Source organism: Pongo pygmaeus, chromosome 9, assembly GCF_028885625.2.
Source record: "Pongo pygmaeus isolate AG05252 chromosome 9, NHGRI_mPonPyg2-v2.0_pri, whole genome shotgun sequence".
NCBI lineage: Eukaryota > Metazoa > Chordata > Mammalia > Primates > Hominidae > Pongo > Pongo pygmaeus.
The window spans coordinates 5,709,000-5,780,080 of record NC_072382.2 but is presented as its reverse complement, the minus strand read 5'-3'; the positions used below and the strand labels follow the sequence as shown (position 1 = coordinate 5,780,080).

Genomic DNA, 71,081 nt, shown 5'->3' with positions numbered 1-71,081 from the left:
GCCCCTTGGCCGTCAACGCCTGCCCTCACCCCAGCCCCTAGAAACCAATGACCTGGTTTTTATTCCTGTGGTTTTCCAGCATGTCAGAGCATTGTGCAGCTCTCTGCCTGTGACTCTATCACTTGCCATATGCATTTGAGATTCACCTATGTTGTTGTGTGTATCTGTAGATAGTTCCTTTTTACTGTTGAATATTGTGTGACCATTGCATGAAGGCTGGGTTGTATGAATATGCCACAGCTTGCTTTCCCACATACCAGTTAATGGACACTTGAGTTGTTTCCAGTTGTGGCTGCTGTGAATAAAGCTGCTGCAAACATTTGTATTCGGGTCTTTGTGTGCACATATGTTTTCTTTTGGGCACATGCCAGAAGTGGGATTATCACTGGATTGTATGTTAAGTGTACATTTAACTGTATAAGAAACTGCCAAACTGTTTCCTGACATGGCTGCATTGTGTTACGTTCCCAACAGCAAGGTATGAGCGTTCCAGTTGCTCCACATCTTTGTCAACACTTGGTATTGTCAGTTTTAAATTTTAGCCACTTTAGTAAGTGTATGGTGGTTTTAATTTGCCTTTCCTGACTCTCTAATGTTGTTGAACATCTTTTCAGTTTGCCATCCAGTTGCTTATTTGCCGTCTGTTTTCATCTTTGGTGAAGTGTCAGTTCAAATTTTGTGTATTTAAAAAATATGCATTGTTTATCTTATGACTGAGTTGTAAGAGTTCTTCTATGTTCTAGATGAGAGATATTTATAATGTATGCAATTTGGAAATATTGTCTCCTAGCCTGTGGCTTGTCTTTTCACTTTATTAGCAGTGTCTTTTGAGGAGAAATTTCTGTTTTGATGAGGTCTAATTTATGATTTTGTTCTTTTATACTTTGTGCTTTTTGAGTCCTACCTAAGAACTCATGCCTGTCTCAAAGTTGCAGAACCTCTGCTCTGTTTTCTTCCAGGTTTGTAGTTGTAGGTTTTACATTTAGGTCTGTGACCCTTTGGTGTGAATTCACTTTTGTCTACAGTGCCCTACAGTGCCCTGCAGTGCCCACGTCCTGTGGCCACCAGCAGCTGGCCAGGCTTTCCCTGTCACAGTTGCCCTTGTCCACCTGGGCAGCTGTTGGCCAAGGCTTCTCTGCCACCTGTGGACAACAGATATGAAGCTGTTGGGCCACCCTGCGGGTTTTGGTGCTGGTGTCAGCCTTTGCCCAACTGTTTGTCCTCAGAACTGCAGGGTGACTGTATTAGTTCATTTGCACATTGCTATAAGGAAATACCTGAGATTGGGTAATTTATAAAGAAAAGAGGTTTAACTTGCTCATGGTTCCACAGGCTGTACAGGAAGCATGGCTGGGGAGGCCTCAGGAAACTTACAATCATGGCAGAAGGTGAAGGGGAAGCAGACATGTCTTACATGGCTGGAGAAAGGGGAAGAGAAAACAGGGGGAAGAGCCACACACTTTTAAACAATTGGATCTCACTCATAGTGAGAACTCACTCCTATGACCAGAAAAGCAAGGAGGAAATCCACCCCCATGACCCAGTCACCTCCCACCAGGCCTTTCTTTTTCTTTTTTTTTTTTTTTTTGAGACAGAGTTTCGCTCTGTTGCCCAGGCTGGAGTGCAGTGGTGCAATCTTGGCTTACTGCAGCCTCCGCCTCCCGGGTTCAAGTGATTCTCTTGCCTTAGCCTCTCGAGTAGCTGTGACTACAGGCATGTGCCACCACACCTGGCTAATTGTTTGTATTTTTAGTAGGGATGGGGTTTTGCTGTGTTAGCCAGGATGGTCTTGATCTCCTGACCTCCTGATCTGCCCGCCTCAGCCTCCCAAAGTGCTGGGATTACAGGCGTGAGCCACCACGCTTGGCCTCACCAGGCCTTTCTTCCAGCACTGGGGATTATAATTCAACATGAGATTTGGATGGGAATACAGAGCCAAACCATATCAGTGACCTTGTCCAGGGGACCCCAAGGCTGGATCCTGTCCACTGCTTAGAAAATGGCAGTTGCTGGATGAGCCACCACTGCTGTCCTTTCCAGCCCTGGGCAGCTGCTGCTTACCTGTGCTCCAGGAGTTCTCCTCCTCCTCTCTGTCCAGCCTGGAGGCACCTTCCCTATCTGTGTGTGGGCTGAGCCACCCAGCCCAAACACAAACATTTTTATCAGACTCTACCCACTCTCCTCACCCCCCAGCAGGTTTCTGGCCCCATTTCTCAGGGTGGGGAAACTGGGTTTACAAGAGAGCGAGTTATTTGTCTAAGGTGGAACAGTATGAGTGGCAGAACTGGGAATCGATCCCGCGATGCCATGTAACTTTCCCAGGTCAGGTCTCACCACGTCAGGCCGCCTAGATATGCATCCACATGGGAACCTGGGTGTGATTTAACCAACGTCATTGGCAGGTGGTTATTTCAGGGTGAGGGTGCTGCCGGTCCCCCTCCTGGACAGTGGGTCTCCTCCGGGTTGCAAATTTCTTGTGTTTTGTGTCTGTTCCCTCAGTGACCCAGGAGGCTCTCACGTGGAGTCCCCAGAACAGCATCAACTCCTCACGATGCTCCTGATGGTGGTGGACAGACTCTCCATGCCCCGATGAAGTTGTGAGTTACATATATCCCTGTCCACGGCACCCAGTACTCAGTAGGTGGTCCCATAAATGTTTGTGGCACAAGTGAATGAACTTGGAACCATCCATCTAGTGGAAATTGTAAATTATAACAAAACCCAATGGACCGTGAAAGCCAGGGTCAAGTCTGGGGCCTGCTGAGGCTCTGTCGTTGAGGGAGTTTTTGTGCTGGTAAAGATGATGACTGCCCTGGTGCAGGGCCCGCGTAGCCCAACATGTCTAGTCTGTGGCGGGCTCTTAGTGGGGATAAGGGGCCTCCAGGAGGAGCAGGCCTGGGCACAGACTTCTGACTTGGGCACAGGGGAAGGGTGACAAGGGGTCAGAGTAGGCTCTTGGCCTCAGGTCAAAGGACAGGAGTCCTCCTGACTCTGCTGTGTCTGAAGCCCACAGTGAATGCAATGCAGAAAAAGCAGCGCTTGACCCTTTTGTTTTCTCCAGGGTTAGGATCCCTGATATGGTTGGGCTGTGTCCCCACCCAATCTCGCCTTGAATTGTAATGATCCCCACATGTCAGGAGTGGGGCCAGGTAGTGATCATTGAATTATGGGGGTGGTTTTCCCTGTACTGTTCTTGTGGTAGTGAAGAAGTCTCATGAGATCTGATGGTTTTATAAAGGGGAGTTCCCCTGCACACGCTCTCTCTTGCCTGCCCCCATGGAAGATGTGTCTTGCTTCTCCTTTGCCTTCTGCCACGATTGTGAGGCCTCCCTGGCCATGTGCAACTGTGAGTCAATTAAACCTCTTTCCTTTAAAAATTCCCCAGTCCCAGGTATGTCTTTATTAGCAGCATGAGAACAAACTAATGCGACCTCACAGAGAGCAGTGATGGTCAGAAGGAAGGTTCTGTGTTTGAGGAGAGACACTCAGGTCCCACCCCAAGCCCATGCCGTGACCTGGGGCTGCAGTTATTTTGATTCCCATTATGTTGAGAACCAAGACCCAGAGAGGGAGGACACTTGCCTGGGACTGCCCAACTCTGGAAGGAAGATCCTGCCCCTCAGCTGGGGAGGCCTGGGTGGCACTGGCGGCTGGGGAGGTGCGGCAGGAGCAGGGACTGATGGGTGAGTGCAGGCTGCATGCAGCCTTGCTGGGACCTTGTGGGAGGGGAGACCCTGAGTCCTAATGGGAGTTTGAGAAACCCAGGACCAGCAGAGGTGAGGAACAGGCCTGGGCTGCTTTCCTCCTGTCCGTGAGCTGGCCATGGGTTCCACTGACACGGCCCTGCCCTGGGACCTTGGTGGACAGGCAGAGAGGCTGTGTATACATCAATGGCCTGGGGCCCTGCAGGGCTCAGGGTCCCCTGGTCTCAGCAAGGGCCTCAAGAATGGCTGGAGAAGGGAACACACCTTTGTCAGGGACTGTCCAGCTGCCAGGCTTGGTGCTGCAGCCTCTCTACCTGCAGCCTCACCAATCCCTCCAAGCTGGGGTTTCTCCACTGTGGTGGCACTATCCACATTTTGGACAGGGTCATTCTTGGTGGAGCCTGTCCTGTACATTGTAGGATGTTTAGCAGCATCCCTGGCTTCTATTCACCAGATGCCAGTAGCACCGCCCCCACCCCTGCCCAGCATGACAACCAAATATGTCTCCAGACATTGCCAAATGTCCCTCTGTGGGTCCCCTGGGTGAGAGCCACTGCTCGCCATCACTCCCCATTTCGAGAGGGCAAATTGAGGCTCTAGAGAGGCCGAAGACTCACTCATGGGCACCTGCCATGTCCAGGGAGAGCTGGGGCTTGGTTAGCTCACAGTCTCTCTCCCAGCAGGGCTGGAAGCCCAGGAGAGCTTGTCGCATTCCCCACTGCATTTTCAGGGCTTAGCACTGTGCCTGGCACACAGGAGGTGCTCAGGGACTTTGCATGTGAACGGCGAGTGAGTGAATGAGCTAATACGGGAATAGGTTCTGGGTTGGTCTCAGGTTCCCAACTCTGCCCTGCTTCTTCCTTGTGTGGCCTTCCAAGTGGCTTAGGTTCCAGGTGGAGGGTGTGGCTCTTATCACCGTGTGTTCCCCTGTGACCGTACTTTAATGCATTTGTATCTCTTCCTGGCTTTGGAGGTCTGGTGACATCAGAGGCCTGGGGTGGGGCCAGGTGGGTGTGCTGAGTTTGTGCTGGTAGTGTGAGCCCCCAGCTTTGGTGCACGCATGTGGGTACATGGAGCGAAGGCCTTTGGAGCATGGGGGCATCAAGGAGCAAGCAGAAGTGGCAGTGCCCGAGACAGGGCAGGCAGGGCTGGGTGGACACTGGAGCCAACAGCTTGTTCCAGTCCTGGGTCAGACATGGCCGAGCTGAGTGACCTTGGGCAATGAGCTGAAGCTGCCTTTGTCGGTGGGTTGGGGATGCCAAGGATACCCTCTCGCCCCAGGGAGTCAGTGGGATAGCTTGACTCTGCCTCTACCTAGCAAGGGCCTGGTAAAAGTGAATTCTCATTCTCTCTAGTGGCAGGAGTTGCTCCAGTCACCCTCCTGCTGAGGAGTCCCAAGTCTGCTCTGCTCTCTGATGCTATCATTAGTATCATCTGCACTCCTGTACCAATGGTCCAGGTTCAGGGGCATGAGGGAGCCAGCAGGGTCTTGTCCTCAGGGGTTCCTGTGTTGTGGAGGCTCTTCGAGGTTATGGGAGTGGACACCATACCAAAGTGTATGTCAAGTTCACTGTGTGGGGCCCAGGGGAGGGTAAAATTGTGGCCAGCCATCAGAGCGGTCTTCCCAGGAGTGGGAATGGAGGTGGGCTTGACCCTGGCTTCTGAGGAAGGGAAGGGCTCTGAAAAACCAAAGGCCTGTGTATCAATTGTTTATTGTTGTACAACAAATTTCCCCAGCACTTAATGGCTTAACACAAGAAGAAACATCTATTATCTCACACAGTTTCTGTGGGTCAGGAATTTGGGAGTGGCTTGGCTGGGCAGTCCTGGCTCTGGGTCTCTCATGAGGTTGTGGTCAAGGCGTTGGCTGGGCTGCATCATCAGAAGGCTTGAGCAAGGCCAAGGATCTGCTTCCAAATGCAGATTCTCATGTGTTTGGCAAACTGGTGGGAAGCCTCAGCTCCTGACAACGGAGACCTCTCCACAGCAATGCTTGAGTGTCCTCACAACATGGCAGCTGGTTTTCCCCAGAGCGTGTGATCCAAGAAGCCACAACATCTTTTACCATCTAGCCTGGAAAATCACACCCCATCGTTTCTATTGGTTGCAGAGGTCAGTCTTATTAAGTGAGGGAGGGCACTACACAAGGGTGTGGATACCAGTGGGGAGGAATATGGAAGCCATCTTAGAAACTGGCTACAATAAAGAAGGAGATGCATTCCTGGTGGGGCCCCTGTGTGAGCAGTGGGGATCAGTCTGAGGAACAGGGAGACTGGCCTGGCCTGGCCTGAGTGAGTGAGATGCTGGCATAAAGGACGAGGGTAGGAGGACTAGTCAGTGTGGTGGGGACCTTGACTGCCAGGTGAAGAGTCAGGGGCTTGGTCCTGTGGGTCTGAGGGAGAGAGGGTGGCTGAGAGGCTGGCACAGACCAGCTTTTCCCTTCTGGCTTCACTGATTAGGGAAGTGGATCCACTGACCAGCTGTGGGGTCTTTGTAGTGTTACCTAATCTCGCTGAGTCTCAGTTTTCTCATCTGCCCATGCAGGACCCAGTAAGTGGATGTGCTCAGCGTCAGTCTCAAAGGGTTTAGAGTATGGTGTGGCAGTGGCTCATGCACATGGCCTTTTGGGAAGATTAATGTAGCAAGGAAGTGCAAAGAGGATTGGCAGGGGCAGACCCACCCACCAGGAGCCTGGGTTGGAGTAAGAAGAGCTGAACATGCCTGGTGGTCACTTAAGAGGCAGTGGTGTGACAGCAGCCCTTCATCCTCCAGTGGCTTTATGGCACAGCATCTCTACATGCCCATTTGCAGGGTGAGGTGACTGATGCCTGGGCAGTGGCTCTCAGCGTAGCATGGGAGTTATCAAAAAGGGCCAGATCTTAATGGAGTGGGAGGTGCCCGGAACAAGGGGAAGCTCCCACTGGCCCTGCCACCCCCTCTGCTGGGATCCCCACGTCTAAGCCTCTGTGTGTCCTCATCCAGCACATCCTCTGAAGAGGTGGTGGGCAGCTGGGGCCACCACTCATCCCTACCCACTCCCCATCTGCTGTGGACACCTCCAGCTCCTCCCACTGCTTTGGGGGGTGTAGTGGCACCTAGATTTCTGCAGGCTGTGAAACCCCCTGACCTCTCCTTCTGACCCCACCACCCAGGTGCTGCAGGAGCTTCAGGAGGTGTGGGGCTGACAGTTTCAGGAAGAGCTGCCCCACGGCCATGCCAGAACCCAGATGTTTGCTCAACAGGAAATATCAGAGCAATGGGCTGCCCTGTAGAGGGTTATCTTAATCCCTGGTTTCCTTTTTGTACCCCCCCAGCTCCCCTTCTGCTCCTGAAACAAATCTCAGTGTTCCACAAGAGATTTTAGGAGCCAGAAGTGCCCAGGCCTCATAGACTTTGCATTGTGGCTGAAGGGGTTTGTTTCCTGATAGATGGAGAAGCGTCCTTGCTGCCTTATGCAACGTGGCTTGGCTGGGGAGCCTGCATTGTCCTGAGCTCCCAGCCACAGAAAAGGACATTATTGTGCCGAGTTACTTGGAAACATTAGACACATCATCCAGGCTTAGCCTGTAACAATGTGTAATTTCAGATTACCCGGATGAAAGTCGGAAATGAGGTGGGGGTCTCGGGTGGGCAGGGGTGGAGAAGAGGGAGGATGGAGACCAAAAATTCCTCCTGGCAGCCCTCCTTGCCTGTGAGAGCCAGATTTCTACGTAAAATGGCAGAAGCCAGGTTCAGAGAAAGAACCTGGAGACCCCTGATGTGGGTTCAGATCCCAGCTCTGAGTGGCTTGGTTCAAGTTCCTTAACTTCTTTGTGCTGTAGTTTGTTAAAAAATATCTGCCTCGTGGGAATGATTGTGGAACTGTCTCAAACTGCTGAACATGGGTGACCATGCTGCCAGTTGTGGGCCCACTGGCTGGTCTCCCTTCTCCCTTCCTAAGAGAACCCTGGAGGCAGCGGTGTTAGAAATGGGCCTAGGGAAGTTTCCTGACCTTCCGGCTGCCTTGAAATTCAGGGCCATGCAGCACTGTTCTGGCCGAAGGGATGTCATTGGAAGTCTGCAGAGGATTGTCCAGTAAGCGTTTGCTCTCTTGAGACAGGCATCACTGCCTCCTCCTGGGCTCTTCTCTTTTTCCTGGAGCCTAGGTTAAGGGCTGGCATCGCAGCAGTCATTTTGAGCCATGAGGTTGAAACTGCAAGCTCTGCATGGTGGGGTCAAAGGTGCTTGGATACTGAGGGTGTCAGGAAGATGCTACCCAACCCTTGTTATCAAAGACAATTAAATTCCGTGGGTGAAGTTTTTGTAGAGGGTTTCAGAGACCTCCTAATTGATGCATATTGTATTTGGAATATAGTAGACACCCAACAAAAGCTAAAATCATGGTCACCCTTTTGCAGACACCTGAGGTCCAGAGGCTGGAAGTTGCCTGCAGTAACATATTCAGTAAGGGGGGCACTGGTTCTCAAACCCAGCACCCTGGGTGTTCAGGCCAGTGTACTTTCCAGTATTCCCCGGCCTGAAAGAGGGCATAGGTTCCAGAATCCAGGGTCCTGGGACCAGGGGTGTATGAATGTGGACTCAGGTGCCTCTTAATCATTCCTTTTTCATATGTCACTGAGTACCTGGCTGCCAGGCTCCCTTCGAAGTGCTGAGTGAGGCTCAGGGGAGAGCAAGGTGTGTCCCTGCCCTCAGGGAGCTTACAGTCTATTGGTGGAGATATTGGCAAGTGAATGCACAAAGCAAATACAGCTGATTCTGGTCATTCACAGTAGCTGTGTTCCATAAAATCACTGCGAACAGTGCATTAGGAAACATTGACCCATAGCCCCTAGGGGAAATATGGGGTTAGTGTATTAGTCTGTTTTCACACAGCTGTAATGAAATACCCGAGACTGGGTAATTTATAAAGGAAAGAGATTTAAGTGACTCACAGTTCTGCATGGCTGGGGAGGCCCCAGGAAACTTACAATCATGGCAGAAGGCAAAGGAGAAGCAAGGGTCTTCTTCACAAGGTGGCAGGAAGGAAAGCAAGTGAAGGAGGAACTGTCAAACACTTAGAAAATCAGATCTCGTGAGAACTCACTATCACGAGAACAGCATGGGGGAAACTGCCCCTATGATCCAGTTACCTCCCAACTGGTCTCTGTGTTGACACGTGGGGATTACAATTCGAGTTGAGATTTGGGTGGGGACACAGAGCCAAACCTTATCAGTTAGGTTCCTACAAGCCTTGGCTACATTTTTGCCAACTGATCAATAAGCAACTTTGTTTTATGTGTGTTTCTGTTTGAAGACACCTCATTTTCTATCTATGGCTGACTCATTAACGCTGAACTCATGGCCAGCAGCACCATACCTCATGCCTGAAAGAGGCTCACCTAGCGCAAGTCTATCTCCATTAGGCATGTCACAGCCTTTCCAATTCAGGAATATTAGACAGCACTTTAAGTGGCAGAATCACAAGCAAAATGCACAAACACGTGGATAAAGTGGCATTAAGTACATCGCAGAAATGACACCTGTTTCAGTACAACAGCTGAGAGCCAAGACAAGAAGGCTGTGTGTCGGCTGGTTCAGCCTCAGCTAGGAACATGGACGTCAAGCAGTGCAGATGCTTTGCCACCTGCGCATGTCTGTATGTGGCTGGAGGCACTGCGAGTGTTGATTTGAGGCTACACATGAATTTTAGCGAGTGGGCGCAGTCACAAGTGTGGAATCTGCATATGGCGGGGATGGCCTGCACTAACCAAACAGGACCATGAAAGCAAAGAGATGGGAAGTGAGCTCAGCCAGGGAGGTCAGCAGGGGCCTCTCTGAGAAGGCAGCATGAACTCTGCAACCTGAAGGAGTAGGAGCAGGCAGCAGGCAGAAGGTCTTTTCTCTAGGTCAAGTTCAGAGCACTGACCAGGCCTGGGTGGTTGCCGTTACATTCAATGTGACTTTGGGATTTGTTTCCACTCTTTGAGTTTGCCCCATGGGTAGTCTTTTCTCTCTTTTTGTAGCTTCGTTTAGATTGTTTTTGCTTCTTTTTCTTTTTTTCTTTTTTTGAGACTGAGTCTCGCTCTGTCGCCCAGGCTGGAGTGCAGTGGCACAGTCTCAGCTCACTGCAACCTCCGCCTCCCGGGTTCAAGCAATTCTCCTGCCTCAGCCTCCTGAGAAGCTGGGATTACAGGTGCTTGCCCCCACGCTCAGCTAATTTTTTGCATTTTTAGTAGAGATGGGGTTTCACCATGTTGACCAGGGTGGTCTTGAACTCCTGACCTTGTGATCTTCCCGCCTTGGCCTCCCAAAGCGCTGGGATTGCGGGTGCAAGCCACCACGCCTGGCCCAGATTATTTGTTTTTCTTCTCATTTTGTTTTCTCCTCCTGTACTACTTTGGAACTCATATATTCAATTTCTGTTCTCATGGTGGGGACCCTAGAAATTTTGAATCAACTGAGTAATTTGTGTCTTAGATGAAAAATTTGTCTCTGAATATTTGTACTAAAACATACTAAGACCAAAAGTCAAAACGTCATATTAGTTAACAGAAAATTGTTGTGATGTAGGCAATAAAAGGGAATTGAAAGCATTATTATTATTATTATTCTTATGATTTTAGACAAGGTCTTGCTCTGTTACCTGGGCTGGAGTGCAGTGGTGTGATCTCGGTTCACTGCAACCTCTGCGTCCTAGGCTCAAGCAATCCTCCTGCCTTAGCTTCCCTAGTAGCTGGGACTACAGGTGCACACCACCATGCCTGGCTAAATTTTGTATTTTTTGTAGAGATGGGGTTTTGCCATGTTGCCCAGGCTGGTGTTGAACTCCTGGGCTCAAGCGATCCACCCACCTTGGCCTCCCAAAATGCTAGGATTATAGGCATGAGACACTGTGCCCGGCAGAAAGGATTATTTTAAAATCAGTTGTGCCATATATACATTTGGCCAAATATGAGGCCAACGAATTGTTACTGAGTGGTGGGCTCACTCTCCAATACTATGGCACAGGCTTTTGGAAAAAAGAAAGAGCTTTATTGTGAGTCAATGGCAAGGAGACAGGAGGCAGTGTTCAAATCTGTCTCTCTGATCTGGGGTGGGTGGAGCTTTTATGGCATTTATAACTAGTCCCAGTTGATGCCCACACAGCTGGTCTGCCGGGATGCCAGCGTTAACAGGAGGTTAAAGTGTTTTCTCTTGTGTACGCCTGGGCAATTCTGGCTCTGCGTGTCACCAGTAACAACTTACGCAATGGTGGATCAGTTTGAGCTGATCTCACGATTACAATATATTGTGGTATCTACATTACCCAAAACCCATATTTCCCTTACTGTAGCATGGCTGCGATGATACTTGATTTTGTGGCTGGAACAGGACTCTTGATTTGCCAGTAATGACCTGGACCACCAAACTGTGTCAGATGCCATTCAAAGTAAGGCTTGCATACATCACAACAGAAATTATAGATTTTGACCACACTATGAGCTGAAATTCCAGTAACAGCAGTAGGTGCTTTCTTTGTGACTTCTGTAAATCATAAGAATAGAAGGTGAAGCCATGTTTCCAGGGAAATGTCGGATTTTGTGAAAAAAGCTCCCTTTCAGAGGCCCATGACAATTGGCAATTTCGCTGAATAGCCATCTTTGCATTGATGTTGTACCACCCACTGTAAGTACTGGTGATGTGAGGAACATTCAGGGGCCACAGATAACAACTTACCTTGCTTGAAGATGTCAGTGGCTGGGAGGCTTGAAGCCTTAACCATAATAGGCTGTGGTGTATCATGAAATAAACATCTACCCATTAGAAGAGGTGAAACGAAAATGCCCTCAAAAATAAAACCACTAAAAAATAAAATCTGAATTTGACCTGAAGGAGTTAATCATAGTTGAAGAATTTGATCTGCAGGACCTGCAGGGAAAAATTGTTAAATTGATCTGAAATTTTGACCAGGTGTGCTAAACTTCTAACGGTCGAAGTTAATCAATATTTCATGCTTCTTCCAAATGGTACAAAATCATAGAATCGTCTCCTGTCTCTCCTCTTCTGACTTATTTGCAATCGTGTTATATCGTTTATGTTATGGTCTGGCTGTGTCCCTTGTAGTTCCCATAATCTCATCTTGTAGTTCCCATAATCCCCACATGTCATGGGAGGGACCAGGTGGAGATACTTGAATCACGGAGGCGGTTTCCCCCACCTGTTCTTGATAATGAGTTAGTTCTCACAAGATGTGATGGTTTTATAAGGGGCTTCCCTCTTTTGCTCAGCACTTCTCCTTGCTGCTGCCACGTGAAGAAGGATGTGTTTGCTTCCCTTTCCCCATAATGGTAAGTTTCCTGAGGCCTCTCCAGCCATGCAGAACTGTGAGTCAATGAAACCTTTTCTCTTTATAAATTACCCAGTCTCGGGTATGTCTTTATTAGCAGCGTGAGAATGGACCTAATACAGTTTACTTCTAATTTTGACTTCCCCAAGCAGACCTGACTTTTCTTGTTTTATTTGGTCAGGTTTGCTTAGATTTCCCCAAATGTTCCCCATGCTCTTTGCACACAATCTTTTCTTGCATCTTAAATAATCCTTCTGTGGTAATTTCTCTTTGACCTGAAATATATTCTTTGGAATTGTCTTTATTGGCAGTTAATTAGTGCAAACATCTTAATTTTCATTTGCCTAAAAATACATTGACCAAATTAGTCCATTCTTTTCCTTTAGGATTGGTACTTTTTATGTGTTGTTAAGATGTCCCTGCCCCGGAGGCTCTAAGATGTTACTCTGTATTGTCCTCTAAATGTTTCATAGTTCTGCCTTTCATGTTTAATTGTTAAACCACCTGAAACTGATTTTTGGGTGAGGTGTGAGGTAGGGGGCCTATGGTGATCATTAGTGTTCTTACCACAGTATTTGCAGCTTTAAATAGTTCAGGCACATGGTAGGATTTCCAATCTCCACCAAATTCTGAATTAGTTATCTATGCTGTATAACAAATTACACAAACTTAGTGGCTTAGAGCAATACCCACTTATTAGCTCACAGTTCTCTAGGGCAAGAAGTCCAGGTTGGCTAGGTTCTCTGCCTGGGTTCTCACAAGGCTGAAATCAGGATTGCAGCTGGGACTGTGGTCCCCAACTGGAGGCTCTGAGGAGGAATATGCTTCCAAGCTCATGGGGTTGTTGACAGAATTCAGCTGCTTTTGGTGTAGAACTGAAGTCCTTGTTTTATTGCTGGCTGTCAGCCAGAGCCACTCTCAACTTCTAGAGGTTGCCCTCAGATTCTAACCTGTGACCTCTCCTCTCACAGTATGGTAGCTCACTTTTTCAGAACCAGCAGAAGAATCTCACTCCTCTTGGCTATGATGGAGTCTTATATGGTGTAACCTAATCATGGGAGTGACTATCCAATTACATTTGTTAGGCTTGAACATGTGACTTGTTTTGGCCAATGGTGTGCAAGCATAGTGGGGCATGTCACCTCCTGAGAGAAGCTTTAAGAGCTGTCTGGGACCTACCACATGTCCCTCCCTTGGCTTCTGTAACTGGGGAAGTGTTTGTAGAGATGAAGCCTCAGGTCCGCAAGAGACAGTCATGGGCAGTACTTTCTTCCTGAGTTTCCCACACTGACTTTCTAACTTGAAACCTTGCTAGAGTCTGTTCTTGTTTTGAATAACTTGTTTGTAGATTATTTTGGAATTTCAACATAGATAATTGCGTTGTGAATAATGACAGGATTTTGTCTTCTTTTCCAGTCTTTATGTGTTTATTTTTTTTGCCTTATTGTCCCAGTTGGGGCCTTCAGTACAATTGATAAATTTGACCACATTACAATTTAGAGTTTATGTTCATCAAAAAACACCATAAGGGCCAGGCATGGTGGCTCATGCCTGTAATCCCAGCACTTTGGGAAGGTTAGGCGGGCGGCTCACTTGAGGTGAGGAGTTTGAGACCAGCCTGGCCAACACAGTGAAACCTCATCTCTACTAAAAATACAAAAATTAGCTGGGCATGGTGGCGTATGCCTGTAATCCCAGCTACTTGGGAGGCTGAGGCAGGTGAATTGCTTGAACCTGGGAGGTGGAGGTTGCAGTGAGCCAAGATTGTGCCACTGCACTCCAGCCTGGGCGACAGAGTGAGACTCTGTTTCAAAAACCAACCAACCAACAAAAACACCATAAGAAACATGAAAAGACTAACTGCAAACTGGGAGAAGATATTGCAATGCTTAGAACTGATAAATAATTTGTATGAAGAAAAATTTTTTTTGTTCTTGCTGTTGTTTGTTTGAGATGGAGTCTCACTCTGTCACTAGGCTGGAGTGCAGTGCCACGATCTCGGCTCACTGCAATCTCTGCCTCCCGGGTTCAAGTGATTCTCCTGCCTCAGCCTCCCGAGTAGCTGAGATTAAAGGCGTGCACCACCACGCCCAGCTAATTTTTGTATTTTTAGTAGAGACGGGGTTTCACCATGTTGGCCATGATGGTCTCGATCTCTTGACCCCGTGATCCGCCCACCTCAGCCTCCCAAAGCGCTGGGATTACAGGCATGAGCCACCACGCCCGGCTGCTATAGGTTTTATTATTATTCAGATATGGTGAGGCCAACAGATCAGGAGATAACCATCATTGAAAAGATAGTTTGTTACTCACAGATCTGAAGAGGAGGGGACATGCTGCACCCCAGGGTGGATGGGGGGCACAGGGAAGCAGGGGAGTTGGTCTGGAGGGATAGGGACTAAGGGGAAAGTGTGGGCAAGAGCCTTGATTGTGGTTTCTGTAGGAAGAAACGAGTGAGGCAGGGCAAGCAGGCATAGGATGAGCTAGTTTGAATAATGTTACAGGCTCTGGGGCACAGGGGCTGTCCCTGCCTGTCTGGTACCTGGCCCTGGGGTGATTATGGCAGGAGGATGGTAGCCCTGAGTATGAGAACCTGATAGAAGAGGTCGTTGCAAGTGTGAGCTCTGGATTAGTTGGTTTACATTTGAAAGGTGCACTCACAGATGACTTCATTTCTAGAAATTGGCTAATCCTGGGAGGGGCCATCCCTCCAGGGTCAGCACGTTCCCAGATGTCAAAGCATCAGAATACAGGAAAAAGAGGTAATGGTTAATACAATGAAGAATGCCTACAAATTCCTAAGAAAAAGAAACAACTAAAGACTCAACTGGTACTTCACAAGAGAAGAAACCCCAAAGGCAATCAGCATAAGAAAAGTCAATATGAAAATGCAACCCCGAACTACACCGAGACACTATGTCTCACCCACTAGCTTGGCAAGCACTCAAAAGCCCGTGTTGGTGAGGATGAGAAGTGTCAACCTTAAACAGTGAGATTCAGAAACTATGATTAAATGTAGAGATTCTTTGAGCCCAAAGCATGAGGATAGCCACTTGGGAAACACTGACTCCAAACAAATGGGGTCAGTGTTTCAAAGTGGAGAAGTTAAGGTTTCTCTTACATAGGCAGAGACAGAGAAATTTCAGCAGGATTACAACATTTTTTATACAAGATCAGTGCGTACAGTGACTTGATCGGTTACAGATTGCTACATTCCAAGGAAAATACTTTATTACTCCATGAGGAGGGGTAGAAATTCAGGGGATTCTTATCTCTGAAGTCGTTTGGTCTTCTTAATTATTTATGGGGAAAAAAAAGGTAGAAGTTGCAGTTGCATTCCATGTGACTCAAGTTGCATAGCCGTGTTCCTCTCAAGGCTCCAAATACAGTTCCAACAGCTTTAAGTCTGAATTCTTTAACTTCACAGAAGCAACTGGAAGGAACCCCAACTAAGCTACTCCTGGAAGCATCCATGAAGCCAAATGCATATTCCCTTCAACTAAGCACATACACTCGTAGGTATGTTCCCAAGAGAAACCTCTAGCATGTGTCTTTATTTAAACATTTTTGGTTGAGTATACAATTCTAGGTAGTCACTTCACTCTAGCACCTTAAAGATGTCATTCCACTATCTTCCGCTCGTCCATTGCTGTTGAGAAGTCAGCTATGGGCCAACCTTGCCTCTCTGGCTGCTTCTAAACTACACTCCACTGTAATAATCATTCTTGATGTCCTGTAATTTGGTATCTTGAAATCATGAGCCAAACTATAGCCAGGCTTGTTTCTATCCTTACTATCCTTGCGTTTTCATGGGTGCACAAAAATCATATCACAAACCCTCTGGTCACAACCCGCAACATCTGTGTTTTGCCTTCTGCCCCATAGGAGATACCCTCACTTAACTTTCCACCACGAAGGGGAGAGTCTTGACTACTATGGTACTTTATTACTATTATTACTATGTCAATAGTAATAGTAGTGATAGTAAAGTCTCCCCTTGTGTTCCCCTGCTCCCTCTGCCTCCTGATCAACCCTGGTCCTTCCCCATGTGGCCTGCATAGCATGGCATGCCCTCTGCTCCTGGGAACTGTAAGTAATAAACTTCTTTTAAGGCAGCTGTCTCCATGTCTGCCATGTTAATGTACCTGATTAAAACAAAATCCCAGGTACATTTAAAAACACCTCTTGGTATCGTATGGTGTCACTATGATGTCCCCAGCTATGGATTGCTTATCACTCATCCTATAATGGATTCTTTGGGATGCCCAAATCTGGGGATTGATGTTTTTCATCTGTTCTGAAAACTTCTCAGCCATTTCCCCTTCAGATCTAGCCTTTGCCCTATTCTATTCTCTTCTACTGGAGCTCCTAGGACCATACAGTGTACCTTTTACTCCACCCCTCATGCCTCTTGGAAGCTTCTTCTTGTCTCCCATTGTCTCTCTGCTGTATTCTGGGCCATAGCTCAGATCTGTCTTTCTGTTCACCAACATAATTTTCAGCCATGTCTGATCATCTGTTAATATCACTTAATATATTTTCATCTCTGGAATTACATTTAGGTCTTTCCAAATCTGCTTGGTCATTTTATAATCTCTTGCTCTTTATGTTTTAAATATTTTCTCTTAATCCTTTAATCATGCTTATTTTATATTATATTCTGATAATTTTGACAGGTCTGGGTCTCATTCTACTTTCTGTTGTTTCTGCTGACAGCAAAAACCTTTTGATAGATTATGTTCATCTAGAAGTTATTCATGCTAACATCTCCAGCTGCACGGTGGAGCTTTATTTTTCTTCTTTTATTTTTGGTTTTCTTTTTTTCTTTCTTTCTTTTATTTTCTTTTTTTTAAAACTCTTAGCATGGTGGAGCTTTACGGCATATTCTGAGCAATGTTCTGGTTTCTGTTGCCTTCAGTTGCATTGCCCAATGTGGGACAGGAAATCTCATATACACAACAGCTTCTTGTTTCAGTGCTGCATTGTACTGAAATATTTTTGAAGTTTTAATTTAATTTAATTTTATTTTATTTCCCAAGACAGAGTCTTGCTGTGTCACCCAGGGTGGAATGCAGTGGTGCAATCTCAGCTCATTGCAACCTCCGCCTCCTGGGTTCAAACGATTCCCCTGCCTTAGCATCCCGAGTAGCTGAAGTTATTTAAAGTGAAAATTAGGGATTCAAACTTAGGTTGTGAGTCAACCAGGTGTGGGGATGCAAGGCAAACACCCAGTAGAGGTTGAGTAGATTATGGTTTATGCTCAGCTGGGTTCACATAAAAGCAGGGAATGGCAACTTTATTTCTGTCTCCTCCTTTCTGCAGGATCTGAAAATGAGTTTAATATCTACTAGAAGCTATACTTGATTTCAGAATTATCAAAGTATAAAAAATACATGCCTTAGAACTGAGGACTTACAGGATTCTAAGTGTGCTATGCCTTGGAGGGAACCCCAGTGGCCTTTGGTCCCACATGGGCCATCAAATAGCGAGTAATGTCCCTACTTTGGTCATGTCCATTCTGAAAGGTCCACCAGTTCTCAGTATGAGGCCCTCTGAATGTGCTGATGTCCGGTCACACACGGGGGATCAGTCAGGCTGGGCTAAGTCAGTTAGGTGACACATGACCCCATGGTGCAGTAGCTCTCAGCAGCATGGGTGGGTTTCTCAGCCATGTTACACATCCCACCTGGGTCGGCTGAGACTGTTCCATGCACTCTTCACTCCAGGCAGGGCAGCCTCCTTCCTGGAAGGAAAAGGAAGAGGGAAAAGAGAACGTTGCAAACCATGCCCTGGCTTATTTATTTATTTATTTATTTTGAGACAGAGTCTCGCTCTGTCGCCCAGGCTGGAGTGCAGCGGCGTGATCTTGGCTCACTGCTACCTTTTCCTCCCGGGTTCAGGCAATTCTTCTGCCTCAGCCTCCCAAATAGCTGGGACTACAGGAGCGTGCCACCATGCCTGGCTAATTTTTTTTGTATTATTAGTTGAGACGGGGTTTCACCATATTGGCCAGGCTGGTCTCGAACTCCTGATCTCGTGATCTGCCTGCCTCGGCCTCCCAAAGTGCTGGGATTACAGGTGTGAGCCACCACACCAGGAAGCGACAGGAGTATTTCCTCCCTTACCTCACTGGCCAAAGCCAGTCTCGTGGCCACTCCTGAGTTCAGCAGGGCAGGGACAGGGAGTTGTCCTGCAGGGCGGGGACGCCAGGGCATGGGGGAGGAGTGATAGAGCCACCTCCCCTGGCTCAGCATCTTTGCCTGGGGCTCTGCTCAGTGACAGGAGCCTGGGTGTGAACTTTCAAGTCAGGGCTCCCAGAGGCAACAGATACATTCCACCTCTCTGAGCCTCACATGCTTTACGTGTGCCAGAAATGGACGTTGGTTACGGAGGCACCGTGTGGGCTGTCATAGCCCTCTGTGACTATAAACGGTTGTTGGTGTTTTCGTCTTTGTTAATCGCCTAACAGTGCTCACTGCTAAGGAAATGTAACGAAATGTAACCTGACGTAGCGTTCAGCGGCACTTGGAAATGTGTTGCACGTGTGTGTGCACATAGGTTAGAGGTGGGGCCTGCCCACATGTGCTCTGCTTCTCGTCTGCCTTCTTGGAGCGCCCACAGCCATGTGTGTACCTCAGCCCTCAGCGGGTTGGTCAAGCTTGGACTCTGCCTGTGCAACCAATGCAGGGGCTGCTGAGCCCTTCTGATTCTCTCTTGGGAGCCTGGGGCTGGGAGGCCAGGACAGCAAAGTGTGGGTGCTGGACTTATTTATGGGTGAGGCTGACAGTGCCTTTAGGCTCAGGCAGAGCAGAGGGAGCCAATGAGCAGAGAGAAAGAGAAGGTAGAAGAAGTCAGGCAGGGAGACCCAGTGCCTTAGAAGGAGAGGTGGCCACTGTGCTTCCTGGTGAGGTTCCAGGGGATGTTCCTGACCTAGCCCCCCGCTGGGGGATGTGCCTGGGCTAGCCTCCAGCCACAGGATGGGCCTGAGCTAGCCTCCAGTGGGGGTCATGCTGTGTCCGGGATTGGTTCCTTCTGGTGGATTCTTGGTGTTGTTGACTTTAAGAATGAAGCCGCAGACCCTTGCGGTGAATGTTACAGTTCTTAAAGATGGTGTGTCCGGAGCTTGTTCCTTCAGATGTTCAGATGTGTCTGGAGTTTCTTCTGGTGGGTTTGTGGTCTCGCTGACTTCAGGAGTGAAGCCACAGACCTTCACAGTGAGTGTTACAGTTCTTGAAGGTGGCACGTCGGAGTTGGTTGTTCCTCACAGTGGGTTCATGGTCTTGCTAACTTCAGAAATGAAGCCGCAGACCCTTGTGGTGAGTGTTACAGCTCATAAAGGTAGTGCAGACCCAAAGAGTGAGCAGCAGCAAGATTTATTGTGAAGAGCGAAAGAACAAAGCTTCCACAGCATGGAAGGGGACCCAAGTGGGTTGCCGCTGCTGGCTTGGGTGGCCAGCTTTTATTCCCTTATTTGGCACCCCTACGTCCTGCTGATTGGTCCATTTTACAAAGTGTTGATAGGTCCGTTTTTACAGAGTGCTGATTGGTGGGTTTACAAACCTTTAGCTAGACACAGAGCACTGATTGGTGCGTTTTTACAGAGTGCTGATTGGTGCGTTTACAAACCTTTAGCTAGACAGAGTGCTGATTGGTGCGTTTTTACAGAGTGCTGATTGGTGCGTTTACAAACCTTCAGCTAGACACAGAGTGCTGATTGGTGTGTTTTTACAGAGTGCTGATTGGTGTGTTTACAAACCTTTAGCTAGACACAGAGCGCTGATTGGTGCATTTTTACAGAGTGCTGATTGGTGCATTTACAAACATTTAGCTAGACAGAAAAGTTCTCCCAGTCTCCACTTGACCCAGGAAGTCCAGCTGGCTTCACCTCTCAATGCCTAGGCTAGCACCCAGCCACAGGGCGAGCCCCAGCTAGCCTGTAGCCAGGGGTCATGCCTGGGCTAGCCTCCAGCCAGAGGATGTGCCAGAGCTAGCTTCCAGTGTGGGTCATGGCTGGGCTAGCCTGAGCAGCCTCCTCTTCCTGGTAAGTGAACACTGTCACCCACTGACAATGGAGTCTCTGGGAGACTCTGAACACACGTCCCTCCGGGTGGCTGTGAGACCACAGCATTTCTTTCTCTCTCTCTCTTTTTTTTTTTTTTAACTTTTCTTTTAAATTCAGGGGTACATGAGCATGTCTGTTACATAGGTAAACTTGTGTCATGGGGGTTTGTTGTACAGATTATTTCATCACCCAGGTATTAAGCCTGGTAACCATTGGTTATTTTTCCTGATCCTCTCCCTCCTCCCCTCCCATCCTCCAACTTCTAAATGGCCCCAGTGTCTGTTCCCCTCTTTGTGTTCATGTGTTCTCATCATTTAGCTCCCACTTATAAGTGAGAACATGCAGTACTGGGTTTTCTCTTCCTGCATTAGTTTGCTACGGATAATGGCCTATTTCTCCATCCATGTCCCTGCAAAGGACGTGTTGTCATTCCTTTTTATGGCTGTGTAGTATTCCATGATATATACGTGCCATAACTTCTTTCTCCATTGATGGGCATTTAGGTTGATTCTATGTCTTTGCTATTGTGAATAGTGTTGCAATGAACGTACATGTGCATGTGTCTTTATAATAGAATGATTTATATTCCTTTGAGTATATACCTTGTAATGGGATTGCTGGGTCAAGTGGTATTTCTCTCTTTGGTCTTTGAGGAATTGCCACACTGTCTTTCATGATAGTTGAGCTAATTTCCATTCACACCAACAGTTTATAAGTGTTCCTTTCTCTCCAGAGCCTCACTAGCATCTGCTGTTTGTTTTTTTTTTGACTTTTTAATAATAGCCATTCTGATTGGTGTGAGATGGTATCTCATTGTGGTTTTGACTTGCATTTTTCTAATGATCGGTGACGTTCAGCTTTTATTCATATGATTGTTGCCTTCATGTATGTCTTCTTCTGAAAACTGTCTGTTCATGTCCTTTGGCCACTTTTTAATAGGGTTGTTCCTAAGCAAAAAGAAAAAAGCCAGAGGCATCACTCTACCTGGCTTTGAACTATACTACCAGGCTACAGTGACCAAAACAGCATGGTACTAGTACAAAAACAGACACATAGAACAATGGAACAGAATAGAGAACCCAGAAATAAGACCACACACCTACAATTATCTGATCTTCGACAAAACTGACAAAAACAAGCAATGGGGAAAGGATTCCCTATTCAATAAATGGTGCTGGGATAACTGGCTAGCCATATGCAGAAGATTAAAACTGGACTCCTTCCTTATACCATATACAAAAATTAACTCAAGAGGGATTAAATACTTAAATGGAAAACCCCAAACTATAAAAGCCCTGGAAGACAACCTAGGCAAGCCTTTCAGGACACAGGCATGGGCAAAGATATCGTGATGAAGATGCCAAAAGCAATTGCAACAAAAGCAGAAATTGACACATGGGATCTACTTAAACTGAAGAGCTTCCGCACAGCAAAAGAAATTATCAACAGAGCAAACAGACACCCTAGAGAATGGGAGAAAATTTTCACAAACTATGTATCCGACCAAGGTCTAATATCCAGAATCTATATGGAACTTAAAGGAGACCACAGCCTTTCTAAGGTGACAGGAGATTTTCCTTGTGGCACATACTTGGTGACAACAGGGCACCTCCCAGCAGCTCAGTCCCACTTTCAGAGCCCTGGAGCATCATGGGGTTCTCATGCCCATTGTCCTTGGGCTGGGGTCCTGTTCTGAGGCACACTCCTGCCCACTCTCACAAAAATCATTTTGTGTGCACATGGCAGGCCTCAAACGTGTCTCCCTGTCCTTGTCCCCACTGCTTGCCTTCTTGTTTTATTTAGAAATCAAGAGAGAATCTAGGCTTGGGAAATGGCAGAGATTTCCCCAAGCTTAGCACAATTCTTTTATCTTTTTTTTTTTTTTAATTTAATACCATTAGGTCATCTCCTTTAAAAAAATTTCTGGGAAAATCTTTATTTTGTGTATTTCTCAAGCATCTTGACATTCCGTCTCAGAGTAATGGCCCAATCACTTCCTCCCAACTCCCCTTCAAATTCCCTGTCGGCTTTATCTCTTGCAAATGCCTCGGTGCTGCAAAGCAAACTCCCCCTCCCTGGCCCCTCCACCCCCCTCTCTGGGGACAAAGAAAGGGCCCCATACTCTCACTGAGGCCTTTGGGCAAACCAGATACATCATCACAGCCTAAGACAAGGAGGAGGCCCGGGACCCTTCAAAGGTGCCTGCTCCAGAGTCCGCACAAACCTCTGCCTATTAACTCTTTCAAAGGGCGTTTGTCGGCTGTGAAAGCCGTCTGGGTTCATTGATAAAAAAAAGATATTGTCTTTAGGGCTGCTGAATATATTAATGAGTTGTCACGGAGGACAGTTAGGATTTGCAAAGGGTGACAGTTACCATTCACCTACTTGTTGCCTTAAAAGATAAAATCATGTTCAAATGAAGACAGAGCTTTCAGGCACCTCCGCCAGAACACACTTCATTTGAGGCGACGGCAGGGATGCTACTAAAACCCCAAAAAGTTAAGCTGAAATGGTTAATATTCCTGTGTCTGTCCCCCTCCTCCTGTATTCTAATGTGTGAACCCGCTCATTCAGATGTGAGTGGGACTTGGGGACAGCTTGCCTTCCCTACGTGATTGTGTATGGCCCCCGCTGAAATGTTCCTAAAAACACGATTTTGTAAACGCTTATGCTCCACCAGACATCCAGTGCATCTAAGTACTTGTAGCCCAGCGTCCCGAGTGGGATTCACTTTGTCTCTTCACACCCAGGGACTCTCAGCCCGAGGTGAGGGAAAGGAAGGGGGGTTATTAAGAATTCTGACAAGGTAGGCTGAATAAATTGTGTTTTCTTTGTGAGCCTTAATCCGGTGTTGTATTGGCTTCTTGGACATGGCTAATTTATTTGGAATTTCATTCTGTTCCTGACAGCGTCCTTGACTAGCTGTTTGATCACCCCGAGCAAAGTTACATACCAGCTTTCAACCGTTGGGAGGGCAGCGGCGTCCTTTTTCTCAAGTGCCTTCTCCTGGGTTGGGCTTTATGCCTGCAGCAGGGCGTTTCAAACGGCTGAGGCCATCCCTTGTTAGGGAGAGAAACTGCCCGAGCAGGGGTCTCCCTCAATGAGGAAGCCCTCCACTTCCCCCCACTCGTCCCACTGTTCGTGATTTTAATCTGCTTTTGTGGCACAGGAAGAAAGAAAATTAATTTTCGCCCGTCTGTGTGTAGGGAGCATTTCAGTGGAAACCCGGTTTGAAATGCATGTTCTGTTGATTTCGGCAGCCTGCGCCGGCTGGGGTTTTGAGATGCAGCATTCTCAGGGGAAGAGGTGATGGGCCACAGGCCTTCATGGAGTGGGAACTCAGGCTCCCCGTGGGCCCTGGACGGGGTCCTCATGTCCTGTGCTCCGTCTTGGCCGAAGTAAGAGTTGATGATGTTCATGCTGTCCCAACTCACCCATCTCTGCCATGGTTGCCTTTTTTTTTTTTTTTGATTAAAGCAAGCATATTTTGCTGTTGCAAAAAGAAACAAAGAAAAAAATGATTTTCAACAGGACCCTGATGTGTCTGAGAATGTCTCACTATCAACAAGGCTGTAGGTGGTGGTTTTACAATTTTGGCGGAATCTGGTCTAAGGAAAACACGTGCTGCTTTTAATTTGGCCTCCCAGCTCCGATGCACTTGGACGTCCTTGCTGAGAGCCTTCTGGGTGCCTGGAACTGTGCTAAGTCCTGGGGGATTCGGCGAGAGCTCGAGTTCTAGAAACACATGGAAGAGTTCAGAGGATGTTGGTACTATGAAAATAACAAACAAAACCAACCAACGCACTGAGGCCCTGGGGGATGTGCCTGGTGGTCCCTGGGGGAGGACGTTCAGTGTTACTCCTGGGTCCTGCATTTGAGTCAGCCAAGTCCAGCTCATCTGTATAACATCTGGGCAGGGATTTCCCCTGCAAAGCACTCTTATCCCCAGCCTTGCTTGCAGAAGCTGGGAAGGGATTATCATCCCCTCACCTTTTTTTTGTTTTGTTTTGAGATAAGGTGTTGCCCAGGCTGGAGTACAGTAGCTTGATCATGGCTCACTGCAACCTCTGCCTCCCAGGTTCAAGTGATCCTCCTGCCTCAGCCCCCTAGCTAGCTGGGACAACGAGTGTGCGCCACCACATCCAGCTCATTTTTGTATTTTTTTTTTTTTTGGTAGAGATGGGGTTTTGTCATGTTGCCCAGGTTGGCCTCGAAATCCTGAACCTTCTCATGTCGGCCTCCCAAAGTGCTAGGATTATTTTCCTCTTTTATTGAGGGGAGGAAACTGAGGCCCAGTGATGCTTCAGTGGAGACCGGCTTGCCTGGGGCTCACAGGAAGCTGTTCACAAGGTTCTTGGGGCTCTGTCCCAGGCTGTCACCTGTACTGAGGGCTGGTCCTGGGTGGGGGCCAGGCTTTGGGGGCAAGAACTTGCACCTCCTTGTTACTTCCACTCCAGGCCTTCCCCACGGAGCTCACCTGTGGAGAGGTTTCCTCTGCCAAGCATTTCATCAGGAAACAGTGAGTGAGGGCGCATCAGTCACTGCTCTCTCTGACGTTTGGGTGCAGGAAGAAGCCTTGGCTCTTTGAGGTCCCGATGGCAACTTGCATCCCTGGATCCATCCTCAGAGACCCGGGGCTGGGAGCGTCCCCGGATCCATCCTCTGAGGCCTGGGGCTGGGAGCATCCCTGATCCATCCTCAGAGGCCTGGGGCTGGGAGCATCCCCGGATCCATCCTCAGAGGCCTGGGGCTGGGAGCATCCCTGATCCATCCTCAGAGGCCTGGGGCTGGGAGCATCCACCGATCCATCCTCACAGGACCAGGGCTGGGAGCCACCACCACCCAGCTCCATGTGTTCCCATTGGCGGGGTCTGGGTCTGCGCTGATGAGGCGCTGGTCACGCTTATCCTGGATTATATTCACAGGCGGGTAACTCGGGGGGTGGTATGACGGGGAGACACAGGAGGGAGGAGCAGGGAGGGCAAGATGAAGGGGAGCAGTCTGGGAAGGGGGTGACTCCAGGCGCAGCCGCACGTCCCTGGGATTTTCAGGGGGAGCTCTGGGGGTTCAGAGTGGTCTCTAGTTTGTCCTGGTCTGAAGCAGGGAACCCAGGCTATGCCCTGCCCAGGTCAGCCTTAGGTTAAGGGCTGCCTGGGGGAGGGAAGTTCCTGGGCCTTTGGGTCTCTGTGCACTGGGGTGGCTCCCGTGGCCCAGAACACCCCGGAGAAGGGTCCTACTGGAAGCGAAGGTGCAGGGCAGCAGGGGGTGAGGCGCAGGAGCTGGTGGAGGCTCCTGGCACAGGTCACGGCCCCAATCACATCGCTGCTGATGGTGGGGGGACTTGGGGAGTTTCCCCTCAGAATGGGAGGTCTCACAGTCCCCACACTGCAATGCTGTCGGCACACTGTGTCTGCGGCGTGCTCATGGTCACTCGCTTTTTCTCTGTGGCCCCGGCCACTTTATCCAGCAAGCAGCCCCCTCCCTGGAGAAGCCGAGCCTGGACACTGCCAGGAGGAGGTCACTCCCTTCCTCTCTCGAAGGGCACGCCGTCCTCGTCCTTGCTGACTCCCAGAGGCCCAGGGACGTCTGAGGGGGAGGGGCCGGGCCTCCTTGACCCCTGCGTGTGGACACCATGTGACTGGGGCGTGGTTGACTCTCTGTGTCCGATTGGGTGCTTTGGCAAACACAGAGAGTTTTGTCCAAGGCCCACCTGTCCAGGTTGGGAGGTGCCCTGCCTGGTGTGGCCTGAGCTGAGTGCCTCTGGCCGGAGCAGACGGCCCCGGCTCCCCCAGGACATGTCACCTGGAGAGGTGGCCCTTTCAGGTAAGGGACATGCCCACTGGCAGCTGCCTCTGCCCCCTCCCTGCATGCACAGCTGCTCCCGTCTGGGGACCTTCACCCCATGTGCAGATGGGCTTCCCCAGGAAGTCGGCAGGACTTTCCCTGGCCTTCTGGAAGGCCCCATCAAGCAAATGCTCTGTCGATGACTCACTCTATGACGGGGTCCAGAGAGCTAACTCCCCACCCATGTTTGAAGTGATCTTCAAACCTCTGTGCGTGGAAAATAAGCCCAGAGCTAAACGTTCCCTAAGTGAGTGGCCTTTGACAGCGGTGCTGGGCAGCCCAGTGGGTGCAGGGACATCACAGATGGAGGAAGGGCCAGGCTTCCCAGACAGCCTCTGCCAGTCCAGGCAGGGGCTCCAGGGTGGCTGCGGGAAGGCAGCTTAGGCGGTGCCCAGCCCAAGGTGAGTTAGCATTGCGTTCCACTTCACCTTTGAACGTGTGGTCCCGTTTGAACCTTCTGGAAAGGCTTGGCAGGGAGGACACTCATTTTGTAGACTGGGAAGAAACTGAAGAGCTGGCTTCCGGCGACCAGTGATGGGTCCCAGAGCCCTGTGGCCAGGGAGGCCCCCGTTGCTGTTCTCTGTAGCTCAGGCTGGACATTTGCTGGTGAGAACTGGCCGGACTCCCAGGACCCATCCGCCAGAGACCTCTGTTCCTCACGCTCAGCCCCCAGCTCCAACTGGGGCCCCTTTGCTTTACAGGATATAGGCTTGGAGTTAGAGGGGCCAGTGCTGGCGGTTTATCTCTCACCCACAGAAACTCGGCTGTGAGAGGCCAGAGCTGGACTTGGGGGGCAGAGCCTGTAGAGGTCAATGTGTCCTTATTGTGTGTGCACACGTGTGAGTCTGTGTGCGTACACATGTATATACATGTGTATGCATGTGTGTGTGTGTGTGTGTGCGTGTGGCAGTCAGAGAAGGCTGGGCAGACACTGTTATTTCAGAAAAGATGTGGAGGCCTTTCTGAAGGCATCCACTGAGAGGCAGGGGCCAGGATCTCTGTGCCCAGGCGCTGGGCTTGGCCCCTGAGAAGTGTTCTCTTCTCTAATCCTTCAAAGTGGGAGGTATTTGCTTCACTTTCTAACATAGGATCTGCAGCTCTGAGAGGTTGTACAACTTGCGTGAGGTCACTCAGCTAGTAGAAGGCAGGACTGGCCTCAGGCCCAGGGTGACTGTGAGGATGTCAGGGGACCCTGCAGGCCTGTATACCCCAGCTTAGGGCTATGGGCCCCATCTAAGCCTTCTTGATGGGGGGTGGGGGGACGAGCTAGAGGGAGGTGCTGCTGGGGGTCCACCGGTCCCCTTCCTGGGGGATGAAGCCAGTTTCCCGCGCTGACCCCCTTGCCATCAGAGGCCCAGAGCGCGGTCCTTGTGCTGCTGAGCTGTGTTTGGGGCCGCCTGTGGGCTGCGGCCGCCTGTCCTCATCTTCTCCCCCTTTTTCCTTGGCTTTTCATCCTCAGGCTCCGTCCTCCTTCCCCGCGGTGGCCCCAGCCTCCCCGCCAAGCTTCCCGGCCCCCACCCCATCCCGGGCCTGCTGCTGCGGAGACCGTGGGCCGGCGCTGGACGGCGCGGCCTCCAGAAGTGATAGCTAATTGGGGAGAGAAAGGGCCCAATTGTCTGGCGGGGCCGGAAGAGCCGCGTGGGCTGCTGAAAGCACCGGGAGGAGGTGGCCGCTTCGCCCAGCAGCTGCCGCCGGGGATGTTTGCAGATTACGTCAGCGCTGGCGAGCAGGGGGTGCGGGGACAGCGAGGGGGGCGGGCTCCCGGCGGCCTCCCGCCCCCCAGGCCCCTGGACAATGCTGTCATTGTCAACACAGAGAGTGGTTAATTCTGGATGAATGGTACACGGGCCTCTTGACCAAGGAGGCTGCTTGTCGTCCCCAGTCTGTCCTCTCACATGCCAGGGAGGCCCCGGGCTGGAGTCTGGCGGGCAGATCTGGCCTGCTTGGTGGCACTGAAGAGAACAGGGCGGTCCCTTGGGGGCGCCGGCTGCAGAGGCCTCAGGCTGGACGAAGCTTCCTGACCTGGGTCTGCACAGCAGCCACTTGGCAGTGCCGGGCTAGGGTGGCAGGGACCCACTGCATCTCAGTTCCAGGGCAGAGGCTGCTGCTGCCCTTTGGGGCTGACCTCAGGCATGACCTCCTGGCCAGGGGGCAGCTTTGGCCCTGACCCGCTCCTGGCCCTGCTGATGGTGATCCTGCTAGCACGCCTCATCCTGTGGTCCTGCCTCGGGACCTACATCGACTACAGACTGGCCCAGCGGCGGCCCCAGAAACCCAAGCAGGACTAGGCCTCTGCAGGCTGCGGCCTCCACGCGCCCTGTCCCGAGACTCAGCCGGCCATTCCAGTGGTGGTGGGAGGGAGGGGAGCAGGGCAGGTGCATGACCCGCATGTCCCACCCCTGGGGCGGGAGCTCAGAGAGGCCTGAGATGGATCGTGCCTGCCCAGACTGACCGGGGCTGTCCTGTAGAGGCAGTTGGCCATGTGGGGAGACGGAGGGGCCGGCCTTGCAGGTCCATCACCAGGTTCTGGGGTCCCCGGTTGCAGGGAGTGGTCCTGGGGGTGGGTCTTGCTTTAAGACCTTCTCTGCCTCCAATTCCTTATAAATATGCCTGCAGGAAGAGCTGGGTAAGCCAGAGGACTCAGGTGGAGGGGCCACAAAGACAAATGTGACCTCATCACAAGCTGGCCCTGTTACCAAAGGCCATGTCCTGTCTCAGCTCACCACCCTTGTAACTAGTCTCCTCCTGCCTCCCAAGGGACGAGATAAGTGCTGATGGCTGTCTTGGTTTCTCCAGAGCAGACCCCTGGGAAGGGTCTCAAGATGCACTTGTGAGGCTGAGTTGACCAGCCAGACGCACTTGGCTCTGGTTGACCCTCTACATACTCTCTAACGGTCTGAACAGTTAGGGCACAATGATCCCTGCCTCCCTCCCTCAGCAGGACATCATGTAGGGGACAATTTAGGGGACAAGCCAAGGGATCCACCAATGCCCTCTGTTCATCTGTTCCTGCAAGTGTGTGGCTGGGATTTGCCCAGGAAGGCTGACAGGGCAGGGAAGTTGATTTGAGGCCAAGCATCCAATGCTCCTGCTCCACCTCCCTAGCACATTAGCCGTGATGCCAGTGACTTAACCTACAGCTTGGGGAAGCTCAGAGGCTCCACATTCGACCCTCTTGGGGGAAATTCGGCAAACAGCCATGTCCAAGCTCCGCACTGTATTTCCTGGGATCGTTCCAGCAGATTGTGGATTGCAGCGAGGGCTGCTGACTACATGCGGAACTGTGAGATGGAAAGGACGATGGGCGGCAGCTCCAGGGAGGAGCATCGAACCAGATATCATCCCTGGGAGGCTGGGCCTGGTGATGTGGCAGCGTCTTGCTCCCTGAGAGGTGATGGGTGTGCTAGGGACGCTCGCTCAGGGAACATGGGCCAAGTCCCCTGAACACGAAGCTCGCAGAGGGGGTGATTCCTGTGAATTCTGAAAGGACTTGGGGGCATCCAGCAAGAGCAGGAGCTTAGATGGTGGTTCCAGGGCTGGTGTTGCTGACTGGGGCGAGTGGCTCCCCAGGGTGGGCATGGAGTGGGGCACTGGCTGGGAACCTCTGCCTTGCTGTATCCTGGCTGAATGACCCCAGGTGAGGACCAGAAACACTGTTGTCACTGTTTCTGCGACACTCGATACACTCACCTATGCCAAGGAAATTTTTTTTTTTTTGGTTTCTGCAGGACTTGCTGTGCTCAGATCCTCCATTCAGGAGAGCTACAGACATGGGGGTGCTGGTGAGCAGGAGCTGAGACCGTCTGGGGTGGGACCGACCAAGAGTTTGAGGTGTCCAGGGGGCGACGTGAAGATGACCTATCGCAGAGGGTCCCTTCTCATTCACGCCCTGAAGTCTGCACAGGGGCAGGGGCTACCGTGCTGCATTTCAGTTTGGCCTCTGTTGTATCAGCCAGAGGCCAGCAGAACTCTATGGTCACCCCCCCGTGTCACGGACAATTTGCCACCCCCAGCGGCAGCCCAGGGCTCTGCCTGAATATTCTCCCCTGATCGTAGGATTGTGGGGAGGGATGTTCTCATTGATCTCTAAGGAAAATATTGTTCGCTTTTTAAAAACATGATCTTGTACAATTTTATTGATCTCTTTAAGGAAGAAAAATCACATCATTGTTGTGAGCATGTACCGACGGAGCTAGGAGGGCCAGGTGTTCCGGGTTGCCCAGGGCTGTCTTGGTTTTAAAATGGAAAGTTCGATGTCCTGGAAAACCCCTCAGTCCTGGGCAAACCAGGTCACGCTGGATGGAAGGAGTTAGACATTCATACGATGTGCCGATGTCTTGCCAGTTGTAGAGTTTTGTGTAAACCTGTGTGTGGCCTGCGTGTCCACGTGGGTATGTAGGATGGCACCTACACACATACCTGAGGTTACCTCTTGGTCCAGTGAGCCAGAATCCTGTGACTTCATCATCTTTGTCTTCGTTTTTTTTTTTTTTTTTTGAGATGGAATCTCACTCTGTCACCCAGGCTGGAGGGCAGTGGCGCAATCTTGGCTCACTGCAACCTCTGCCTCTGGGGCTCAAGCGATTCTCCTGCCTCAGCCTCCCGAGTAGCTAGGATTACAGGCGTGTGCCACCACGCCCTGCTGATTTTTGTATTTTTTATTAGAGATGGGGTTTCACTATGTTGGCCAGGCTGGTCTCGAACTCCTGACCTCAAGTGATCTGCCTGCCTTGGCCTCCCAAAATGCTGGGGTTACAGGCATGAGCTACCGTGCCCGGCCTCAGAATCCTGGGACTTCTGCTGGAGCCAGGGGTCAGAACAGACTCCTCTAGTGGGGCTGCCTGGCAGGGAGGACAGAAGCTCAAGGCGGCCCCATGAGAACGCAGCCACCTGGAAAGATGGTGGAAGGGAAGATTCTGCCAACCTCCTCCGACTCCCTATCTCAGTTACACTGGTCCATAATTTCTTTTCTTTTTCTTAAGCCTGTTTCGTTGGTTTCTGTTCCTGGAAAATGGATACAATTCTGATGAATTCATGTATTCTGCATCCACGTGTCAGCATTTCCAGCCTTGTGATACAGTGCCTGGCTCAGAATGGGCAGTCAGGCCATGGCATCTGAATGAACGAGAGGGTGTGCCCTGGCCGTATCTCAGGCAGCAGATGCATTCAGCTGCAGGTAACTGACACGTAGACAAACAGTGGCTTAAGAAAGAGAGGCTTTAAAAGTATTTTGTTTTTTTCTTCACGTAGCAAAAAGTCTGGCATTTGGCATTCTCAGGCTGTGGCGTGACAGCTTCATGAAGTTATCAGGGTCTCAGACCCTGCCATATTTCTGCTCTGCCACCCTCAGCATGTAGATTTGATTTTCATGGCTACAAGAAACCTGCTGCTGCTGCAGGCATCTTACACGAGTTCCAGGCAGGAAGAAAAAGGAAAGGGTGACAGAGACAGAAAGCAGTGTCCCCAGATACCCTTAGTTTTCCATCTCATAAGCCAGAATGATGTCACGTGGCATCCCTGGATGCACAGGAGGCTGAGAGATAGTGGCGTTTGTTAGCTGGTCTTGTTGCTGTCCTGAATGCCAGGTTTGTTATAAAGAAACAGAGGCAAAATGGCGATCAGGCAGGCAACTGGGTGGTCTCTGCCACGGGCCCCTTGGCCATTTTTTGTAATGATGGTCTTTGTCTTGGACTCTATTTTGGATATTTGGGCATCTTTTGTGGTACCCTTATGTGCTGGTTTTGCTGTGGTCTGCCCTTCAGGAATAGCAGCTGAGTCAAGCTGTCTTTGGCTGCTCCATTCTGGAGTCAGAGGTTGGAGATTTCCATGGCTCCCCATGGCTCCTTGGGGCCTCCTAAGAAAATGTTTTAATAAGGAAGTCCAAGGCTGAGACAGACACGCTCCTTCTTAGAGACACATGGGAACATGCCTCTGCTCACAGCTGGTAGCCACAGATGTAAACCGTAGCCCATGGAACGGAGACAGTGAAGAGTTGATGGATAAATGAATAATGATGATGGACAGCAGATGCATAAAAGACATAAAAGGATAGTGTTAGGGCTGGAATGTCTCCCCCCGAATTCATATGTTGAACCTTTAATGCCTGATACTTCAGAATGAGACTGTATTTGAAGATACGGTCTTTACAGAGATAATTAAGTTAAAATAAGGTCATTAGGGTGAGCCCTAATCCAAAGGATGGGTGTCCTAATCAGAGGAGGAGATGAGGACCCAGACACACACACACAGAGAGAACCAGGTGAGGACACAGGGAGAAGATGGCTACGTACAAGCCAAGGTGAGAGGACTCAGGAAGAACCAGCCAACTCCATCCTGCAAAACTGTGAGAACATAGATGTCTGCTGTTTGAGCCACCCCATCTACAAGCAGTCAGCAAGCATTCATTGAGTGCTTGCAGTATTCAAGGTGCCGCAGATACAATGTTGATAAAGCAAAGCACCTGCCCTCAGGTAGCTGGCAGTCAGGGACGTAAGGGTAGTTGGCAGAGAGACCTGGAAACAGATTATTAGACCTGCACTAAGCATGTGTGGTTATTGAACAGTAAAAATGTGGCCACCACAAATTGCGATATGGTGTAAGTAAAATACGTACTGGCTATTGAAGACTTGGCACAGAAAAATAATGTAAATCTCATTAGTAATGGTTTTATATTGATTATGCATTGAAATGATACTACTTTGGATAGATTGGGTTAAATAAAATGTTAAATTTGATTTCACCTGTTTCTTTTATTTTCATTACTTATTGGCCATGATATTTTATTTAACTTTTAACTTTTATTTTAGATTCAGTGGTTCATATGCATGTTTGTTATACAGGTAAACTCATGGGGGTTTGATGTACAGATTCTTTGTCACCTGAGTACTAAACTTAGTACCCAAGAATTATTTTATCTGATCATCTCCCTCCTCCCACCTTCCAGCCTCAAGTAGGCCCCAGTGTTTGTTGTTCCCCTTTATGTGACCATGTGTTCTTACAAGTGAGAACATGTGGTATTTGGTTGTCTGTTCCTGTGTTAGTTTGCTGTGGACAGTGGCCTCCAGCTCCACCCATGTTTCTGCAAAGGACGTGATCTCATTCTTTTTTATGGCTGAATAGTATTCCATGGTATATATGTACCACTTTTTCCTTATCCAATCTACCTTTGATGGGCATTTAGGTTGATTCACCTATTCCTTTTAATAGGTCTTAATATGGCTACTAGGAAATTTAAAATCACATAGGTAGCTTATATTATTTTTGTTATGGACAGTGCTGTGCTGGACCTTCATGATGTAGTAAAAGGGTGGTGGGTGAATGCATGGTGTGTTACAGGAACACTGGAGGGAGCTTCTTGGAGGAGGTTCTTAGTCCATTTATTCTTGAGGTTGCCATTTTTTGAATTTTTGCAATCAGACCTTGGTGATGACCTTGAGCAGTAGGATATATAAATAACTCCCACATGCTTAGCATTCCAATAATGGAACACTAGGCATAAATGGGTTGAGTGATAATGTTTGGACTGCAAACCAGAACCTATGAGATACAGCTAAAGCAATTCTTGAAGGGAAAGTTATAGCCTTAAATATTCATATTAACAAATAGGAAGAATGAAAACATATGGATTAGGCATATGGCTCAATATATTGAACATAATAGAACAAAACTAAGAAAAACAGAAGGAAGAAATAAAGATAAGAGAGGAAATATATGCATTAAGAAGTGATAGAATTAACAAATGTACCCAAGTGCCAGATTTTTGAGGGGCATAAAAAAGGATGCTGTTAGTCACGAAAAAAGAAGAAAACATAAATGAAATAAAAGTCTATGGGGAAAACAACCACAGAGTCATCAAATGGCAAATAACCACAGGAAACTGGCACTGGGATATGTAAATGATTTTGAGACTTTGAAGACATAGAAAATATAATTTATTTTAAAAAAGACTCCAAAAGAGATGTAAAGTCTAAACAAATTGATTACCATAGAAGAAATACAAAGTTGTCAAAGTCAACTTTCCTTAAAAAAAAAAAAGAAAGGCATCAGGCCTAGAATTTTTTATAGGAGGATCCAACCACACCAAAAACGAACAGGTAATTAAACACTATTTAAACTGTTCTAAAGCATAAAAGAAGGAACATCTTAAACTTTTTTATGTAACAAGCATATCATTGATGCCAAGATCCATCATAGATGGCATGGAAAGAGAAAACACACACCAGTGTTGCTTGGGAACATTGATGTAAAAATATTAAGTCCCTGAATTAAGCAGCATGTTAGGGGAATAAATCATTGCAATGACTGAGTGGAATGGATTCCAGAAATGCAAGGATGGTTGGATATTAGAAAAACAATTAGAAAAGAGGAAGAAATCAGAGGTGCAAACACTGGGAAGGAAAATCATTATTTACAGAGAGATGGATGATTTTCTTGGAAGATAGAAGAGAGTCAACCAAAAGCAATTGCAAATGCTAATACCAGAATTCAGTCAAGTGAGTGAGTCTAGGTCAATACAGAGAAACCATACACACAGCAATCCATTAGGAGATGAGAAGCATGAAAGACCCCATTTATAAGAGCAACATAAAGAGCAGAAACATGGTTGGCCACTGTGGGTGATCAAGTTAGGGCTCACAGTGATTTCCTTTAGTCTGTTTTCATGTGCAATCGCCATGGGTGCTGTAGACAAGATTTATTATGGACACGAGACCCTGACAGTGTCGAGGCTGGTGGAGAAGCCCACACAAAGCTGGTGTCTGGCCTGGGGGCCCAGGTGACCTGCAGGGGAAGCTGGTGGCTTTGCCATGTTGCTGAGACTAGGAGGCCTAGATAAGCTACAGGAATAGCCTTGCTGGAGGGGCTGTGGCCAGGGACCACTGTGGGCTGGGGACTCCACTTGGACTTTCAGAGCACAGAAGCTGACTCTCCTTCCCCATGGCTGCCAAGTCCTGTGCTCTTGGACCTGTCACTACCATGGAGCCAAGACAGAAAAAAGCCATCGCATTTTTTGCGGGTGGCAATGGTGGGTGCCTCCATGTAGGGTGAGTAATTGGGGTGGAGGGGTTCCCTGGGCCATGGGACTTTCAACACTAAAATGGGGAGGGTCTTGGCCACATTGGGACGGCTGGTCATCCTGTTTATAGGTCAGGATGTAGTAAAGTGTAGTAAAGAATTAATCTGACCCAAAGAGAAGTCTAGTCTTTGTCCTTGGTTCCTGGGAGGGGATCTCCAGGCCCTCAGGATGTCCTGCTTGAGAAGAGCATCTTTGTTTGCCTGTCATGAGGGGAAATTTGGGTCACGTGGTCTCCTTTTGACCTCTGGAGGGGCAGAAAACTAAAGGTCAGTCACTTGGGCATCAGTCCATCGTGCCCACGTGATCGTGATCAAGCCCCAGTAAAAACTCTGGACACCAAGGCTCCGGGGACGTCTGCTTGGCAATACTCCACGCAGCTCATCATGCACCACTGCTGGGAGGAATTCATGCGGTCCATAACTCCGCTGGGAGAAGGAGATTGGAACTTCCTTGCACTCTGCCCCATGCATGTCTTCCCTTGGCTGATTTGAATCCTTTCGCTGTAATAAACCATAACTCTAACCATTACAACTTTCAGTGAGTTGTTGAAATGGAGGATGATGAACTTGAGGACCCCTGAACTTCCAATTGCTGTCAGAAGTGAGGGTGGTCCTGGGGACTGTGTCCTAATTTCTGCATCTTCGTTCTCTGTTTCTCCTTCTCTTTCTCCTCCTCTTCCTTGAAAACTGCAGAAGGATATACCATGAGCAAGGATTCTGCCTCCCCCAAGCTATCTCGTCTCCCTCCATCAATGCAGCCCGAGCTGCCTGTTTCTTGTGTCTCATCCAGAGATATCCCGTGTGCTTCCAGGCAAATGCAAATGTCTTCTCCTACCAACCCCATTTTCTCCCATAATTAATAGCATGTTGTGCATACCCTATCCTTATTGCCCCATATGAATTTTTTGTGGATTTTCTAGTTTTCCTATAATGAGCATGCATTTTTTAAAAATGAAGAAACAAGTGGGTTACACAGATTGGAAAGTATAGTGAGCAAGGCTCTAGGAAATGAGTAGTTAAGGGTAGCAGTAGTAAGCTTAGGGAGCCGCTGTTCCCTTACTTTTTGAGACAGGGTCTTGCTCTGTTGCCCAGGCTGAGCACAGTGGCGCAATCATGGCTTACTGCAACCTCTGCCTCCCAGGCTCAAATGATCCTCCTGTCTCAGCCTCCCAAGTAGCTGGGACTATAGATGTGCACCACTGTGCCTGGCCAATTATTTTTTTTTGTGGAGATAGGGTCTTGCAATGTTGTCCAGGCTGGTCTTGAACTTCTGGGCTAAACAATACACCTGCCTTGGCCTCCCAAAGTGCTGGGATTATAGGAGTGAGCTATCACACCAAGGGGTGAGGTGGACTGAGGCCAGGCAAAGGTGAGCTGTCGGCCCTCAGTCCTAGGCACGGATCTCATCACTAGGAATTCCTCTTCCCCATTCCCCCACCAAAGGGGCCACAGCCCTGGGAAAGGGGTGGCTCTTCTGGGTCCCCAGACTGCTCCCGGCTTTTCCTCTGTGGAGGCAGGTATGTGAGAAAGGATGCAGCCAGGCAGGTGCAACACTCCTGGGCAGCCCGTGGCTGTGGCCATGGCCATGGCCGGTCTGCATGTGGAGGAAAAGATGGTGAGGTGAGACCCTGAGAAACAACTCTCTGGTCTCATCCGCCTCTCCCCTCCTAGGCGGGATGAGATGGATGCACCCTCTGCCGCAGCCACCTCTTCTGCAGGTGCCTGGCTTCTCTAGACTTGCTATTTTGGAGGGACAGTTCGGTGGGAGCGATCGACTGCCTTGCATCTCAGCCACTTGTGGGCCCCAGGGTATGGGCAGGGGCAGCTGCAGCCCTCTCGAGCCTCTCACTCCCCGCTTGGCCTCTCTAAGCCTGCCCGGGAGCAGCTCACAGAGCCCCCGTGGTGGAGATGAGTCACTTGTTCTAAAAATAAAAGAAGTGAAGTCATGAAAGAGTGTATTTCCTTTTTAAGCCTGATGTGCCTGCAGAGGGATCCCCAGCAGTGTACTGGCGGCAGGGAGGGCCAGGAACCCTGACAAGGTCTGGAGCCTCAGAGCGCACCTGCCGCCACTTAGAAGCCCCGGCCTTGGGGATTGGGTGGAGTGTCCCCTGCCTCCAACGGCTCCCAGCTGAGTGAGTAAAAGATGGCATGTAGACCAGGAGCGGGGGCTCACACCTGCAATCCCAGCACTTTGGGAGGCTGATGTGGGAGGATCACTTGAGCCCAGGAGTTTGGGGCCAGCGTGGGCAACATGGTGAAACCCCATCTCTACTAAGAATACAAAAAAATTAGCCAGTGTGGAGGCACTTGCCTGTGGTCCCAGCTACTGGGGAAGCTGAGGGGGGAGGATTGCTTGAGCCTGGGAGGTCAAGGCTGTAGTGAACTGAGATTGCACCACTGCACTCCACCTTGGGTGACAGAGTGAGAGCCTGTCTTCAACAAACAAACAAACAAACAAACCGATGGCATGTAAATAGCACCCACATTGGGCAGACAGTCTTAGGCTGTAAGAGAGGGCAGAGTGCCCTGGAACACACACAAGGGAAGGGGCGCTGCTCTCTCTTGGGGTCTGTGGGAGGCTTTCTGGAGCAGGTGTCCCTAGAGGTAGGACTGGGGGGACTCTGCTAGGCTGGTAGGAAGGGAACAGCATTCCAGGCAGAAGGAACGGTGTGAGCAAGGGACTGGAGGCTACAGAGCTCCCGGCAAGCTCAGGACATGATCCTCTGTAGGTCTCCCTAGACCACCTGGGGAGCTGGTGACACGTGCAGATTCCCAGGCCCGAAGACCAGCTGGACTCCAAGAGCAAGGCCCAGGAATATGATTAATAATTCCCCTGCATGATTCCCATACCCTGCAAAATCTGAGACCCTCTGGTTCAGATGCTAGTGCATAGAGGAGGGGATGAAGAGATGTACGATGGCAAGGCAGGTTGGGTCCAAATTGTGAGGGTTTTGAGGGTTGCCTAGGAGTTTGGATTTTGGTGTACAGGCAGGAGGGGGCTATCAAGGGCGTTTAAGTAAGGGAGTGCTGCTCCTGGACCTGCTCCTGAGAATGGCTCCTGGGAGTGATGTAGGTGACTGATTGATGGGGTGGGATGAAGCTGGGCAGATGCTTGGGCAGAGGCTTGTGGGGCTGGGACTGTAACAGTTATGTGAGAGGAAGTGGGGGTCTGAGAGAGCTGCAGGGGCAAAATGTAGGCCCCCAACCCCTGGTTCAGGGGAGAGCCCAGGGATAGTCGCCAGGGATCCAGGGATGTGTGTGTGTGGAGTGTGAGCAAAAGGTGGGGAATTACACGCTTGTTACCAGAAGTGGGGTTGGAGGTGGGGAGGGAGAGAGCAGTTCTGGGTCCTGGAGCAGCAGGGCAGAGGGGTTCTGGAGATGCCAAGTGCTCAGGGCACAGAATGGGGCCCAGATGCTTGATGGGGGTGTGGGGAAGTCCTTAGAGAAAACAGAGCCCAACAGTGGGCTTCAGGCAGCCACTGAAGGTCTTGGGTGTGGTGCTGGAGTGGCCGGGAGGGAGGGAGAGGGTAGCGAGGGAGAAGGGATTCTGCACAGACTCACCTGGTAGGGAGGTTGTTTCAGGTATATGTTCAGAGCCAACGATGGCCTGGGCTTGAATCCCACGCCCTCCACCTCTACTTGGGTGGCCTGGGCACGTGTGCTGAGCCCAGTCTCAAAGTATTAAATGGAAAATTTCAGAAATAAATAATTCCTCAGTTTTAAGTGGCATGCCATTCTGAGTCGTGTGATGAAATCCCGTTCCATCTCGCTCAGTCCCTCTTGAATTGTGAGTGATCCCTTTGTCCAGCGCCTCCACGCCTTGATGCTCCCTGCCCGCAAGTTACTTGGGAGCCCTCTCAGTGTGGGATCCATTGTCTCCATATTGCAGGGCTTGTGTTTAAGGTACCTTCCTCCTCTTTTACTTAATAATGGCCTCAAAGCACAACAGTAGTGATGCTGAGGTCGGGCGTGGTGGCTCACGCCTGTAATCCCAGCACTTTGGGAGGCCGAGGTAGGCAGATCACTTGAGGCCAGGAGTTCGAGACCAGCCTGGCCAACACAGCAAGACCCCGTCTCTACTAAAAATACAAAAATTAGCTGGGCGAGGCGGTGGGCACCTGTAGTCCTAGCTAGTTGGGAGGCTGAGGCAGGAGAATTGCTTGAACCCAGGAGGTGGAGGTGGCAGTGAGCTGAGATAGCACCACTGCACTACAGCCTGGGTGGCAGAGGGAGACTCTGTCCCCCCACTCCCCCCCAAAAAAAGTAGTGATGTTGACATATTGTTACAATTGTTCTATTTTATTATTGGTTATTGTTAATCTCATTTGGTGTCTATGTTTTAGATAGAACTTTATCATGCTATGCATGTACAGGAGAAATGTATATAGGTGTGTATGTACATAAAAATTATATATGATACTATTCATGCTTTCCGGCTTCCCCTGGGGGTCTTAGAATGTGTTTCCTGTGGATAAGGGAGGACCACCGTACTCATAGAGACTGGGGTGCCAGTTGCGGAGCTGTGGAGTGCTAGCCCAGAGCTTTGTGAGCCGGGAATGTGGTGGGGTGAGAGAGGGCTTGGCCAAGCTTGGCTGGGATTGCATGGGACATGGGTCTTGCTGAAAGGCAGTGACTGGTGTCTGCATCTCTCCTTTGAACTCTGGAGGTGGGAAGCTGGCTGAAGCCGTCCCCAGGGCAGAAAGAGGAGAAAGGGCATCAGTGAGCCCCTGTGCTGCCCTGTTAGGGGTGGCTAAGCATGGCTAAGATTCTGCTTTTCCTGTAGGGAGGAGTTATTGCCCCCATTGTTAAGGATGGCGAAGGGAGACTCCATGGATTGTAGATGATGCAGGCAGCAGGTGGAGGAGAATGAAGCTATTATCTGTTCTGAGCCTCTTTTGTTACACAGCTTCATCTAGTCCCTGACCCGTGCACCCTTCCAGGAAACCTACCTCTAACCTCCTCACTCGTAAGACAGACACAGGCTGCCCCACCTCCAAAAGTCTGGAAACACCGAGGACACACGGACAGCCTTTGTGATGTCTAGAGGGCAGCTCTTTTCCCCAAATGCCTGTCCTCCCCTCCCTGGAATCCTTCTGAGGCTAGGACCCACAATGATGGCCTGGCCCAGCACCCCATCCTCCACCTCCTCGGGAGCATTTGCTGCCTGTCGGGAACACAAATCCCTGTGACCTTTGGCTGTTCCTGTCATGTCCTCAGAAGGACAGAAATTAGCAGGGAATCAGGCAGTGAAAAATGGCCACCCTCTCCCCCCACTCCCTCTTCTCACAGTCAACAGCAGGGGCAGGACGAGGGCATGGGTTTGGCTGCTATCGGGCATCTATTTGGGGTGTCTTTATGGGTGGCAGGGGGTTTCACAATCCACATTTGTAAAGCCTTCTGCTCATGGGAGTTTGAGGTAAGCTGAGGTGGGCTGGAGCTGGCATGGGCAAGGGGCAGGTGACGCCATATCCCAGGTGCCCTGAGGCCTCAGGCCTGAGTGAGCTGTCCCTAGCAGCCCAAGCCATCCCAGTGGTGATCTTAACATTGGCAGCAGCAGGTTCCTCAAGACGTGCTTCCTGATGTCTTCACCCACATCCCCAGGTCCCCCCTCCCCCAGCCCCCAGTGTGATGGTTAATACTGAGTGTCAACTTGATTGGATTGAAGGATACAAAGTATTGATTCTGGGTGTATCTGTGAGGGTGTTGCCAAAGGAGATTAACATTTGAGTCAGTGGGCTGGGAAAGGCAGACCCACCCTTAAACTGGATGGGCACCATCTCATCAGCTGTGCCAGCGAGGCTAGAATATAAACAGGCAGAAAAATGTGAAAGGAGAGACTGGCCTAGCCTCCTAGCCTACATCTTTCTCCTGTGCTGGATCCGTCCTGCCCTCGAACATCGAACTCCCAAGTTCTTCAGTTTGGGAACTCAGATTGGTTTTCCTTGCTCCTCAGCCTGCAGACGGCCTATTGTGGGACCCTGTGATTGTGTGAGTTAATACACTCCCATATAGATATATTCCATTAGTTCCGTCTCTCTAGAGAACCCTGACTAATACACCTGGTATCCGGCGGGTGCTCACTGTGACAGTGTGGACAGCTGCCTGATTGCAGTCTTGAGCACGTGCCTTTCTGATGCCCTTTCTCCTCTTTCTGCCCTGGGGGCAGCTCCAGCCAGCTTCCCACCTCCGGAGTTGGAGTTCAAAAGGAGAGATGCAGCCAGCTCCTTCCCAGCCAGCGGATGGGCCAGGGGCCAGCGGAAGGGGAGGAAAAACCCTTGGACATGTGGCCTGGCGTTTTGAACTCCCTGCACTTTGTGGGAAAAACATGCAGTACAAGAGTAATATTCACCTTGAAGTAGAAAGTCAGGGCCGATGGAAAAAAGCAGCTACATTAGGAAGGCGAGTCCAGGGGGACAGATACATTACCCACCACGTCCTCCATGGTTGCTGTAGCCAAGCTGCAAGTTCCTGGCGGCCCGTGGGAGCGTGGAAAGAAGGAAAGGTTTAAGGTTCTCATGGCCGTTGGAGAAAATACTTTGGCTGCTCAGGAACAGTAAATCTTTCCCTAGCTCTGATTTGTAAAAGAAATTTTCCTTAATGGGCTTCACCTACAAGTCATCGGGAGTAATGGTGATTGGATTGGTCAGTGTTCTCAAGAGAAGCTGAACCCATAGGATGTGCTGATATACAGAGAATTATGATAAGGAATTGGCTTGAACCATGTTGGAGCCTGGCAAGTCCAAAATCCACAGGATGAGCCAACAGGCTGGAGAGCGAGGAGAACCGATGCCATGGTTCTAGTCTGAAGGCTGTCTGTGGTAGAAGCAGGTGGAGCTGACCTTGCAGATGGAGTCTGAAGGCCTTCTGCAGCAGAATTCTCTCTTGTGTTTGGGTTCTAATCAGGCCTTCCACTGATTGGGTAAGGCCCACCCACATTAGGGGGGGCACATTGCTTTACTGAACATCCTCCAGTTTAAATGTTCATCTCATCCAAAACACCCTTGCAGAAACACCTGGAATCATGCTTGACCAAATATCTGGGCACCCTGTGTCCCATCCAAGTTGCATTAGTCTATGTTCATGCTGCTAATAAAGACAGTACCCAAGACTGGGTAATGTATAAAGAAAAAGAGGTTTGATGGACTTACAGTTGCACGTGGCTGGAGAGGCCTCACTATCATGGCAGAAGGCAAAGGAGGACCAAAGTCACATCTTGCATGGCGGCAGGCAAGAGGGAGCATGTGCAGGGGCATTCCCCTTTGTAAAACCATCAGATCTTGTGAGACTTACTCACTATCATGAGATCAACATGGGAAAAGCCTGCCCCATGATTCAATGACCTCCCACCAGGTCCCCCCCATGACATATGGGGATTATCACAATTGAAGGTGAGATTAAGGTGGGGACACAGGGCCAAATCATATCACAAGTTGACACATAAAATTAGCCACCACAAGGGTGGGGAGTGTTGCCCCCATCTCTACAGCACACACAGCCCTGGACTGTCCAAATGGGTCCCCCAAATGCACTGGGTGCACCATGGTTCTGATTGGAGGAAAGATGAGTCTACTACCCATCTCTGGGGCTGGCATGCATCTCAGGGAGGTCTGAGATTCTTCAACTAGGCTGTTGATCATACAGTCACGTGGTGGCATCATTTTTTTTTTTTTTAATGAGATGTCAGGTTTGGAAAAGAAGAAAATGAACACATCAGATGCTTGAGGGATTTTAAGGGCAGAGCCTTAAGCAAATGCCTGTTGGGAATCTTTGGCTCCCCCAGAAAGCCAATCAACTCCTTCTCACTTATGAGCCAATGGAGCAAAGGAAGATGGGGTTGAGGAAAAAGAAGTCCCAAGGTCAGGAAGGAGAGAGAAGTCAGTTGAGGAGAAATGGAACCTTGCTTCACCTTAGAGCATTTGTGTCATAGTGGTATTGTGTCCCACACCAACCTGCTGGGGCTGCCACAGGGAGCAGGGAGAGAGGGGGAGAAAGTAGTTGAGATTCTGCTTCCTCCCAGCCTCCACTCTCACCCTGGGGCCTCCCATTGGCTGAACCTACCCAGAAGCCAGAGGGCAAAGGACTCTGGGAAATGTAGTTCCCTTTGGCATGTGCACAGGCAGGGCAGGGTTAGCAAACCACTTACATGCCCAGATGATGGCTTACTCTTTTCCTTCAAGTGTCTGCCCAAATGTCATCTGCTGGGAAATGCCTTCCTTGACACCAAACCACCCCCTCAACCCTGCCAACCTGGCCTGGCTCAGCACTCTCTATTCTTCTGCTAGCCTGCCTTTATTTTTCATTATAGAACTTAGTACCAGCTGATGTTGCTTTATGTATCTATTTATTGGATTGTCTGGTTCTATCTTTAATTGGATTATGTAGTTCTATTTTTTATTTATTATATTGTCTGGTTCTATTTTTTATTAATTGGATTGTCTGGTTCTGTTTTTTATTTATTGTCTAGAATGCAAGCCCACAAGGGCAGGCCATCTGTCTGTCTTGCTCTCTGTCTTGCTCATTTGAGAACAGTACCTGGAACACAGTAGGTGCTCAATCACCATTTCTGGGTAGATAGAATCTTCTCCCAGGTCTTCTCTTCTTTGGGTACATATCCTTAGTTTCTTCAGCCATTCCCCAGGACATGCTTTCTGGCTGGCCCCTGCACTGGTCGGCTTCTCCTGGCCCAGCCCTCTGGGCAAGGCAGGACTTGGTGAGGGCAGTCCCAAGGTGCCAGCGCATCCTGCCTTGAATCCAGTGGCCAAGTGGCCACCAACAGACACAGGCTTAACTTAGCTTCTCTGCAGCTGGTTGAGCTCTCAGTTCTGTTCCATGTGCAGCTCATTGAGCGCTGGGCTCCAGGCCAGTTACCAGGGAGGAGCATGTGGGCATCACTCTTGAGGGGTTAACAGGTCATTGTAAGAGCCAGACACAGATGCAGTCTCTACTTCTGAGGACAGTCCCGGGGCCAAGGCTTATTGAGCGATCCATATGGGCTGGGGGTCTTTCTAAGAACATTCCATGCATCCCTTCATCTGCTCTTCACAAACATCCTTCAGGAAGGGGCTGTCATCATCCCTGGGCTTCAGAGAGGCAAAGCAACTTGCTCCCACCCTTGAGCTGGTCAGTGGGCATCTGGGGTGTGGAACTGGTTGGTCTGACTGGGGGGCCCTCATCCCTTCACCCCTAGGCAAGCTGTCTTCTGGGCACTGCCAGGCTGAATAGGCAGATGCCCACTACAGAGGGTTAAAGACCTGTGGGGACATAGGATGGGTGGGGAGTTCTGCCCTGGTGACACTGAACTCAGCCTTGAGGCTGCAGAATGTGTTGTGGTGGCGGAAGGTGGGGGGGCTTCCATCTGGGGGCAGGGCTGAGGACCTTGTGTAGGGTGGGACTGGGGAGGGTGGGTTTGGAGAGCTGGGCTGCTGGAGGAGGGGGATACCTGGTTGCTGGATCCTGACTGCTTTCGGGAGAAATGAGCTCTTGCTTGCAAAGAAACAGCTGTTTGGAGCACTGTGTGCCTAGATGTTTTTACGCATGCCACACAGAATGCCGGAGAGCCTGACTCCACATTCTCTACGTATTTATTGCAAAATAACCTTATCCTAAGAATAACAGGAAAAATTTCACCCACATTCCCACTACCCTGATAAATCAACTGTCTACATTTTTCCCGTTCCCCTCCGGGCCACACGCTTGTGTGGACATGACTTTGAAGTCACAGTCAAAGAGCAATTGTGTTTGTGCATTCATTTGTTCAGCAAAGACATTTCCCAAGTACCTGTCTCCTCTGTATCAGGAAACTGGCTCCTAAAACGAATGGCTTATATTTTCCTTTAGAGTTTTACCACCTATGCAAATATCCTTTACTAATCAGGGTATATTAACTGTTTTAACAAGCAACCCACTAATTGTAGCACCCTAATTCAGTACATGTGTATCTCTTGTTCATGACAGTGCAGGGCAGGTTGGGTTGGGCTCTGCTCCATGCAGCCATGCAGGGACCCAGGCCTTTTTTTCTGAGTGGCTCTGCCATCCCCTACAGCCATGGAGTTCTCCATTTGGTGCACTGCATTGGATCAGCAGAGGAGCAAACAGAGAGAAAGAGCAGGCTGGATTGTGTAGGAAGCTTTTTAAGGCAGGCCTGGAGGTAGTAAATGTCATTTCCATCGCATTCTGTTGGATGGAATGCAGACATGTACCTGTACCTACCTGCAAGGGAGGCTGGGAAATGCAGTCCAGCTGAGTGTCCAGGAATGGGGAACGAACAGGTTTGGTGATCATCTGGCCAGCATCTACAAGCTTACAACACATTGTTTAGTTCTAAAAAATTGAAGGAAGCACAAAGCAAATTGTGTAAGGAAATGGCAATGTTGTCACCAAGAGTTGAAAGCTCCAAGAAAAATATAAAATACAAAGGCCAGCTGAGTTCTGGCAAACTCAGGGCAGCGAGCCAGGCTCTGCCCCTCTCTGAGAGAATTGAAGGTCAGACTGTCAATGGGCAAAGGCATGAGTGAGCCCTGGGAAATTGAGATCTCATGATAGCTAGGCTATCTGATGAGACCTCTGGGATCATGGCAGAAGGATGGCTAAAGAGAGCAGGTTGCTTTGTATCATCTACTTCTAAGCTCACCGTGGCCAGTTCCTGCTCTCAAGAATAGATCAAAGTTCTCAACTGGTGGAGGCAGCCCAGCAGGAGAAAGAGCAGGAACTTTGCCAGCCTCTGGTCAACATAAGCCAAGCAAAGATAAGACCCTTACCCTGTACTCTGTCCTTTCTTTCCAAAAGTGTGTTCCATGAAATGTTGGCAGATGCACCAAGAAAAGAACGTGTTCTGGAGTCAGATAAGTTTGAAATGTTGTGGGATTTATAAGGGCAACTGCAATGAGTTCCAAGGCCCAGAATTCCAAGTTCTGGGTGCATTCAATGTCAGGTGGTCACTAGGCCATGGCACTTAGGAATGCTTCTAGGCCACACCTTTTTTCTTAAAGAGAAAAAAGAAAGGCCCCTCTGCTGGGGCTCCCTCACTGCCCTGTACTGTGAATTCTCTGAAGCCTTTGTCTGCACCCCAGTCCTTGCCCCCAACCCTCCCGATGTCCTGTGTCCATTCCTGCTGACTCCACTTTAAAGCACCCTGGTTTGTGGCCCAAGGCTCTCCCTGGCTATAGTGGCCTCTTTTTTTCACTTAATAGAATTTTAAACCTGAAGTGTAATTTACATATGGTAAAAGACATAAATGCTAAAGTGTATATCTCAACGTGATATACATGTAACCATCAAATTAGAGACCAAGTTACAGCATTTTCTAGCATATCAGAAATCTGTCGTAGGGACTAATTTCACTAACTTCTCTCTCCCCCAGGTACCCACTGCCCTGATTTCCATCACCATAGATGAGTTTGGCCTGTTTTTGAATTTTGTATGAGAGAAACATACAGCATGTTCCTCTTTTCATGTCTGGCTTTGTCTCTTAGCATGGTGCCCATCAGGTCCATCCATGGCTGTGTATATCCACTGTCCATTCCTTTTCATGGTGAACGGGCTTCCACTGGGCGGACATGCAAGGTCTACTGTGGACAGACATCTTGGTTGTTTTCGGGTTTTGATGATTTTGAATAAAGCTGCTATGAACATTCATGTACAAGTCTTTTGATGGACACGTATGCTAAGTTTTGTACTATGGGCTTAGTGTGGAGCTGCTGGGTCCTAAGGTAAGTAGCAGCTTATCTTTATCAGAAATTGTCTTACAGATTTCCAAAGTGGCTGCACCTACATACATGCCTGCAAGCGTGCGTGAGTCCCAGTGGCTCCAGACATGGTCAGTGTATTTATTTATTTATTTATTTTGAGATGGAGTCTCACTGTGTTGCCCAGGCTGGTGTGATCTCAGCTCACTGCAACCTCCACCTCCCAGGCTCAAGAGATTCTCATGCCTCAGCCTCCCAAGTAACTGGGACTACAGGTGCACGCCACCACACTCAGCTACTTTTTGTATTTTTAGTGGAGATGGGGTTTTGCCATGGTAGCCAGGCTAATCTTGAACTCCTGACCTCAGGCGATCCCCACATTTTGGCCTCCCACAGTGCTGGGATTATAGGCGTGAGCCACTGTGCTGGCTAGTCAGTCTCTTTAATGCTCACCATACTGATGGTGGTGTGGCTACCTGCTGTGACCAGCATGTGTTTTAACCGATCCTAAAGTGCATATTCAATACCAGTCCCATAAAGAATCCCTTGCCAGGGATTAGGGACATGTTGTTTCTTCTGGAAGCCTTCCCTGGCCCCAGGCTGGGTTAGGTGACCTCCTCAGGGCCCCCACAGCCCCGTGCACCCGCCCCTGTCACACATCTTGTACTATCATCACCTGCTTGAGTTTTCCTCTGGCCCGTGAGCTCCCTGTGGACTGAAATGGAGTCTTATTGTTAAAATCTTGTTGTATAGCACAGATGTGGTACAAAAAAGGCACCCAAACGTCTATCTGTTGGAGAGAAAGAAAGAAGGAAGTGGGGGGACGGAGGAAAAGAGGAAGGAGGGAACAAAGGGAGAACAGAAGGAAGAAAGAAGAAAAAGGAGGGAAGAGAGGAGAGAGAGGGGAAGGGAAGGGAAGAGAGAGGGGGGAAGGGAAGGGAGGAGGGATGGAAGGAACAGAGAAAAAGGAGGTAAGAGAGGAAAGAAGGAAGAAAGGAAAGCAGGGAAGGAGGGCTGGATGGAGGGAATTTAAAAAAAGAGGGAAGGAGGGAAAGAGGAAGGAAGGAGGGAAGGTGGGGAGAAGAGAAGGAAGGAGGGAAGGAGGGCAGGTTGGATGGCGCCTTGGGACAGGCCCTGTGTGAGCCTCAGCACAGCACTCCCGGCCACCTGTGCACACAGACACACGATCCCATGGGAGCTGGTGCCCAGCACTGCTGTGTGTAAACAGAGCCTGGCCCCTTCTTCCAACGCTGGCCTTTGCCTCCCGGTGGAAACCCAAGCTCCAGCCTGGGACAAGGGTTGGCAGATGTCTGTGAACAGGGCTGTCTGCCTTTGCCGATAAGAGTCCTCAGACAATGGAGCGGCCTGGCTGGGAACTCCCTCCGTGCAGAGACTTCGACAGACCCGGGCCCCCACTCTCCCACCTCTTGGAGCCATTTCTGCGGGCCTGTGCCTTCTGCCTTCTCCTGAGGCCCCAGCACCAGTTCCAGTTCCCCTCCCGTCTAAGCCCATTGCTGATGGGTGATGATCAGGGCCCCCACCTTGCACAGCATGGGCCAGGAGCTGGCCCGTGTGGTCTCTTTGTCCATGGCCTCATGACAGCGTGGTGTGAGGCTTTCCTCCAAAGCACCCCTGAAATGTGGAGACACTGAAGCCAAGGAGGTCAAAGGGCAGCCTCAGTCGCTAGTGTCTCTGCCATGAGGGCAACCGGACCCAGATGTGGCTGCAGTTCTGAGCCCATCAGCGTCCCCCTCACTGTGCATGCTCTGAAGGCAGGCATGGGCACCTGCAGGGCACGTGGCACCCCAGAAAGAGCCCACCCCGATAACCCACTTGCACTTAGTGTCCTTGGATACTGATTCTGTGAGGACCGTCCTCTCTCCTGGAGACCAATCACAGAAGGGAATGCTAACACATTGAGTGCCCTACAGACCAACTCGTCTAATCCTCATCATCACCGTGGCCTGCATCACCTCCAGGATGTAAGTGAAGGCATCAAGATGACTTTCTGAGGTCCAGGTGGCCACAGTTTGTGGAGATGGGCCTGCCTGGTGCTACCCTTCTGGTTTCCCTCCCTCCGTGTCTGGACCTGTGGGAAGGGTCTCTCCCTTGGATAGCAGGAGAGGTGGAAAGACCCCAGGGGTGTCTGTCCTGTTCTCTTCTCAGTGCGCCCCCATAATTGGTCTGCACTTTCCCTGCCAGGCCTTGAATGGGAGAATCAGATCAACAACCGAGAGTCCTCTAGCTCAGGCGAGACTCCGTGGCTGCAGCCGTACACACTAGCCGTTCACAAGGCCATCACACTCTAGGTCTTGGTTCAGAAGCTGCTTCTTTCAAAGGGGATGCATTCATGAGGGCCCCTTATCTGTGCCCTCCCTGGCTGTGCTCCTTTCCCTTCCCCTTCCTCTAAGAGCTGCTGTGAAAGCCCAACCACAGGCTCTGGAGCAAATCCACACGGGACTCAAGAAGGAGGCTTGTCTTTCTCTTGCTGGTGTAGTTTTCACCTAGCACCTTTCCCCAAACTCCCCACCCCCACTCCACACAGAGGGGCACCGAGTCTCATGACCAGCAGCATGAATGCACACAAGGCTGGAGGGAAGAGGGGGAGCTCTATTTCCAGTGTTGTCACTGAGCCGGTTTTAAAAACGAGGGCGAGATGAAGAGGCTTGTTCTCACTGTGGCCACAATAACGCTGCGTAACACACGGTTCTCAAGCTCAGAGACATGCAGCAATCAGAGTTTATGTCCTGCGTGGGTCTGTTTGGCCGAAGTGGCTCAGCTCCAAGGGACAGGTCTGTGGGTTGGTTGGGGTTTGGCTGATCTAGGCTGGGCTCGGTTGGGTTCGGCTCTGGGTCACGGCATGGTCCATGTGTCCCCTCTTCCCGAGACCAGCAGGCTCCCTGGGCATGATCTTCTCACAGCACTGGTTGAAATGCAGGGGAGCAAGCCCAGTCCCAAACTCTCTTTCTTTCTTTCTTTTTTTTTTTTTTTTGAGATGGAGTCTTTCTCTGTCACCCAGGCTGGAGTGCAGGGGGGCGATCTTGGCTTATTGCAACCTCTGCCTCCCAAATTTAAGCAATCCATCTGCCTCAGCCTCCTGAGTAACTGGGATTACAGGCACCCACCACCATGCCTGGCTAATTTTTGTATTTTTAGTAGAGTCAGGGTTTCCCCCATGTTGGCCAGGCTGGTCTCGAGCTCCTGACCTCAAGTGGTCCACTGGCCTCGGCCTCCCAAAGTGCTGGGAGGCCACTGCACCCGGCCACAAAACCCTCTTTCCAACCTTATTTGCCTCTATCAGCAAACTCACCTGGTTCAAGATGAGTCCCATGGCCAAGCCATGCCTGTGGGGAAACTGTAAAGTCATGTGGCAAAGAGTATGGATAAGGGGCAGCCTATAGGATAGGCGCCATGCTGCCATCTGGGGCTTTCCCACGGCTTCAAGCTGAACTCTGCCCTGATTGAAGTGTGCTTGTTGGTGGAGAGAGCATTGGGTCTATGGGCGCTGGAAATGGTGGATTTGGGTTCAAGGCCTGGTCTGGTCACTTCCAAGCTGTGGGAGCCTGGGTGAAGCTTGTCTGAGCCCCAGTTTCCCTGTGTGTAAAACGAGGGGTAATAAGAGTCTGTACCTAAGCTCATGCTGAGACTTGAGCGAGATGGACAGCCCGAAGCAGAGTGCCTGCCCCAAGGGATTCCTGCAAATCGTGGGTGCCACAGTGTCCCTAAGGAAAGTGTGTTTTTGTTGGTGAAGTTCTCAGGACATTAGTACCCAGGCAGAGTCGGGGCATCTGGCCTCAAAGTACAAGAGAAGCAAGGAGAAATCACACAGGTAAAGCAGGGCTTACTGGCCGGGCACGGTGGCTCACACCTGTAATCTCAGCACTTTGGGAGGCCGAGGTGGGCAGATCACAAGGTTAAGAGATCGAGACCATCCTGGCCAACATGGTGAAACCCTGTCTCCACTAAAAATACAAAAATTAGCTGGGTGTGGTGGCCAGTGCCTGTAATCCTAACTACTCAGGAGACTGAGGGAGGAGAATCGCTTCAATCCGGGAAGTGGAGGTTGCAGTGAGCCGAGATCATGCCACTGCACTCCAGCCTGGGCGATAGAGTGAGACTCTGTCTCAAAAAACAAAAAACAAAAGAAGGGTTACCTTGTGGAAGTTTCAGAACCAAGGGGCCTCTTGAGACCCCTAGTGAGAGACATCCCAGCTGCTCCAAAAGGGATGAGGACAGTCAACTGCCCCATTTCCCTGCACCCGCCCAGCCCCCTCAGCCCCAGTCTGGCCAGGCCACCTCCTATACAGCCTTGTCAGCATCACGCCAGGCTGCCAAAGGAAAGCCTGCTGTGACGCCAGCACCTCCATGGTGTCTAACGCTGGGGTCTCAGGTGTGACTTGGAGGTGGCTGGGTTAGCTGACGGGTTCACCCAAATCTGTGATCCAGCGTTTCTTTGTCTTTACGGGAAGGCCCCAGTCCCCTTTTGAATCTGATGAAAACAATTGAACTTCCATCCTCTCACAAAACATCTTTTGGGTATAACTTCAAGCAGCTCATGTGCTCCCTGAAGCCCATTTTCCAGGCGACATGAAGACCTCCCATCTAGGAATGAGTCAGGGGCTCCAGGAGGACCCTTGCTGGCCAAGGCTGGAAATTTGAGCATGACAATGACTAGTGTCAGTAATGAAGATAAATCAATGATCAAAGCATGAATCAGTGAGTCCACGCTGACCATGAATTAGTCGATAAATTTATAAATGGCAGGGAAAAGAAAGCCCCCCTCCTTTTATTCATTTATTTATTTATTTATTTATTTTTTGTTGAGACATAGTCTCACTCTGTCGCCCAGGCTGGAGTGCAGTGGCACGATCTCGGCTCACTGCAACCTCTGCCTCCCAGGTTCAAGCGATTCTCCTGCCTCAGCCTCCCAAGTAGCTGAGATTACAGATGCCTGCCACCATGCCTGGCTAATTTTTGTATTTTTAGTAGAGACAGGGTTTCACCATATTGCCCAGGCTGGTCTCGAACTCCTGACCTCAGGTGATCTGCCCATCTCGGCCTCCCAAAGTGCTGGGATTGCAGGCGTGAGCCACCGTGCCCGGCTGAGAAAGCCCTTCTTTACAGTGGAATGCCAGCAGACACACGTAGAAGGAATAGTAGTGTTAGGAAGTTGCAATTTTGCAACAATCAGAGTAATATATGATTTAGGCAAGAGTCACGGTCATGGATGGATGTTGACTGTTGGGGCCAAGTTTAAGAAGGTTATTTCAATGGCCTCAAAGTATCTTGCCACAAATGACTTACAACTTCCAAAGGAAAAAATGGTAACTTTGCAGTAGAAAACATGACCTTGGCCAGACGCGGTGGCTCACGCCTGTAATCCCAGCACTTTGGGAGGCCAAGGCGGGCAGATCACGAGGTCAGGAGATCGAGACCATCCTGGCTAACATGGTGAAACCCCGTCTCTACTAAAAATACAAAAAATTAGCCGGGTGTGGTGGCGGGTGCCTGTAGTCCCAGCTACTCGGGAGGCTGAGGCAGGAGAATGATGTGAACCCAGGAGGCGGAGCTTGCAGTGAGCCTAGATTGTGTTACTGCGCTCCAGCCTGGTGACAGAGTGTCTCAAAAAAAAAAAAAAAAAAAAAAAAAGAAAACATGCCCTTAACCAAGTGATCAAAGTTCACGTCACCAACACTGGGGTGAGCTGACATCAAGTGCCTGCTGGGATTCAAGGAGGGCACAGCATCTATTCTGTATGTCCTGTCCCCAAAGACACAGGACCTAAATCAAATAAACGAAACATCAGCCAGACACAAATCCAGGAACAACTGCAAATACCTCACTTGTCCTGTTCAAAATGCTAATGTAAGAAAGACAAAGCAAGAAGCAAAGAATCGTTCAAAATAAAAGAACGTGGGCCAGGCGCGGTGACTCATGCCCGTGATCCCAGCACTTTGGGAGGCCGAAGTGGGCAGATCACCTGAGATCAGGAGATCGAGACCAGCCTGGCCAACATGGTGAAACCCCGTCTCTACTAAAAATACAAAAATTAGCCGGTCATGGTGGTAGGCCCTTGTAATCCCAGCTGCTTTGGAGGCTGAGACAGGAGAATCACTTGAACCTGGGAGGCAGAGGTTGCAGTGAGCCGAGATCGCACCACTGCACTCCAGCCTGGGTGGCAGAGTGAGACTCCATCTCAAACAAACAAACGCAAAATAAAAGAATGTAAAGAAACATGATGCCACATGCAATGATTGATCCTGTTTTGAAACAACATGCTGTGAAAACATTGGGAAAATTGGAAGAATGTGAGCGGGGACTCTTCATTAGATGATAGTTTTGTTTCAATGGTGATTTTTCTGCATGTAATGATTATACGAAGGTTATGGTGGCTGGATAAGAATTGAGGCCCTTCCCTTTGTCTCTTGTCCTCTCAGTGGTCACCTTGCTGGCAGAACAGGATCTGGGGTTGACATCAGGCTTGACAGAGCCCTGCTCCTTATCCTCCCAGCCAGATGTCTCATGGTGACCCCAAAGTACATGGGGCCCCTCCTGCCACTCTCCTGAGAATACCTTGTTCTCTCTTTTCACCACCCCTGCCAATGCCACCCATGCCCCAACCCCTTCTCCATCATTGAGGAATCTTGGCTTTCTCATGCATCCTGATGCCTGGCACAAAGTGTTCCTGACAAGGTGACAAAGGACACAGCCCACAGTCCACCTTCCTGTGCTCACTGGTGTAGGAGGACATTGTCCAGCTGTGCGGATTCTTTACACCAAAAACCGATATGAATGAAGACATTTGGGGTCCTTCCTATTTCCTCATGAGACCCCATCACGGACACACCCAGACAATGTAGGTGCCCACAGTGGGGCATCTAAAGCTGTTGACTTGCTCCTCTTAAACTTGATGAAGACGCCACCAAACCTTCCCATCTGCCTCACAGCACAGGGGACGGCTGTGAATTCCCTTTACTTAGCTGAGATCTCAGGTTTCAAACCATGTGCTGGCCCCTAATTTGCTGCAGGTAAATGTGTTTCAAACCCTTAGCGAGTCGGCCCCTGCGGTGTGTGCAGCCTCGATGAGACCAGATGAGGGAAGCTTGGATCTGGCCGGGCAGATGTCTTCCGAGACTATCCTTCTGCACAGACCGACAGCTGGGCTGCTATTGCGTTATCAGTTGGGCTCATCACACATGACCGATGAAGCCGGGGAGACATCATGTCAGTCACCATGTCCTGCAACGCTTCAATCTTCGTAGTTTGATGATTTCATTTCAGATCTCTGCATCTTTGCAGGAATCAGGCAGTGAACTCATATGTCTAAATACCTCTTCCCTGTTATCTTTCACTTCGATATCTAAGACCTCCCCAAATTGTCTTTATTTATGGATAAAACAGACCATTTCTCCCTCCTAACAGTAAACAGTGTTCGCTAAGAAATGAAATATTTTCAACAATGAATTTCAGCGATTTTCCATTTTCCTGGACCTAATTGAATGAGCAGATGCTTTATCGGCAATGGCTCAGGACAAAATGGATGCTCGCTCCAAAATCGCAGCAATGCCAAATGCATTTTGCTTCTTTAATGTTTTCTGATCGTTTCCAGAGCGGCTTTTGTCACAGGAAGCTCCATGGGTCATGAGTGATTCTTCTCCATAACTGAATTCTTGTCCCTCCCCAGGCTGGGGAGCAGCCTTGACGGGCTGCGATGTCCATTCTTTATAAAGTGGTATCCCAGCACTGGAAACTGGAAAGCAGAAGTCTTTAGGACACCACAGCTGGCTTGAACCTTTGGCTTTTTGAGGGTGTCCGTCGGCGGTCATCACCTACCACTTATGTTCTCACATTTCGAACTATGTGCTGGATTCTAACCCCACATGGTATCATTCTCTGAATCTGTGTTAACCCCAGCTGCACATGGATTAATTATTGATGATAAAGAGACTCTGGGCTAATGCTATAAAGAGCTCCAGGCTGAGCCGGACTCACTGGGCAAACTTGTAGCATATTTAGTGGAGTGGGTCAAGTTAGCACAGACTTTTATTTTGCCCTGGGTTTTGAGAAATTATTTTCACCAAGAAACAACTGCAGCCAAGCACAGCCTGGGCAGAGAAGAGAGGCCAGGCCAGCAAGGGTGGCACAGGGGGCAGGAGGGGGCCCAGGGGTGGTGGAGCCGGGGTGCGTGGCGGGGCCATTGTCACTTGAGTTTTATTCAATGTCATGGTTCTACTTTTATTTCAACTTCTTCCTTACATTGGTGGCTCCTTTTGTAGTTGCAATTTTGTCTTATTTTTCTTTTTTTTTGAGAGGGAGTCTTGCTCTGTCACCCTGGCTGGAGTACAGTGGCGTGATCTCAGCTCATTGCAACCTCCGTCTCCTGGATTCAAGCGATTCTCCTGCCTCAGTCTCCCGAGTAGCTGGGATTACATGTGTGTGCCACCACGCCCAGCTAATTTTTGTATTTATTTACTTATTTATTTATTTTTTAGTAGAGATGGGGTTTCACCATGTTGGCCAGGCAGGTCTCGAACTCCTGACCTGCCTTGGCCTCCCAGAGTACTGAGATTACAGGCATGAGCCACCACGCCCGGCCTCAATTTTGTCTTGTTTTTCTTAAAGAGCCCCTGTCCAGTTATTTAAGCTTCAGAAGAACCTGTGACTTTTACACCACCGCAGAACTAAGAGGACCTTGACCTGTGTTTTTTAACTTATGGGGCTGGTATAAAGGGCTTCTGACGGTTTTATCCTGCTTCCAACAATTTGGTGGGGGTAGGAGAAGAGGTTTCCTCTGGGAAGTGGTTGGGAGTTGGGTACAAGTGCTGCTTCTGCCCCCAACTCCTCTGAGCTGGCCAGAGGAATCCTTCAGCCTGAAGCTCCAGCTTCATGGCCCCCCGCTGCAAGGGCCCAGGAATTCGCTCTCATTCTTGTGCGCATGTCTTTATATTTACCAATGTAAGATGTTTTATTGGCAATAGGGAAAGTGTCTGTCTCTTCTTTCTAATTTCCCTCTATTGGGGGAGGGGAGGATCTGGAGGTTCCGGGTGCTGACAGGGTCTAGGCAAGGGAAGTGGGTCTGCTGGTCATGTTTGTGGAGTTCTGGTCACTTCTGTAGAGAGCTGAGCTGTCGCTGGCCCCAGGCTGGCTTCTAGAGACACACCTGCACCCACTGGGAGGTCACGCTGGCGTGGCCACAGAGCAGTGCTGGAGGGGAAAGATCTCACGGCCCAGGCCCTGGGTGTGTGTGGGCAGGGCAAATGAAGTCTGAAACGCGTGGAGCTGAAGTTAGGCGGGAGAACATTCGACCTGCCACCGTATGTGCAAGGTTGTGAGTGGGTGACTCAGTTTCCACGGAAGGTCTGGTCAGAAAGAAAGGTCTTTGCTTTCAGAAATATACTCCAAATTGCAGAGGATTTGATCGCAAACACACCACACTACCCTCTGTGCACTTTCCTCTTTCAATGAGAATCATGGCAAAATAAAACTTAGCAGCAGCGTTCCTGGGTTTGCAGAGCACCTGTGTAAAAGCACATCTCTCTGTGAATAAAACATGCACACACATCCTAAGGCACTTGATTCCTTTCTTTTTTCTTTTCTTTTCTTTTTTTTTTCTTTTTTTTGAGATGGAGTCTCGCTCTGTCACCCAGGCTGGAGTGCAATGGTGCGATCTTGGCTCACTGCAACCTCCGCCTCCTAGGCTCAAGTGATTCTCCTGCCTCAGCCTCCTGCATAGCTGGGATTACAGGTGCCCACCACCAAGCCGGGCTAATTTTTGTATTTTTAGTAGATGCAGGGTTTTGCCATGTTGGCCAGGCTGGTCTCAAACTCCTTATTTCAGGCAATCTGCCCACCTTAGCCTCCCAAAGTGCTGGGATTACAGGCGTGAGGCACCGCGCCTGGCCCCGATCCCTTTTAGAGTGTGTGTTGCATCTTGTCTTGACACAATCTGGTAGCTCCAGACAACAGAAAACACAAGACTGCCCCAGTGCAGTGAAACAGTCTGGAGACACAGGGGGAGAACTTCTGTGGTAGATCTATCAGTAACTCAAGGTGTTGGGTAGGAGAGAAATTCGTTTCCATAACTATGTAGCTCAATCCAGTGTAGTAACAGATGAAAAAACGCATCCGAATGGCTGTTGCATATTCTTTTATTTCACATCACTTCTGTATATAAATGTGTGTGTATGTATATATATATAATTTTTTTTTTTTAAATGGAGTCTTGCTCTGTAGCCAGGCTGGAGCGCAATGGCATGATCTCAGCTCACTGCAACTTCTGCCTCCTGGGTTCAAGTGATTCTCTTGCCTCAGCCTCCCGAGTAGCTGGGATTACAGGTGTGCACCACCACGTCCGGCCTAATTTGTGTATTTTTAGTAGAGATGGGGTTTTGCTCTGTTGGCCAGGATGGTCTCGATCTCTTAACCTCATGATTGACCTGCCTCGGCCTCCCAAAGTGCTGGGACTACAGGCGTGAGCCACCGTGCCCGGCCACTTCTGTATATATATGTATATATATTTTTTCAGAATGATTGACTATTCCAGAATTAAATGTGATGAGAAGAATTATCCTTGTAGAAGCCAAAAGAATAAGCTGAATGGCGTAAGGCTTTAAAATATCAAAATCCCTCTTCATATATCACGATAGAAACAAAAACTCTGAGAGTCAGAATCATGAAAGAAACTGTTTTAATCCATCAATAATAATGAATTTTAATTACCCATGTTTGGGAGTAAAATTGAATTATCTTTCTATTCTATTTACAGGAAAAAATTATAATTATAAAAGTATTGTCATGTTAGGAGGTGGTGAAACAGTATGTAACCCAAAACAGAGAAAAATGGTATTATGGAAATGGGTCAGGCAGTTAAGAAATAAAAACATCAGCACTTTCCTATGTTTTATGGCGTTTGCAATATTTGTGAGCTTTGTAACATTCGACTTGTGATTTTTTTCCTTCTCATTCTAATAAATATTCAGGTTGGTGTCTAGTTTTGTAGTGGCAATTTTGTCTTCTTTTTCTTTTTTTTTTGAGAGAGAGTCTCGCTCTGTCACCCAGGCTGGAGTGCAGCGGCGTGATCTCAGCTCACTGCAACCTCCGCCTCCCAGGTTCAAGTAATTCTCCTGCCTCAGTCTCCTAAGTAGCTGGGATTACAGGCATGCGCCGCCATGCCTAGCTAATTGTTTTTGTATTTTTAGTAGGGATGGGGTTTCACCATGTTGGTCAGGCTGGTCTCGAACTCCTGACCTCGTGATCCGCCTGCCTCAGCCTCCCAAAGTGCTGGGATTACAGGCATGAGCCACTACACTGGCCTCATTTTTCTTAAAGAGCCCCTGTCCAGTTGTGTAAGCTCCAGGCTCTTTGGCGCCTGGCTTCACCCCACCCTCTCAGCATCCCCTGCCCAGGGAATCCACTTTACTGGAGTGGGGGGTAGATTCCAACCAGGACGCTTTGCCTCCCTCCCATAGGGTGGGGTGGACCCTGTCCTCCTTCTAACCTTCGTGACCATGCAGAACAGCTGCCCCCATCCTTCAAGGATTGGCACCCACTTTTCACATGCCTCCCCTCATTTAATCCCCTTAATTTCACGTCGCTTCTGTATATTTTTCAGAATTACTGGTTAAGCCAAAATTGGATTATTGATCATTCCAATATTTCAGAATAATGAACACCACCCAGGTTGCCGCAGAGAGATTTGAGGCAGGAGAGGTGAACACGCCCTGGCTTCCCAGCCAGTAAGTGGTCGTCCTGGGATGTGAACCCAGGGCTATGGCTCCCCTGCTAGCAGCCCTAGTGCCATTGTATTCTCCACTGCTGGTCACCAGGGATGACAGCAGCCTTGTCAATAGGAACAGAAACCTTTTATGTGTGCCCTCCCCTGTGCCCTGTGCCTTGCATTGGACCACATTTCAGTCTCACAGCAGTGTTTGAAGATGGCTACACTGATTATCCTGTGTTACAGATGAGCAAATTGAGGCTAAGAGTGGCTAAGCAATACATTCACAATGGCACAGCTGATATGTAGCGAGAGCTCAGTTTTGAACTCAGGTCTGAAAGCCCCATTTTCATGACCCTGGCATCCCCAGGGAAGCCATCCCTGCTGTCCTTGGACTGGTGCTGTCAGCCTTCCTGTGCAGAATATTCCAGAATGTCGTCCCCTGCCCGGGAAAACTGACCCTTTGAGTGGCTGACCAGCCCCCACTCCCAACCACTCTCCTTGGCTCTATTTGTAAAGTGAATTACTGCATTATGGGAGGAACAAGAAGCTTCTTTATCTCCACTTGGGCAAATCCATTAGGATTAGAGGCCCCTCTGAAGCCCCTCTGAGGGGCTGACGTAAGCCTGTCTTTGGTGATTTGCAGAGTGACAGCATGATAAGGAGTCCGGGCCCGTTTTAGTGGTGACAGGACATCCTCCCCCTGCAGCACCCAAGAATTAGCGGGCCTATCTCTCCATTTATCAAGGCCCTTTGGGGGATGAGGCAATCGGGCGGAGGAGTATTGCAGCCTCTCTGTCTCGGAGTCTGCGGAGCTGTCGCTTCCCGCCAGCTTGCCCAGGTCACACAGCTGCCCGGGATCTGTGGGGCCTGCGTGACTTCCCACAGTGAGAACCAACAGAAGGTCTCCAACTGCCAGGCTTCGGTGGCCCAGGTCCCTCCAGTGTCTGACCTGCATGGCCTGCCACCCGCTAGACAATGCCCAGACTTTTGCCCTGAAATACCATGAGGATGGGGATGCCATTATCTAGGAAGGGGACCGCCATGTCTGGGGAAAAATTCAAGGGTTCTGCCTGGCTCAGGCTCAGTCTGAGGTGCTAGGGAAGATGGCAGGTCCCAAAGATGATGCCCACTGTATATCTCCCATTCCACCTGCTCTTCTTACAAAGTAAGGTAGACACTCTCCCTTGAGAGGAAGAGTGACCCTGTCCCTGAACTTGTGCAGACCTGTACGCTGACAGAGTATATGGCAGGAGTGATGCCCTGTGGCTCCTGAGTTGAGGGCTGAAAAGGCAATATGGCTTTCATTTGGCTCTCTTTCTTGGAACTCATCCTCCATGTTGTGAGGAAGCCCAAGCCACACGGAGAGGCCATGTGTGGTTCTGGCTGGCAGCCCTTGCCAGGCCCGCAGCTGACATCAGCCTCAACCGGCAGACATGTAGGTGAATGAGCCTTCAAGTTGTTCTGTCTCTAGCCTCTGAGCCACCCCAGCTGAGGCCCCAGATGTCATGGGGTGGAGAGAAACCATCCCCACCATGCCTGCCTGACCGGCAGAAGCCATGAGAGATAACAAATATAAAACCATCAGATCTCAGGAGACTTATTCACAGTCATGAGAACGGCATGGGAAAGACCCACCCCCATGATTCAATTACCTCCCACCAGATCCCTCCCATGATACATGGGAATTGTGGAAGCTACAGGAATTATGGAAACTACAATTCAAGATGAGATTTGGGTGGAGACACAGTCAAACCATATCACCATGTGTGTGTGGAAGGCAGAATAGTGGCCCCCAAAAATGTCTTCATTCTAATCTCTGAAATTTGTGAACATGTTAGGTTACAGGACAAAGGGGAATTAAAGTCACAGATGGAATTAAGGCTAATAATTAGCAGGCTTCAAGATAGGGAGACCATCCTGAATCATGCAGCTTGGCCCAGTGTCATCACAGGGTCCTTAAAAGTGGAAGAGAGGGAGTAAGAGGAGAATCAGAGGGAGCTGTGATGATGGAGGCAAGGCACAGAAAGATGCAGTGTTGCTGGCTTGGAACATAGAGAAGGGGCACAAGCCAGGAAATGCTGGTGGCCTTCAGAAGCTGGAAAAGGCAAGGAAATGATTTGCACCCACAGGCTCCAGAAGGAACCTGGATTCCAGCCCAGTGAGACCTGTCCTGACCTCTGGGACTGTAGGGTGATAAGTGTGTGTTACTTTACGCTATCAAGTTTGTGGTGTTTTGTTGTAGCAGCAATAACAACTGACACAGCCTCTATGTGCTCTTGGGAATGAGAGAAGGAGATAATATTAAAGAAAAAGAGGGCCTAGCTGCAGGAGAAAGGTCTTGCATAGATGAGAGGGAATGGGGGCCAGGACCCCAGTCATAGCCATTTAATAGTAATGCCATCTCATCATTGTTATCAGCATCATCACCACCACTGTCATCATCATTGTCACCATCATTACCACCACCATCATCATCATCATCGTCATCGTTGTCATCATAATCACCATTATCATCATTGTCATCATCCTCACCACCACCACCGTCATCACCACCACCATCCTAATCATCACCATCATCATCATTGTCATAATCACCATTATCATCATTGTCATCATCATCACCACCACCACCGTCATCACCACCATCATCATCATTGTCATCATCACCACCACCACCGTCATCACCACCACCATCCTAATCATCACCATCATCATCATTGTCATAATCACCATTATCATCATTGTCATCATCATTATCATCACCACCACCACCATCATCACCACCATCATCATCATTATCATCATCATCACCACCACTACCATCATCATCACTATCATCATCACCACCACCACCATCATCACCACCATCATCATCATTGTCATCATCATCACCACCACTACCATCATCATCACTATCATCATCACCACCACCACCATCATCACCACCATCATCATCATTATCATCATCACCACCACCACCATCATCACCACCATCATCATCACTATCATCATCATCACCACCACCATCATCACTGTCATTATTATCATTGTCATCATCATCACCACCACCACTACCATCATCATCATTGTCATCATCATCACCACCACCATCATCACTGTCATTATTATCATTGTCATTGTCACCATTATTGTCATCATCTTCATTGTCATCATCATTATCAAGACTGTTCAGCAAAGACCCCAGGAGGTAGGGCCCCATCAGGAGAGAGCATTTCCCCTTGCAGGGATAGGGGGCCTCTAGCACTTAGTTCAACTCTTTCCTTTTCTGGGGATGGAGGGGCAGGAGGGAAAACCTAGGATCCCATCCAAACCCTCCACATTTTATCTCCTGCTTCATTTGCCTCTTTCTCTCCTGCCTTATTTGAGAGCTGGTGTCCCTCTGACCTCTTTTAGAACACTGTTGACAGACAGCACAGGGCTGTAGGAACCCACCAGCCCTGAAGCCGACTGCCTGTGCTTGATCCTGGCTCTAGCACCAATATTTGGGTAACCTTGGGTTATTTAACCTCTCTGTTCCCATCTCTAGAAGGAGATGAATGCTTCTGCCTCACAGGGGAGTTGTGACTTATACCTGGACTGAACTTTGGCCTATAATGGGTGTGTGACAAGGCTCCTCAGCATTGGACAGCTTCACTGCTCTGCGCCCAAGACTGCCCTCATCAGTGCTGGATGAATGAGGCCAGGAGGAGGGGGAAAGAATGGAGGCAGATGCCCAAGCTTGGGTTTGAGGCAACATCGAGCTAAAGAGCCAGAAGGCAGGGCTGCATGACCCCAAACTCTACCAGAGGCTTCCTCTCCCTGACTCCAAAGTCCCTTAGCCCTGGGCAGGTAGAAAGAAGGCGGGGGCCAGAGATGGAGATTCCCAGTGGACAGTAATGGTGCCTGGCCACTACCATGGCTGGAGGTTGCCCCTCTGGCCTTGCCTGGGGACTGGCAGTCTCGAGATGGTGGAGAGAGGCTAAACTCCATCCTGCCCCTGGTAGAACCTGACACGACATCAGAGGCATCTTGGAAGGTGGTGTCTTCCCGGCCTGTTCCAGGGCAGGCATGTGAGACAACTTTGCCCAAGAATGCAAGCACCTTCCCGGGTCCCTACCATGAGGGCTTGTGTTGTTTACCATAGTAGTTTGCAAACATAAACAAAAATAATAATTAAAATTGATGTATTATAGAAACTTTTCATTGAATGGAGTTTTTAATAGAAAACTTAGTTTGAAAAAAACAGACAGGCTGAGTGTGGTGGCTCACACCTGTAATCCCAGCAATTTGGGAGGCCGAGATGGGAGGATTGCTTGAGGCCAGGAGTTCAAGACCTGCCTGGACAACATAGCAAGACTTCATCTCTACAAAAAAATTAAAAATTAAACTGGTATGGTGGCATACGCCTGTGGTCCCAGCTACTCGAGAGGCTGAGGTGGGAGGATTGCTTGAGCCTGGCAGTTCGAGGCTGCAGTGAGCTATGATCACACTGCTGCCCTCCAGCCTGGGAGACTGAGGGAGACCCTGTCTCTAAATAAATAAGTACATAAATAAATGGTCCTCCCAGTGGTCATAGCCCTGGCTGGAAGGTGGGTTCTTGGCTGAGTTTCAACCCCGATCAATCACGTGATGTTGGGAAGGTGGTGAGATCTTTCTGAATCTCAGTGTCTCCATCTGCAGAGACAGAGGAGCAAAATGGCACTGCTACACAGCACTGCTCCCTGGGCCATCAGGGGCAGGGTTCCTGGGTGGCGCCGGCCATGTGGGCTCATGTCCCCTGGCAATCTTGTGACGTCGTCTCCCATTTCCACCTGGACATTGCCCATCGGTCCCTCCGTGGGTGGAAAGTTTCCTGTGACGCTGGGGGTGCAGAGCGCTCCTCCATGGTTCTGCCTGTGCCTGTAGGTGATGCCCTTGCTCCGCTGGGCTGGAAGTGGCCACTTGGCAATACAAAGCACTCTCCATCTGGGGTAGGATGACTTCACGGCCGCAGCTGGGTCTCCTGGGCCTCTCAGAAGGCTCTCAGGGCTCTGCAGCTGGGCAGAGCCTGCATGATTCGTGGCAATGTCCCTTTTTTCTCCCTTGATTTCTCTGCACCTCAGTCTTCCCATCTGTAGAGTGGGGATGCTGACAGCCCATGCGGTAGGGTGATAGGAAAAGCAGGCAGAAGCTGGCCCGGGAAGACCTGGCTGGCGGTTGACCTGCAGTGAGTTGTGGTGAGGGGCAGTGGTGCCACTTGAGGAATAGCGCTGAGAGAGACCAGGCAGAGGTGAGGTTTTGAGACCAGGGAGATGTTCAGGGTGACTGGGGTGGTGGGTAGTGAGAAGGGGAGACTACAGTGTTGTTAGGGGCTTGGAAGTCTGAGCTAAAGAGCTTAGACTTCATGTTGTAGCATGGAAGAGCTGGTTTTAGGGCTGAAGAGACAGAAACAGAGAAGATAAGCAATGTAGCCAGTGTCATACAGCCCTTTGTTTTTTTTTGAGATAGAGTTTCGTTCTTGTTGCCGAGACTGGAGTGCAATGGCATGATCTTGGCTAGCTGCAACCTCTGCCTCCCGGGTTTAAGTGATTCTCCTGTCTCAGCCTCCCGAGTAGCTGGGATTACAGGCATGCGCTACCACGGCTGGCTAATTTTGTATTTTTAGTAGAGACGGGGTTTCTCCATGTTGGTCAGGCTGGTCTCGAACTCCTGATCTCAGGTGATCCTCCCACCTCGGTCTCTCAAAGTGCTGGGATTACAGGCGTGAGCCACCACGCCTGGCCCACACTGCACTTTAGTGGCAAACTGGGATGACTATGGGCATCATCCTGTTTCCCTACCTCTCAACAGCATCTGAGCCTTGGGTGCAGTCTTGCAGGTGAAACCCTGGGCCGAGAGTAGAGGCTGTAGCGCCCTTGGCCTTGAGTGCAGGTGACATTTCCAAGCTGTCTTTAATTTGCCTTGAAATCAGGCACAAATCCTTTGCAAAACAGGAAACTCTCTCTTTGGGCCTGACATGAAATAGTGTTGCTATTGAATTAAAGAGTTAGAGCTGTCTCAAAGGAGTGGCATATTGAAATAGCCGGTGGGGTCAGCCCAGCCTGGCTAAGCCTTTGATAGCACAGCTGATAACAGACCCCGGCCTATAAATACCGGGAATCAATCACGGGCTGGAGCTGCTGACAGCCTGCATGTTCACATATCGCAGCAGATGGGTGGGAGGCAGGGGTGGCGATTTGTCTTGCCTTTCAGATGGATTTCCTGTTTTCTAGGGAGCAGGAAAGGACCCATCTGGTAATCAGATCGTGGCCAAGATCACCTCCTCTGGGTCACTGGTCCCTGCTCCATGTGTCCCCTCAGCCACGTGGCCCCAGCATTGCCACGGTCAGGCGGCCGGGCCTCTGAAAATGAGAGCCACACCAGGAGGCCTCTCACCCCGTGGAAGCTTCCGGAGGCTGGGAGGGTGGGGGCTCCTGCCTTTCATCTTCCTTTCTGCTTCCTTTCTGGGCACCTGGCTTTGCTCATAGGCATTTCATTATTATTTTTTTCTTCAAAGGCTTGTTTCAACTTGCACATGTATGTGCAAACTTCCACAAACACATGCCCGTTGTGTGTGTGCACACATGGGGTCCACAGCCTCCTTTGCAGGCCCTCCTGGGATTCCCTGCCAACCCACAGCTCCTCCTAGATGCGTCCTGATGCCTTAGCCAGGTGGAGTTCTCTGTAATATTATTTGTTCTGATCACTGCATTTTCACTGCTCCACTCGCAGTTTACAACATAGCCCAAGGCCGGCTACGGCTCTGAGCCACCTTTTTGTCTTGGGCAAGGTGTCCCAGAGCTGAAGGGTCCACACTCTCCTTGGCTCCACCAGGAGCCTCTGTCCCTCCTCCCCCCTTACTTCCCCCCATCCCCAGGCATTCACAGAGTGGGTCCTTTGTGTGAGACCTTGGGCTGGTGGACACATGGGGCTCTTTCTTCCTGGGGAGCTGGTCGGGGGATGCTTCTATCCTGATCACATCTCAGGTGTCTTCTGTCCCCTGGCTCATGAAATCTCCTGTCCCCCAAATTATGTCCAGACAGGGGTGGTAGCAGGCATCTCTCTCTTCCAGCCCAGAGGCCCACCCACCAGCCAAATGGGGCATTTAATTGGAAAGGGAGGCTGGCAGGCTGCCTGGAAATCCTGCAGAAAGACCGGAGTGACCTGCTTTGAAAACTTTGCCACATACCTTCCCTGCAGATTTCTGTTTCAAATATTTGAAGGGGTTCTTGGGACCATTTGAGAATTACACCCGGAGCCATGCAATGACAGACCCCCCCCAAACCCTGGTGGGGCCTGTGTGGTGGTGCCGCCCAATCACTTGGTATAAATGGGGAAACGGAGGCAGATCAGAGGTGGAGAAAGAATTGAGTTCAATTTGGTTCAGCACTCCAGATGTTGGTTGACGGCTCTTTCTGTGAGAGACACACAAAATACTTACCTGAAAGCCCCTCCCCACCAAATCCTGAAGTCACAGCTTCTCTAGGGACTTCAGCCAGAACTCTCCCCAATATTTCAGTCCTGCTGGATGATTCCTGAGCCTGCAGGAATGTTGGTGTGAGTCAGCAGGGTGGAGGGATGGGTGAAGGAAGGAGTGATGGTCGGTGAGGGAGATTCATCCTAGAGGCCTCATGGGTTTATCTGCCAAGCAGATAAAGCCCCTCCTTTCAGAGCCAAAATCAGGGTTCATCAGGGCTGGAGTGAGGCCATGGAAGGCAGGATCAGCTGTGTGTGCAAGAGAGACTGAGAGCGAGAGAAGAACTGGGGTGTGGAGGGGTGGCTGGGGGCAGCTGTCAGAAGGTCCAGGCCCTGAGGCCCCAGGTGGTCAGCTGCTCCTCTTCACAAAGACCACGGTGCTGGCATCTCATCATCAGGGGGAATGTGGCCAGTGGAAGCCATGCAACTTGGTAACCATGGGTGAGTAGCTGGACCTCCTCTAGCCCTGGTTTCTTCCTTGGCAGAGCAGGAATGACCAGAGTTGCTTTGCCAGGTACCTTGAGATGAAATGAGGCGTGAGGGCAGAGGGCCACCCTGCGCTGCTCAGAGCTGGTCCATCAGTCCACAGGCTGTTTCCAGGGCCATATTCCAGCTCTGGCCTTTTCGAGTCATGGTGCTCTAGGAAAGTTTCTAAGCCTAGAGCCCCATGGGATACGAATGGGATAGTAACAGTCCTACCTCACAGGGCTGGGGCATGAAATTGGTTAATCCATATAGATAATCTGGAATAGTCCGTGACTGGTACACAAAGGGGGTTAAATTGAACTGGTGCTGTGATGGTGGTGGTGGTAGTGATAATGAAGATGATGGTATGAGGAGAATGGTGGTGTTGATGGTGATAGTGTTGATGGTGGTGATAATGATGGTGGTAAACGTGATGATGATGATGGCGATGATGATGATGGTGATGATGATGGTGATGGTGGTGATGGTGATGATGATTGTGGTGGCAGTGGTGATGATGATGGTGATACTGGTGATGGTGATGGTAATGATGATGGTGATGGTGATGATGGTGATGATGATGATGGTGGTGGCAGTGGTGATGAGGATGGTGATACTGGTGATGGTGATGATGGTGATGATGATGATGGTGATGATGATGGTGGTGGCAGTGGTGATAATGGTGATACTGGTGATGGTGATGGTGATGATGGTGGTGGTGATGATGATGATTATGGTGGTGGCAGTGGTGATGATTATGGTGATACTGGTGGTGGAATGATGGTGATGATGATGGTGGTGGCAGTGGTGGTGATGATGGTGATACTGGTGATGGTGATGGTGATGATGGTGATGATGATGATGATGGTGGTGATGCTGATGATGATGGTGGTGGCAGTGGTGATGATGGTGATGGTGATGGTGGTGATGATGATACTGGTGATGGTGATGGTGATGATGGTGATGATGATGATGGTGATGGTGGTGATGGTGATGATGATGGTGGTGGCAGTGGTGATGATGGTGGTGATACTGGTGATGATGATGGTGATACTGGTGATGATGGCGATGATGATGATGATGGGGTTAGTGTTGGTGGTAGTGATTGTGATGATGATGGTGATGATGATGATAATGATATGGCGATAGCAGTGATGGTGATGGTGATGGTGGTGATAATTATGAAGAAATCATCATCATTTAGCACTTGTTATATGCTTAGATCTGTCCCAGCCATGGGGATACCACAATGAACAAGACAAGTATGGTTCCTGCTCTCCTGAGAATCAGTACTACTGATAGCAATAGCCAGTGGGTAAGTTAACCGACCAATGAGCAAAGTAACGTTTCAGAGGGAGGAGCTGGAGAGTCGTGTGAAGTGTGGGGCAGCCCAGTAGGCTCCTTGGAGGAGGCGACATGTGGATGAAGAGACGGGGGGAGTCACCATCATGAGGGGCAGGGAATTTATATTGGCTCAGATAACTAGGACATCTGGGGTTGCATCTAGCATTGGGAACAGGCGTTAAAGATGCCCTCTCGCTTCCCCTCTCTCCTCTCTGCCTCTCCTGACTACCTTTTGACCTCCACGGGACCCTGAATCAACGCCACGCTTATGGCTTCCAAGATCTGTTGTCTCAGGCTAGTTGTGTCCCCTCCCTGGAACTCGGTGGTCCCATCTGGAAAGCGTAATGGCGAATGTAGCCAGACACCCCTGTGGCCCCTTCCATCTCTGGGGTCCCGAGTGCCTGGCCCTGTGCTGGTGCCCTTGTGGGGCCATGGAGTAACTGACAGTAAGTGGTGGGCATGAGGAGCCCTTCCTGCGTCAGGGCCCACGGGAGGGTGAACAGTTCACTTCACAGTAAGTCTCTGTGGCTTACCTGGGATGGAGCTGGCTCCAGGAGCAATTTCCCCTGGATGAAACAATCTTTGGAATCCACCGTATATCATTCACCATGACGTCTTCTGTTTAAACAGTGGCAGCCGGCAGAGGGTGAGCGAGGAGGCCATGCTGGGAGGAGGGCCCATGTCCCAGCCCCCAACCCCGGCCCCAGTGGAAGGCCCCGCTATGGGGGAAAGCAGGCATATGGAACCCATTTGGGAAATTCTTTCTGCATAAACCACTTTTTCCAGGTAAGACACATGCCCATATTGACTGGGAAAGATGCAATACCTCTTACACTTTGCTGGCTACATTTTTATGGACCTTAATTAAACCCATGGTCTCCAGGGTTGGGAAATTGGACACTCTTTGTGCGGCCCCTTCTTAAGAAGTGCTGTTGGCCCAGGGGAGGCCAATTATAACCTCGCGTCCTCCCCACCTCCTAGGACCTCACAGACCCTCCAAGCGCTTGGAAAATGTGCACTCGACAGAGGGCCTTTGATTCCGCGTGCCTGGACAGCGTTAGGCCTGTTTCCAGGCCTGAGGCAAGTGGTGGTCAGGGTCCCAGGCGGCCGGCGGAGGGGCTGCAGAGACCGGGGTTTTCAAACTTCATTGAGCACCAGCGCTTTCCTTTCATGCCCAATCGCATGGAGACCTCGGATAGAAACCAGATGAGCCTGCTGGGGCTGAAGGGGGAGGTTGGTGGGGGGTGCACGTGGCCCCTTGCTCACCCCCAGCCCCTGTTCGCCATGGGGTGACAGCGAGGACAGCCGCCTGGGTGTTCATTGAGTTATTAACGCCTGGATGGTTGTGCTCGTTATCCTGTTTAACAGGCACAGGCCAAGTGAGGTAGGTGCTGTTACTGTTGCCATTTCACACTTGAGGCAACCTAGGCGCAGAGCAGCAGAGGGACAGGCCTAGGGTGGCCCGGCCGGAGCAGGAGGAGTGGTGGGATTTGGGTCCTGGAAGCCCGAGTGCGTGGCTGCCTCTCCAGACGGCTGCTGGGGAGCTACCGATTGGGCCCAAACCTCTCTTTTGACGGTGCTCCCGGCTCAGTGCTGTACCTCCCACTCCCAGCGGCCCCTGCCTGTGCGTGGTCTCCACAGCGCAGCCCCCTTCCTGTGTCCGGTAGTGGCCTAGGCCCCTCCTACGCTTGGGTTCATGGATCCAGCAGGCCGGGGGGTCCTCTCACCGCTGAAGGGGCTACTCTGCCAGCCTCTCTGGTTGGGTGGAACCTCCTCTTGACTAGCATACGCGGTCCGGGACACCCCAGGACTTTTCGAGGATGCCTTTGGTTGGAGGAGAAGGTGTCTTTGTTTTGGTCCTTTTTATGCTCTGGGCTTCCACTAATATTTCATTTTTAGGGAAGAGATTCGTTAATCAAGAAAAGCGTCCCCTGGATGAGCTTTTCCTGGGATTGGCTCTTCCTGGGATGCTCAGGTCATGGCCCCAGAAACCCCAACCTAGCCAAGGGAGCATGATAGGAAGCCAGGCCAATGGAGGGATAATTTACATGCGGTAACATCCATCCTTTTAAGGTGTATGCTTTGGTGAATTTTGACAAATGCAAGTAGTCACAGACACCCTCGCAATCAAGATACGGAAGATTTCTATCACCTCCGAAGCTCCCTCGTGTGTCCTCCCACCCAGTCCCCCAGTGGTGGATCTCTTTTTGGTCCCCACAGCTCTGCCTTTTCTAGAATCGCATCAATGGACCCATGCAGTTGGCAGTCTCCTGAGTGTGGCTTCTTTCACTTTGTATTATGCCTTTAACATCCAGCCATAGTTACAGGGACATTGCTGGCACCTCGCAGGCTGGGTGGCCTCAGGGAAGATGGAGCTGGGCTCACCCCGGGTACCCTGGAGCAGTCGAGCTCTCTGGCAGGTGGAGCAGGGTGGGTCCAGAAGCTTCTGCTAGTCTTTGTTTCCTCATTAACTCAGGAATGTTAATCAGTGCTGACTTCTTGGGGTTGATGGGAAATGATGGGCCATTTGGACACTTGCTCAGGGACTGTGCACAGTGGCTCATGCCTGTGATCCCAAGGCTTTGGGAGGCTGAGGTGAGAGAACCACTTGAGGCCAAGAATTTGAGACCAGCCTGGGCAACATAGCAAGACCCCATCACTAGATATGTGTTCCTGACCTCATGGCACAGAAACCCAACCAGAAAGGATTCAATAAGTCTGGATGAGGATGGCTCCAGGGCAGCTTCATCCAAGCACTCATGACATCAGGGATCTGGGTGACTCCTCAGCTGCAAGATGGCGGCAGCTTCTTCTAGCATCACGTCCCCACGGGACAACATCCAAGTGGGAAGGGGCACTTCCCTGTGGTGTTCCCCTCTGTTAGCAAGAAACCCTCTTCCGGGAGCAGCCCCCAATTTCAGCAGTCTTCCCTGTGCCTCACTGGTCAGGGTGTGTCCCATGCGTCATGTCTACACCAATCTCCAGCAACAGATGGGAGCTGCCAGGAGAGGGTGAAGCCTGAGCAGCCTTTGCTCTGGGCTGGAGAGGGGCTGGCGAAGCACAGAGCAGATAATGCCTGGATAGGACGGGGTCTCTCCGGGCAAGGGAAGGAGGAACTGGCAGTCTGCTAGATGCTGTGTGCGAGTCTGATTGCAAGGAGGTTCTCTGTCTACAAAAGACTAGAGCAGGAGGGAGCTGTTAGGGAAGAAGGCCACCACCATGGCCGGCTGACTGTGGTTGGCCTTCCTCAGGGCTGACGCTTAGATGGGGTGAGCCTATCTTGTAGATGCTCCTCAAAGGAGAGGACACAAATGAGCAATTTGTGACCTATGTGTGCTTGCTGTCCATACCTTCATCCCTCCATCTCTCCATCTATCCATCCATCTCT

General features: G+C 50.0%; 1 protein-coding gene and 1 long non-coding RNA gene across 2 annotated transcripts; one reads left to right on the top strand and one right to left on the bottom strand.

Annotated features, from left to right (window-relative positions):
* Positions 1-17,243: 17,243 nt before the first annotated feature.
* On the bottom strand, positions 17,244-41,778 carry LOC129007666 (uncharacterized). Its single transcript, XR_008492381.1, has 3 exons — positions 41,418-41,778; positions 38,549-38,659; positions 17,244-17,752 (listed from the first exon to the last, which is right to left on the bottom strand). It is a non-coding gene; the product is annotated as an uncharacterized LOC129007666 (long non-coding RNA).
* On the top strand, positions 27,591-32,649 carry SMIM38 (small integral membrane protein 38). Its single transcript, XM_063670763.1, has one exon. It carries the CDS (start codon positions 28,048-28,050, stop codon positions 28,201-28,203), a length of 156 nt encoding a protein of 51 aa, XP_063526833.1. The 5' UTR covers positions 27,591-28,047; the 3' UTR covers positions 28,204-32,649.
* Positions 41,779-71,081: the final 29,303 nt, after the last annotated feature.

Excerpts from the sequence above, each read along its gene's own strand:
- SMIM38 (XM_063670763.1), top strand. The coding sequence starts at position 28,048 with ATGACCTCCTGGCCAGGGGGCAGCTTTGGCCCTGACCCGCTCCTGGCC.